The sequence below is a fragment of the Salmo trutta genome, chromosome 4 (assembly GCF_901001165.1).
Source record: "Salmo trutta chromosome 4, fSalTru1.1, whole genome shotgun sequence".
Taxonomy (NCBI): Eukaryota; Metazoa; Chordata; class Actinopteri; order Salmoniformes; family Salmonidae; genus Salmo; species Salmo trutta.
The window spans coordinates 11,657,019-11,729,107 of NC_042960.1; the positions used below are offsets into that span (position 1 = coordinate 11,657,019).

Sequence of the window (72,089 nt, forward strand, 5' to 3'; positions counted from 1 at the left end):
AGAGCAGTGTTCAATTGGGAGATCTGGTGACTGAGACACACACACTCTTTAATAAAACCCCCCTATGCTCCTTTAAGACCCATCTTTCTATTTTGGCCATGGTCGCCAAAATAATGGCCAACTAGGAATTTTTATACATGACCCTAAGCATGATGGAATATTAATTGTTCAATTAACTCAGGAACCACACCTGTGTTTAGCACCTGTTTCAATATACTTTGTATCCCTCATTTACTCAAGTGTTTACTTGATTTACTTGTAGGGCATTGCTATTCCACCCAAAACTAAGATGGCAGCCAGTCACCATTCCCAAAATATCCATCAGTGGAGGGTGGCGAGGGGAGGACAGCTCATAATAATGGCTGGAATGAGCCATCCTTCTCTCAGCAGCATCCACTGGTATCCATTTATCAAACGTGACAGAAGATATGGAAGGAAAGTAGAAGCTTCTGGTTTTCCACTAATTTGATTCCTGCACGTTCAGCAAATCAGATCAAAAGGTCGGAAATGTCCCAGATCTACCAAATCGAGTTTGGAGATAGTCGGAAAAAAAACAAAAGACAAAGATGTTTACCAGCAGCGATGTGAGAATGATTTATTTCATCATATTGCGTAGTCAGCAGCACTGCAGAAATGGCAGTCCTGAGCTATTCTCTCCTCTCCTCCCCCCTCGCTCTCTCTCTCTTCCTCCCTCTTTCTTCTCCAACTCTTCTTGATCTATTTCTTGCTTTCATCATCTATCAAACTTCCTGTCTTATTTACCACCCCACTGGGCTCACCACGTCATTTTAACGTGGACATTTTTGGTTGAGACGTTGATCAATGGGCCTTTATTCATCCCCTCGAAAAGACTGTCATAAGTTTGTTGAATTCCCAATGTGTTATCACTACGCTTTCAACTATCTGAAAGCACAACCAAATTCCAATAGAAAAACAATGTCAGATTTTTTGCTTAGTTGTCATCTAAATGTGTTATCACCGCACTCTCAACCATTTAAAAGCACAGCAATGTTCAAATGGGACGACAATGTCAGATATTTTGTATTTATACAACAACCAAATGACCTGGATTGTAGTTGAGAATACATTGAAAGTACATTTGCAAGTGATCAATGCTGTTCGAGATTCTGCGACAGATATTTATATTGTGAAGATCTCCACAGATCTGCGACTTACGCGTGCTATCTTGAACATGCATACTTTCATAGTTACAGTAACCTCAAAATGTGGCCATGGTTTAGTTACTCATTTTAAGGTTTAATAAAAACTGTTACATTAGTTTGTAAGATAGCCTTAACTTTACAAGTCATATCGAATTGTGTTTGGTTGACAACACAACCAAATATCAACATTAAAGGAGATTTCATCTGAGCCACTGGATTAATCCTATTCTTAAACTTTTTGATTTTTGATTTAGTCGGAGACGTGAATCCAACATAAAATTTGTTAACTTGTCGACAAGTTAATAGGCAAGTTAAGATTACATTTGACATCAACCAAAGCTTGAAGCCCTAGGCCTATCTATATGTATTGTCTATTTTTAGTTTAACACTGGGTTGAATTGAAACAATAGCTGTTGATGACTGCAAATGTTACATAGGCCTAAATGACTTAGAGAGTATGGTTAGATTTCATTTTCTTTATTAAGCCTACCCTTTGGAATGACTTCGATAGCAACAGTGATTCTATTTAGTTATGAAGAGATCTCTCAATAATAATTCTCATGATTGCACATTGGTTGTAGTCAGTGACAAATATCAAAGCTAAGCAGGACTGGTTAAAACTCTGGATGGGAGACAAAATGGATAGCTGTAGATAGATTAACTCTCCTGTAGGAGGTGCGGCCTAGACTATTGTTTTTTTCTGATAGTGTTAAATCTTCAACGTTATATCCACTATTTCAAAGGTACAAATTCAACATATTATATAAGGGTTTGTCTAGAATTTAGGTTACCATGATGACGTAATTCTGTGTTAGAAATTGCACCCTCAAAACAACAAATGACTTTTTGCAAATCCAATATATTATCCACATAGATTCCAAGTCACAATATGTTGACAAATTACATTGAAACAACATTGATTCAAACAGTTCGTGCCCACTGGGACCTCTCATCCATCTCCTCTCCTCCCTCTCTGTCTCTCAACTTCCCTATTGTTCATGTCCTCTCTTGAATGTCATATCAACAATAACTCCGGCCCTGCCCTACACTGACCCGTCTTCCATCTATTCTCCTCCCCTCTGTCTGTCTCGCTATCTACCTCTCTGTATTACTTCATTGCTCTCTTGAATTTCAAACAATATTTCCAGCTCTGCCCTTCTGACCTGACTGCCCTCTCCATCTCCTCCCTGGTCTGAATGAGCATCCTACGAGGCTGATGAGATGAGGAGAGGAAAGAGAAAGGTGCTGTGTACCTCACATCCGAAAACTACATCGCACAGACTCTGAGATAAAGACATAGCCCAGCTTTGTTCAGAGAAGGAACTTTTATCACAAATCTGTTTCTGAAAAGGCCCACCTACAGGGGGTCAAAGGTTCTCTCATAAAGTAAAATGGATTCATATTGCCATGGACAGAAGTTAACAAAAAGGCGACAATTGGTTGAGAATGGTTGGGAAAAGTTTGAAAAAGAAAAGAACATCCACAGTCTGTGTATTCCTAGAAATAGATTGTCTCACTATAGTTGCTTTTGAAGGGGAGATAAACGTTTTCCGATTATTTGTACAGAAAATGTGTCAAATTGCATCCTTGCCCAAAGAGAACAGACAAGCGATTGAAATTGCATGAATAAAACTGGTGTTTTTCCCCCTGGCCCAGAGTTCACTCAAGGCAATGTCTTGTAGCCTACGTACCCTGTAGTGTGACTCCATAATGCCTTGCAGGATTACAGCTGATGTTTAACCGCAGGAGTGAAGAGCAATGTGATTATTTCACTAGCCACAAAAACAATGCTGTTAGTCTATTACTTTTATTATTGATATATGCGTGAGAATCAGCAGGTCTCTAGATAATCACGTGTTGCCTATCCGTCAGGCCTATTTACAAAGCTGAAATATGAACTGATTCACCCATAACAGTCAGAAATAGAAAATATAATTATATAACATATGCTATAACACTGATACACTGAGTGTACAAAACATTAAGAACACCTTCCTAATATTGACCTGGTCAGTCTATGTCATTGAAAGAGCAGGTGTTCATAATGTTTTGTACACCCAGTGTATAGGCCAATAGGCTTATAGGATGCCCTTTACAAAAAGTTGAGGCACCACACCCTAATGGAGTAATTTCTCCCCCTTATTCGTATCACAATTACCTTTTACCAGTTCAGTACAGACACTAATAAAATACTTTTTTGTATTACAGCAATCACAGATTTTTCCTATTAAAGTTATGCAGTGTTATTAAACTTTCTCTATTATTATGTTCAATAATGATTTTCCCTAAGTTTATGTAGATATTTAATTATCTGGGGACATATCATATTTTATCCCTGTCACTGTCCCATCATCCTATCTGCCTATATTTTGCAACTGTGCATATTTCACCATTCCAAAACTTTTTCTCCCAGTTCTTGCATAAAGCGACAGCGTCCGATAACAAAACTATTTAACGCGGCGGCGGTGTAATGTGTCCCGCTCGTCTGGAATGGGACCGTGGGTATGGGACCAAATACTTCGATTGAACCAGTGTAACAAGTTGACAACACACATATTCCACTGGTGATGTCTTGGAAAGGGTTAAGCCGCAGGAATGCAACACTCAGGAATGTGCATGCAAATAGATTTATGCTAATGATATGCTAATGTTCCGTTGGCTGGGAACGGAGTCAAGTCTGTCTGTCCGGGCCTATGTGTTCAGCTAGGAACCCAAGATGGAGGACAGGGGAAGGCAAAACATGGATCTTTACTGAGTTTTTCGTCGCTTTTTAGTATTCCACTGGAGTTTTTACCGTACTTATGGCGGAACATTTAGAAGATGAACATGCCTAGAAAGGGGAATGGCCAGCTGCCGTTACCCGACGGCTGGGAAGAAGCAAGGGACTTTGACGGCAAAGTGTTTTATATCGACCACAACACTAAACAAACAAGTTGGATAGACCCGAGGGACAGGTAACGAGCAAGAGAGTGGCTGTTTGCGAAATGTTGCGAAGTTGACAGGGGCAGCGTTTGTAAACAGTTCATAAACAGTTTATAAACAGTTTATACACACTTTTACGTATCGAAACAAAAGGGGTTCGAACAAGTGAATGCCTTGAACAGTAACGTTAACTGTTAACTATTACAGTACGTTAGCTAGATGTATTCTTATAGTGTGAAACTATCAACACGCCTTTGCTAAGTTAGCTAGCATAGCTAATGGTATTGCAAGGACGTGCAGAACGTGTCATTTGAACATATCTAACGTTAGCTATTGCAAAAACTGTGATAACTGATAGCTAGTTGCATAGTTTAGAGAAATAGAATTTCAGCTGGCTATGCCGGATGTAGCTAGCAGCTAGCTATAGTTTGCTAACTGGATAGCTAACTTTCTCATGCCATGGCTTGGAATAAATTCCTTACGATGCTAACTTTAGCTAGCTAACTGTTTCACAATTTCAATGAGGATTCAACAAGTCAAAGCTAGCTAACGTAGCTAGCACCCTTATTCTTATGAGCTAGCAAGCTATCAAACCAACGTGCTCATTTTATGCAACTACAGCAAACTCGTGAGCTCTGTTGTTGCTGAGATTCTAGAACTTCTACTGCGTATGATTCCAATATAGAAGCAAATAGGTACAAAATAAAAGCAATACTAAAGGTATTACAGTAAAATAAGCTATAACTTTACACCCATTCTCCCAGAGAAGCAAATATGTACAAAATAAAAGCAATACTAAAGTTATTACAGTAAAATAAGCTATTTCATTACAGATGGCTATACTTACTATCTAGTTGTCTATGAAAAGGCAATTAAAATGCTAAGCAGAAACGCTAGTGAAGAAAGTGGAGCCTCCTGCACTCCCTGAAAGGACCCTGATAATCCATCACTCACATCCGAAATGGTAAAATCTATGCCACTTTTTTTTAAAGCTCCAGTTTCCCTAAATTACCGTTTTGGCTTCTGTAAATGTTTGATTAAATTGTCATGAAAAATATGGGAATCTGAGATCCCCCAAATTTAGGGGCTCCCGAGTGGCGCAGCATCCTAAGGCACTGCATCTCAGTGCTAGAGGTGTCACTACAGACCCTGGTTCGATTCCAGGCTGTATCACAACCAGCTGTGATTGGGAGTCCCATAGTGCGGCGCGAGATTGACCCAGCGTCATCAGGGTTAGGGTTTGGCCGAGGTAGGCCGTCATCGTAAATAAGAATTTGTTCTTAAGTGACTTGCCAAGTTAAATAAAATAAAATGTTTCCTCTGGTGCAGATGTATGTGGCCTCCTATGATCAAGTCTGCTCTAGCTCACTAATCAATATTTGATTGGCATATTATTAAGGGCTAATTTCATGGGGAGGAAGAAACCTAACAGCCCATTGCTTTCAATAATAGGCTAATTCTGTACATTAGCTGGTATTGACACGCACACTTAATTCAATTGAGGTCTTTCTTACCAGGGTTTTATTACATAGGGTTCACCACACGACACAAGCCACTTATGACAAACCATTAAGCTCTAATTATGAGGATAATTGGTCAGAAAGTCCAGCCCTAATGGAAGGATAATGCCTAGCTGCCCTATGGAAATGTGAGATTCGTTAATGCTAATTTGGTTGTACGTTACAGTGTCGAGTCATGCATAGATAGAACATGGGTCGCTTGATTAAAGTGCTCAATGACTGAACAATTCTAGTCATTAGCCTAAGTTATATTATTTAAATCAACTTGCTTCATATCAATGGCAACAGTAGTCCTATATTGTTGTCATATTGACGCCTCATCATATCTATGTCAGATGTGTGTTGCTGATTGAAACCTAAAGAGTCGAAAGAGAAGGCCTTGTGACACTGTGCTGAAAACAGATGTTCCAGTCTGCGCTCACTCAGACCCTAAGCTAAACGAGCAAGGGTATAATTGAAGCCAAATGCTTCTATAGTGTGTCTTAATGCCTTATAATGTTAGAAAACTGCTAGCCTATAATAGGTGGCACGCCAGCCACTCCTATGAGACTACCACCAACACCACCAGGTGAATGATATTCATCAAGTTGCTCCCACTTAGAAACAAGCCAAATCATCATTATCCACGGTTCCCTCCCTCCACCTGAACTGCGTCTAGATTCTACACATTCTAGAATGATATGAACCTCCTAGAATGATAGGCTAATACCTCTCATTCTAGAACGGTGTTAATCGGCAAGCATGCTAGGATGCCGTGTCAGGGTGGAAGGGAATCATACTCAGCCCCTTTTCACAATCTCAATCTTGGCCCAGGTTCAGAAAGGACCTTACCGTGATATGTTCGGAGGGGAAGAAATCATATATTGTAAAAACATATTTGACCCAAGGGGATATGGAGAACTACTGTTAGGCTACTATTGGTACTGGCCCTGTATCGTCTGTCGATACATTGTTGTGAAGAACATAACCGTTATAAAGATTGTGTGTACTGAGATAAGAGGGTTTGCTTGACTAATTACCGGCGGCCGTAGCTTTGGCGGCATGCCCTGCTCTTTCCACCTCTGATACACCTCCCAGTCATGTTCAGGAGAGAAGTTGCAGGTAGGCACAGATCTAGGATCAACTTACTCATCCGACCTACTATGCACTTTGAGATAGTGATGCACCAATATGACATTTTTGGCATATACCGGTATCCAATATTTTCCTTGCCCCCAAATAATGATAACCGATATTTAAAATTTAAGTGGCCTTTTAAGCATTCTAGTACAGTCAAATAGTTAACACACCCATGGAGGCAGCGGTCTAAGGCACTGCATCTCAGTGCAAGAAGCGTCACTATAGTCTCTGTTTTGACTCCAGGCTGTATCACATCCGGCCGTGATTGGGAGTCCCATAGGGCGGCGCACAATTGTCCCAGCATCGTCTGGGTTTAGCCGGGGTAGGCCGTCGTTGTAAATAAGAATTTGTTCTTAACTGACTTGCCTAGTTAAATAAGTACTTTAGAATTGCATCGGGGGCATACTAATGTCACTCTACAGCCTTACCTATGGATTGTGGATCAATGACATGGTGTATCAGTCTACTCAGTGACACCCAGAAACGTTAGCATCGAATTTCTTATTGCGGGACTCTGAAACAACTGTGAATTGAGCCACATTTATTGTCAACATATGTGTATTGAACACTATTCCAGAGGAAAAACAATACTGCGTGGATGTTTTGGAGTCTGATAACTCTGAGGAGGACGTTGGGAAAAAATATATTGGGTATTGAGTAGACTGTTACCCCATTTCATGGATCCCCAATCCTTAGGTAAAGCTGTACAGTGCAATATGAATGTCAATACACACAATAGGCTGACCGGGGAGGTGTTTTCACACAGTCACAGTCCCACGATAAGAGCTACAGCGCTTATATTTGTGTAAACTCTTCACAGTTGTGTTCTGTGGGTGTCACCGAGTAGACTGATACCCCGTTTCATTGCTTCACATTCCAACCTTGTTTAACATGATCTAGTCTAAATATGGCATGATTCCACCAATTGTAACCTTCTGCGTCACTTTCAAAGTGGTACTATTATTTTGAAGGCAAACCGCAAATTCCACTATTGTGCCTAATCCTTATTGTGGCTAGCTTCACAACACATAACCCGGGCAGGTCGAGCCTCACTAGCCAGATGAAGCTAGCTGGCTGCTTATGACGTTAGCTTTGGGCAACAGGTTTAAGTAGCTGGCTACATTTACATTTAACATTTAAGTCATTTAGCAGACGCTCTTATCCAGAGCGACTTACAAATTGGTGCATTCACCTTATGATATCCAGTGGAACAACCACTTTACAATAGTACATCTAAATATTTTAGGGGGGGGGTTAGAAGGATTACTTTGTCCTATCCCAGGTATTCCTTAAAGAGGTGGGGTTTCAGGTGTCTCCGGAAGGTGGTGATTGACTCCGCTGTCCTGGCGTCGTGAGGGAGCTTGTTCCACCATAGGGGTGCCAGAGCAGCGAACAGTTTTGACTGGGCTGAGCGGGAACTGTGCTTCCTCAGAGGTAGGGGGGCCAGCAGGCCAGCGGTGGATGAGCGCAGTGCCCTCGTTTGGGTGTAGGGACTGATCAGAGCCTGAAGGTACGGAGGTGCCGTTCCCCTCACGGCTCCGTAGGCAAGCACCATGGTCTTGTAGCGGATGCGAGCTTCAACTGGAAGCCAGTGGAGAGAGCGGAGGAGCAGGGTGACGTGAGAGAACTTGGGAAGGTTGAACACCAGACGGGCTGCGGCGTTCTGGATGAGTTGTAGGGGTTTAATGGCACAGGCAGGGAGCCCAGCCAACAGCGAGTTGCAGTAATCCAGACGGGAGATGACAAGTGCCTGGATTAGGACCTGCGCCGCTTCCTGTGTGAGGCAGGGTCGTACTCTGCGAATGTTGTAGAGCATGAACCTACAGGATCGGGTCACCGCCTTGATGTTAGTGGAGAACGACAGGGTGTTGTCCAGGGTCACGCTAGCTATTTATTTTCATGAACTGAAGTTCAATTTCAGTAGGCGAACAACAAGTGGCTATCTAGCTAATACTTACTCACAAGGATTCCTAAATCATTGCTAAGAATAATGAAAATGACTGCAGTTTCTACTGGTCATTGTTTTCAGGCTGGTTGTATTGGTGTTAGCTATGTACCAAGCTAAAGCTAGCTAGCTACCCCAGAAGTTGCAGATTTGACAGTGCTACTTATAGTAGTGGTGGCACTTGGATTGCACATGCAAATTCTGAACACACAACATTCTATAATAGAACTGTGTTATATGACGCGCCAAATAAAACCTTATTTAACGTGTCAAATAGTGTTATTTGACGTGTATCTTTTTTGACACGCAAAGACTCAAATGGCGTTCCATAGTATGTTGTGAAGCTAATAGCAGTGACGCAATTACTGTGTAACTCCGGTAGGGCAACATCTGAACAATAGCGCACTTGGTAACGTTAGTGTGTACCGGTGCTCGACCGGTCGCAAAAGCCAACATCACCCACGACAGAGGGTTGATTGTCAAGGGCAATGAATTCCATTATCTTGGCGTTAATGGATTTCGCCTTTGAGTTGTCTTTTATCAGTAGTCCTACTCTGAGACTCTTTATGAATATGGGCCCAGGAGAGCTGGTGCTGTCTGGCTTGTAGGGCTGGGAATTGCCAGGGACCTCAAGATACGAAATTATCAGGATAGTTAGACGTCAATAAGATATGTATTGTGATTCTATATGTACTACGATTCGATTCTGTGATTTAATTTTGATTTGATGTTCCGAACATATTGCTCACTATATGTCTGCGGCAGAGAGACAAGAGAGACCATAAGAAAACGATTTTTCATCGGTCAGGGAAATAAAAGTGCTGAAAACATGTTGGCTCTCTATTTAAAAAGAAGATGGAGAACAAGATACAGTGAGGGAAAAAAGTATTTGATCCCTTGCTGATTTTGTACATTTGCCCACTGACAAAGAAATGATCAGTCTATAATTTTAATGGTAGGTTTATTTGAACAGTGAGAGACAGAATAACAACAACAAAAAAACAAAAAAACGCATGTCAAAAATGTTATAAATTGATTTGCATTTTAATGAGGGAAATAAGTATTTAACCCCCTCTCAATCAGAAAGATTTCTGAATCCCAGGTGTCTTTTATACAGGTAACGAGCTGAGATTAGGAGCATACTCTTAAAGGGAGTGCTCCTAATCTCAGTTTGTTGCCTGTATAAAAGACACCTGTCCACAGAAGCAATCAATCAATCAGATTCCAAACTCTCCACCATGGCCAAGACCAAAGAGCTCTCCAAGGATGTCAGGGACAAGATTGTAAACCTACACAAGGCTGGAATGGGCTACAAGACCATTGCCAAGCAGCTTGGTGAGAAGGTGACAACAGTTGGTGCGATTATTCGCAAATGGAAGAAACACAAAATAACTGTCAATCTCCCTCGGCCTGGGGCTCCATGCAAGATCTCACCTCGTGGAGTTGCAATGATCATGAGAACGGTGAGGAATCAGCCCAGAACTACACGGGAGGATCTTGTCAATGATCTCAAGGCAGCTGGGACCATAGTCACCAAGAAAACAATTGGTAACACACTGCCGTGAAGGACTGAAATCCTGCAGCGCCCGCAAGGTCCCCCTGCTCAAGAAAGCACATATACATGCGCATCTGACGTTTGCCAATGAACATCTGAATGACTTAGAGGACAACTGGGTGAAAGTGTTGTGGTCAGATGAGACCAAAATTGAGCTCTTTGGCATCAACTGAACTCGCCGTGTTTGGAGGAGGAGGAATGCTACCTATGACCCCAAGAACACCATCCCCACCGTCAAACATGGAGGTGGAAACATTATGCTTTGGGGGTGTTTTTCTGCTAAGGGGACAGGACAACTTCACCGCATCAAAGGGACAATGAACGGGGCCATGTACCGTCAAATCTTGGGTGAGAACCTCCTTCCCTCAGCCAGGGCATTGAAAATGGGTTGTGGATGGGTATTCCATCATGATAATGACCCAAAAGGACTGGCTCAAGAAGAAGCACATTAAGGTCCTGGAGTGGCCTAGCCAGTCTCCAGACCTTAATCCAATAGAAAATCTGTGGAGGGAGCTGAAGGTTCGAGTTGCCAAACGTCAGCCTCGAAACCTTAATGACTTGGAGAAGATCTGCAAAGAGGAGTGGGACAAAATCCCTCCTGAGATGTGTGCAAACCTGGTGGCCAACTACAAGAAACGTCTGAACTCTGTGATTTCCAATAAGGGTTTTGCCACCAAGTACTAAGTCATGTTTTGCAGAGGGGTCAAATACTTATTTCCCTCATTAAAATGCAAATCAATTTATAACATTTTTGTCATGCGTTTTTCTGGATTTTTTTGTTGTTATTCTGTCTCTCACTGTTCAAATAAACCTACCATTAAAATTATAGACTGATCATTTCTTTGTCAGTGGGCAAATGTACAAAATCAGCAAGGGATCAAATACTTTTTTCCCTCACTGTATAGGATGAAAAATACTGGAATTCTGGCGCAGGTACAGATGACTTGGAGTCAAATATCAATATAATATCATCCAAAAATAATATTGTGATGTGAAACTGTATCGATCCCTCCCTCACCACTACTCGCTGGTAGTAATCTAATGCCACTGTAGGCCTATGCACTTAATGGTGTTAATTGTGGCCGCTTGTTGACAGCTTGGAAACGGCTTGGAAACATTAGAGCGTTTACCATTTGACTGCACAACGCAAGGACGGTGACTTGATGCATTTTGCTGACATGACACCAGCATCCTGTCTGGTGCAGAGATCAACAAGGCCTATGGTGTCATCACTACCGTGTCTCGCCACCTTGGCCTGGATGAGGGCAAGGTTCTTGGCAGTCTGGTGAAGTACACTTCCAAGCAAGAGCTTTGGGATGGAAATTCAATATGGCTGTCGTGCCAACACATCAGCCACCTGGGGGAAGAGACTTTGTGGATCTGAGGCTCTTTCCCCTGTTGCCTCCATCATCCTCCAAATCCCACCAGCATCAGCTGCCTCAGAGCGCAACTGGTCCTTGTTTGGGAACATACACACCAAAGCACGCAACCGGCTGACCAATACAAGGGTTGAAAAATTGGTGGCCATCCAGGCAAATGTGAGGCTTTTTGAGCCTGACAACGAGCCATCCTCAACAAGGTTGGAAAGTGACAGTGAAGATGAGGCCCCAGAGTCTGATGTTCAAGAGATGGACATTGAGGAGGTCCAGGGAGAAGACATGGAAGCTTGAGAGGAAGACAACCAAAGCTGAAAACGTTTTTCGGAGATGCGATGGATCATTGGGGATCATTCAATATTACCTTTATTTTGTTGTTCAGTGAAATCATCCCATGTGAAGAGTCAACTCATTTAATTAAAGTACAATTCGTAACTAAATTGTTTAAAAAAAAATTATATCGGAAGGATTTAATCATTTGCAATTATGTCTACTTATGAAACGGTAAAAGGTTTATGTTTCTGTCTCCATATGATATGGTAAATATATCCAATGCAAAAAAATCTAAATTTAAATGGTAATAATATTAATTTGCATATATTTCCATGAATTCCCATATATTCCCGTTAATTCCCACGGAAAGTTTCCACCTCTGAATATTCCCCAAAATGTGCAACCCTAGTTGCGAGGTACAGGTTCAGTGCATCATAATAACCATGACGTGATGGATAGATGGAACAGAGACATGCATAGTGTGCCACAAAGAATAACTCACTTCATCCGTATAATTTGTCCATAAATTATTCTCCATTGACATAGGATGGAACTTTTTGTGTATGAGAATTGGGAAAACTCCTATTGCCAGATAGCAACAGGTGTTTCATATTTACAAATGATCCACCCCTGTACTCTGGTATTATGAAGTAAAGTTGGAAAGCACAAACCCTGTCAACGCAATATCCCCCAATTCATCCCAAAAGGATGCGTTTTGAAAAGATTTTGATGTGTGCGTGGTATACTTGGAATCCAAGTGGACCCTCCCACCTTTAGCATAGCACCCCGCCAAGACTGTCTCATGCTTCACCTGCACGTCATCCCCTCTCATCCCCATGGTTACAGTCAGGACTGGGACTAGACCTGTTCTGTTCAGTGAAGCAGAGGGGACCCTTGCTGTCCAGTGGAGGAATACACATTTTTGGCAGAAAAAAGGAATCCCTCTCTTTTTTTCCACCTTTCTCCCTTGCTTTCCCTCGCCTCTCAAATTCACATTTAAATGAGCTTCATTGGCCAAGGCCTAACTGACAGGAGTGATTTAACGTTGTGAAAACAATGTAGGTTCTACAATATGGTTGACAAATTATTTCAATCTCTCTCGCTCTCCATCCTTCTCTCTTCTTTCTCACTCCCCCTCTCACTCTTCCCCCTCTGCCTCCCCCTTTCTATTTCCCTCCTTCTTTTGCTCTCCTCCCCCTGACGTCTGACAGGCTCAGCCATCCAGATCTCGGATTTATGAGAGGGGCTGAGAAAAAGAGGCAGTGTCAGAGTGCTGCACCACATTCCTGAGCCCTCCCTCCCTCCCTCCCTCCCTCCCTGTCTAAATCCCCCAGAAAAGAGAGAAACGTAAATGCCTCCCTCCTCACTGCTCCAGACCCAAAAATGTTTATTTCCAGAAGAGGAGGCATAGATAAGACTCCAGCCCAGGTTTCTCCCCTCCCATACACACACAGGCGCACGTTCACATGCAGACACACACGCACAAATTATCTTGGCCCTCTCGGTTTGGAGCTTGACCCCTTTAATTGGGGCGAATTTGTAAAAGCACGCCTCTGCCACAAAAGTCTTCCCTCTCGCTCTTTTTTCTTCTTTACTTTTTTGGCGCTTTGTATGACGTGGTTGGCACGGTAGGGGGGGAAAGAGACAGAAGAAGAACGATAATAAAAGAAGTGATGTAAATCGTGGCTTTTCACAGCTGCTGGCGTCTGTGCTTGAGTCTGAACGAGAGGGAGAAGAGAGAGGAAGGGGAGAATAGAGGGAAGACAAAAACAAGAGTGTGTGGTAGCCTTGGAGACCAGAAAACATGGCCGCGTCCTGTAATGTGCGCCACACATGGCCGTCCACAGGCCACGGTTTCCTGCTCCTCCACTGGCCGGCCAACATATTCCTAGGGGCTAGGCTGAAGGCTTTCAATGTGTCTCTTTCAAAGGGGAATCTATCTAGTAGCCTGCCGCTGTATGTTTGCATTTGTATTCAGCTAACCAAGGATGTAGCGTTCAGTTGAATTAGATGTCAGTGCTGGGCTGGAACAAAAGCCTGCACGCCTGTCATGCCTCTTCCGTAGAGCATTTCTTGACACAGGGGCCCTGTGTCAAGGGGACACAGGGGCCCGTCTCCCCAGACGTAGCAGATAGTTTGTTTTGTTGTGGTCTGATAGGCTAATTGCTTAGGTGCAAAATTAGCTTTGGCCAGAAACGAAGCGCTAACTCACATTGTTTACATTGTTAGGATGGTTACAGGTTGTTTCTCACATCCATTCAACAATCAGCCTGTTCTGTTCTGGAGATGCTGTCAGAGACAGTGACTAATGGGATTCTCTTTTAGTCTCTTTATGTCCCCTCAGCCGACCATTGTGGTGAGAAATAGTCCTAGGCCTAGAGACATTGGGTCATTGTTACCATGACGACAGTGGACAGTGTACCGTCCAATCATCCCATCCCACCTCCCCTGTTGTCTTCCTCTTATCTCTCCCTCACGTATCTCCTCTTCACACACACGCACACCCACTCCTCTCTGTAGTGGTGATGTTTGGCTCCTCTTCTGTTGGTCGGGACGCATCAAAAGGTGCTAGTCAGTCAGATATCTTATCTCAGCAACAGCAACAAGCTCCAGTCCAGGTCTTGGTGTCCCACTGCTGACTGTGTGGCTGGGAACCTTAATGATTTGTCCTCAGATGTGTGCAGGGCCAGATTAACACTTTTCTCTCTTTTGGACATTTGTAGCAGTCTTGGTTATTGTGCAGGGGAAGGAGGTGCCCTGAGGTGATGTATGGGGCTGATGAAGGTGTTGGGCTGGCCATTGTGTGTGTGTGTGTGTGTGTGTGTGTGTGTGTGAGAGAGAGAGAGTGTTCAGAGCACAATGATGTGTGTATGGTGATACAGAATGTGTGACATGGCAGTTGGGTGAGGTGAGGACATGTCATTGCGGGGTGGGTAGCCAAGGTGTGGGTGAGTTATCAATTTCTGGAATGTGGTACACACACACACACACACACACACACACACACACACACACACACACACACACACACACACACACACACACACACACACACACTGAGGGGCAGACTACTAGTCAGAAGATTTCTCAATAGTCACGCCATAGTGGAGAGGGAGGAGGGCGGTCCCTATCCTGTCACTTCAGTACGGCCTCTATTTTGACATTGCTTAGTGTTGCTGCTGACCTGACTGAGTGTTGTATGAGGACATTTTTCGGTGATGGGCCTGTGTCCAAACAGTAAAGTGTTGGTTTGATCAGTGTGATGTTAGTGATTGGTCTACTGATAATGTGGTTTTTAGCCTTTCAAACGCATGGTTCATGCATTCGTTCTTCAGTTGAACAGCCACTCTGATGATAAACTAGTAGCATAGTATTAACTGTAGATAATAGTCATTGTAGGCCAATACCTGTAGTAGGACAGTGCGAGGACAGCAGACCAGTCCAGAGACTGGCTTCTGAGTTCAAAGGTCGTCGGTGGTGTACGGAGTGCGATAGTCGGCCGGCCCAGCCGAGGGGGCATACCAGGAATACCGCCTGTCTAATTTTTAACGTTTACAGCCAAGAGGGAGCGTGCATACCAGACTGACAGCCGCCCAGGCCAGGAGAGTTGGCCTGTGTGTGTGTGTGCACCTGTTTGTTAGCATTAGCGTTTGTGTGTCTTAGAGTGAGAGTGCACTGAATAAACACAGTGAAGTACGCCGGGCGGCATGCTGGCTTGGCTTAAACTGCTAAGTTAATACCCATTGCCCACATTCTTAGACTTATTCAATATAGATTCTGTCCCAGTTTCTCAAAAAAAATTTGGAGTTTCAAAGATAGAACACATTCTTCCAAAACCGCTCTCTCCCTCTCACTCCTACACCCGTTCTCCAACCCCATCTTGTCATGACCCCGCCGGTGAACTTGGCTGTCTCTCGTCTACTGTCTACATGGGCCAAGTCATCCAAACTACCAGTAGAAAGGAGAGCGGGAACAATGTTCAGGCAACCACCCAGCCAGTCCTTGGGCAACGCATCTCAAATAGATGGCACAGTGGTTTAGTGTCCCTTCTCTCTCCCTGTCTAGCCAGACTTCCCCCAGCCCACAACCAGCCACACTGAGCTGAGTGAGTGGTACCACCATGCCAGCTTTAGACTTTGGTCCGTCAGGAATGTGTCACTGTTACTGCTGGATGCTCCGGTGGTGTTGTTGTTGTTTAGTGGCTTGTCTTTCTGAACTCTAGTTTCTAAGGTCACTAGGTCTTTCACATGGAACGTTCTAGACAGTCTATGGCCTCTGATGGAGGTCACTATAAACCAGTGTTGTAGTAATGGATGATTCCTTTATGGCTTTTCTTTTTACTCGTCTTTTTATATGAATGAACCACCTTATGTAGTTTATATATTGGTTACGATATGCACTAGCTTTACGTTTCATGTGTTTCTGTGTACAGATACTGTATGTTTCTGTGTACAGTACAGATACTGTATGTTTCTCTCTCTCTTTCTCTCTCTCTCTCTCTCTCTCTCAGGTTGACGAAGCCCCTGTCGTTTGCGGACTGTGTGGGAGACGAGTTACCGTGGGGATGGGAGGCCTCATACGACCCTCAGATTGGCATCTACTACATCGACCACATCAACAGTAAGTTGACAGGTTTACCTCAGTGTTACCCCAGTAACATTATGTCTATGCCAAAACCATCTGGGCCTTCCACCCGGGCAATCACTGATCTGTCCATCCTAAACAAAGGACCCCAGGCTGTTTCATCCAAGATTCCATCTCAGATGTTTTGGCAGGGGTATTTCCCGACACTGGATTTGAATTTCTCAAACACAACACGGCAGACATGTTGATTTTTTGGGGTTTTCTTTCTCTCAATTACCTATTGGTATTTAGGAACTGAAAACCACTGGAACTTATTTGATTATTTATAGTCAGAGCGCCATGTTGTTTGATATTGATGAGATATTGATGAGATGATCATTCGCCAAGTGTCTCCCATCGAATGATGAATGTATTATTTGTATTGACTGAACTTTGAGAAATGATCGAGTTAAAGTCGAGTCAAAATCCTTACTGTGGCCAAAATCTTTACTCGGCCCTTTCTTTGCTCGCTAGTCTTTAGCTGAGTTTTATGTTTTTCATTTGTCAAGAGTTTTCAGTTGTGAAAACCTGTTTTCTAACTGATATGGGCTACATAACGCTAATCTGATGATATTCAGAGATATTATGAGTGTGGTGTCAAGGATGTTGACTGCCAGCAGTCTTATCAGTGACATTAAGTAAGCATGCAAAAGCTAAACATGTTGCAAACTCACAGATGTCATTCTTGGACAAGTGTCAGGCCAGGACGATAAGCTATGTTGAATTTATCAATATTGTCAGCGGATTGATCTTGATGTTAATATTGTCAAGGAATTTTTCATATGAATTTTACATATTGATATGGTATTCCCTCACCTTTGCAAGTTATTATGCCACATCATTTCCAGGAATCGGAATAGGCAAATAGAAGAAAAACTGAATACGTAGAGGGAGAGAGAGAGAAAAGTTTCCAAACTCATCTCCACTAAATGAAATAATTTTATGATTCAATTAATCACATTAATTTCTAAATGAGCAGATAAAATTCCACACGGACCGTCTGTCTTCTGCTTATCCCTTAGGTAAACACTCACATTAAAAATACTTATATTAACTCCATTCAATTAAATCAGATGTTTGTTTTCTCCCAATGCAGATTAAATCCATTTCCCAAATGTTTTTCATTGTGCTGCCTGGCTGTAGCCGCAGGGTTGAGATGTGAGCTAGCTGCTGCTGCTGCTGCTGCTGTTGTTGTTGTGTGGGCTAGAGATTCTATTTATCTGTTGCACTCACACACATTTCTACTGCGATTTAGCTTTGTTTGTTTGTTTGTCTAACACCGGTGGGTAAACAAACGCAGTCAGCTGTCAATCAGGAGTGGATGATTGTGTGGAGACTCAAGGCTTAGCTTCGGCGTGTTAAGGCTGGCCCTCCTGTGGGTGGTTGGATACGGTGTATTTCTGCACTTCTGAGCTATATTTCGAATCAGAGTTTGGCTTGTTGCATTGTATTTTTTTTCATTTGGTCTGGTTGGTTTCACATTGGCGAATGTCAAACAAACTAAAATGCCTAAACAAAACCATAGATAATTTGTTTATTGGAGATTCATGCTTATGTTAAATCCATCTATGATTAGGTTTAAACTTCATATTACTTTCGCTTTGGTCTTCCAACAACATGCAGGAGGAAACAGCTCAGTATCCCTTCTAACCGCGAGGTGAATAGGCTATATTCAGTAGCCTATTAGTGTTGTCACCATACCAGAATTTGGACTTCGATACCAGGTTAAGTATCACGATTCTCGATACCATCACAATACCCAATACCAAAACGATAACACTGCAAAAAAAGAAGACATATTAACCTGAGTCACGGAATGGCGCTTGATCCAGACAGATAAACACAGCTACTGCTCTGTTCAATCGTTGGGCATCTTTTGAGTTCAATATCATTCCATTTGACATTTTTTGCGTCAACATTTTTCAGAGACAGCCATGCATGCATTAATGAATCAATTATACAATCAATTTGACTATGTTTTTACAGTCTAACTACATAACAACCTAATGGTAATCATTTATTTGAATGGTAAATCTCTATTGATAAACTGGGTAAATCAAGATGTAGCCTAGGCCTATTCACACGAATGCAAATAATTAATAGGAGTGTGTGCGTGCATTGACTTATTGAGCTTGTTTTGGCTGATTTCATGGGGATACAGATGAACAGAACAAGTTTCCTTTCCATTTTTATTTTATTGTACTGATAAACAACATTCGCATAGGAGTTGCTCATTTTATAAAAGTGTGCCTGTCTCTTTAACCAGTAATGACCTCATTCACGAGGCAAGAAGGGGGCGGCCTAGGGTCAGTTCACTGAGGCAATAGATCATCTTTGGGAGAGACGTGAGAGAGAGACCGATTAAGTGAATGAATAAAGTTTTGGTGGCAATCAGTGTTAAAAATCTGCATATTTTGCATTATGGTTTGCATATTAAAACAAACAAAGCTGTGAGCTAGCAAGGAAAGTTAGCCTACGACGCTGGAAGCTACCGGTATCGGCATGAATTGTAAAGTGTTCTATCCTTTATGGACATTGTTTTGCGAACAGTAACGACATTGACAGTAACTACACGGCATGTAGTTTCAACATTTCTACATGCCGTGTCACATTATTCAAGTGTGTTAACCTCTGTGCAGCATGAGTGGGGAGCTAACATGATGCAGCCCAGACGCTTAGAGCAGGCTAAGTGGAGCACACACAGTACTTTTGCGCTATAAGGGGGACGTTGGCTGCGCTGACAGAGTTGATCTGTGAGGCAAATTTGACAGAAGTGCCGAAAGGAGAAAAAAAATCTGGTACTGAAGCGTTTTTAATGTTCTAGTATAGAAAAAGTTCCGAACTAAGGAGGAAAATGCACCAGAGCTGGAAAAACCTCTCCAAACCAATTTGGTGTGAAAGCCTCCTTATAGAATTGATACACTTTCCTTTCTCAGCAAACACCCCAATGACCATTTGTAAATGTACACTACCGTTCAAAAGTTTGGGCTCACTTAGAAATGTCCTTGTTTTTGAAAGAAAAGCAAAAAAAATGTATCCATTAAAATAACATCAAATTGATCAGAAATACAGTGTAGACAATGTTAATGTTGTAAATTACTATTGTAACTGGAAACGGCTGATTTTTAATGGAATATCTACATAGGCGTACAGAGGCCCATTATCAGCAGGCCAGCATCCCGGAGTCGCCTCTTCACTGTTGACGTTGAGACTGGTGTTTTGCTGGTAATATTTAATGAAGCTGCCAGTTGAGGACTTGTGAGACGTCTGTTTCTCAAACTAGACACTCTAATATACTTGTCCTCTTGCGCAGTTGTGCACCGGGGCCTCTCACTCCTCTTTCTATTCTGGTTAGAGCCAATTTGTGCTGTTCTGGAAAGGAAGTAGTACACAGCATTGTACGAGATCTTCAGTTTCTTGGCAATTTCTCGCATGGATTAGCCTTCATTTCTCAGAACAAGTATAGACTGACGAGTTTCAGAAGAAAGTTATTAGTTTCTGGCCATTTTGAGCCTGTAATCGAACCCACAAATGCTGATGCTCCAGATGTATTTATTTTTATTTTTATTTCACCTTTATTTAACCAGGTAGGCAAGTTGAGAACACGTTCTCATTTACAATTGCGACCTGGCCAAGATAAAGCAAAGCAGTTCGACACATACAACAACACATGGAGTAAAACAAATATACAGTCAATAATACAGTAGAAAAATAAGTCTATATACAATGTGAGCAAATGAGGTGAGATAAGGGAGGTAAAGGCAAAAAAGGCCATGGTGGCGAAGTAAATACAATATAGCAAGTAAAACACTGGAATTGTAGATTTACAGTGGAAGAAAGTGCAAAGTAGAAATAGAAATAATGGGGTGCAAAAAAGCAAAATAAATAAATACAGTAGGGGAAGAGGTAGTTGTTTGGGCTAAATTATAGATGGGCTATGTACAGGTGCATTAATCTGTGAGCTGCTCTGACAGCTGGTGCTTAAAGCTAGTGAGGGAGATAAGTGTTTCCAGTTTCAGAGATTTTTGTAGTTCGTTCCAGACATTGGCAGCAGAGAACTGGAAGGAGAGGCGGCCGAAGGAGGAATTGGCTTTGGGGGTAACCAGAGAGATATACAAACTGGAGCGCGTGCTACAGGTGGGTGCTGCTATGGTGACCAGCGAGCTGAGATAAGGGGGGACCTTACCTAGCAGGGTCTTGTAGATGACCTGGAGCCAGTGGGTTTGGCGACGAGTATGAAGCGAGGGCCAGCCAACGAGAGCGTACAGGTCGCAGTGGTGGGTAGTATATGGGGCTTTGGTGACAAAACGGATGGCATTGTGATAGACTGCATCCAATTTATTGAGTAGGGTATTGGAGGCTATTTTGTAAATTACATCGCCGAAGTCGAGGATCGGTAGGATAGTCAGTTTTACAAGGGTATGTTTGGCAGCATGAGTGAAGGATGCTTTGTTGCGAAATAGGAAGCCAATTCTAGATTTAACTTTGGATTGGAGATGTTTGATGTGAGTCTGGAAGGAGAGTTTACAGTCTAACCAGACACCAAGGTATTTGTAGTTGTCCACATATTCTAAGTCAGAACCGTCCAGAGTAAGGTCGACCGATTATGATTTTTCACCGCCGATACCGATTATTGGAGGACCCAAAAAGCCGCTACCGATTAATCGGCCGATTTTTATTTTTATTTATTTGTAATAATGACAATTACAACAATACTGAATGAACACTTATTTTAACTTAATATAATACATCAGTAAAATCAATTTAGCCTCAAATAAATAATGAAACATGTTCAATTTGGTTTAAATAATGCAAAAACAAAGTGTTGGAGAAGAAAGTAAAAGTGCAATATGTGCCATGTAAGAAAGCTAACGTTTAAGTTCCTTGCTCAGAACATGAGAACATATGAAAGCTGGTGGTTCCTTTTAACATGAGTCTTCAATATTTCCAAGTAAGAAGTTTTAGGTTGTAGTTATTATAGGAATTATAGGACTATTTCTCTCTATACGATTTGTATTTCATATACTTTTGACTATTGGATGTTCTTATAGGCTTATAGGCACTTTAGTATTGCCAGTGTAACAGTATAGCTTCCGTCCCTCTCCTTGCCCTGGGCTCGAACACATCGACAACAGCCACCCTTGAAGCAGCGTTACCCATGCAGAGCAAGGGGAACAGCTACTCCAAGTCTCAGAGCGAGTGACGTTTGAAACGCTATTACCGCGCACCCCGCTAACTAGCTAGCCATTTCACATCGGTTACACCAGCCTAATCTTGGGAGTTGATAGGCTTGAAGTCATAAACAGCGCAATGCTTGAAGCATTGCGAAGAGCTGCTGGCAACACGCACGAAAGTGCTGTTTGAATGAATGCTTACGAGCCTGCTGGTGCCTACCACCACTCAGTCAGACTGCTCTATCAAATCATAGACTTAATTATAATATAATAAACACACAGAAATACGAGCCTTAGGTCATTAATATGGTCGAATCCGGAAAATATCATCTCGAAAACAAAACGTTTTTTTCTTTCAGGGAAATACGGAACCGTTCCGTATTTTATCTAACAGGTGGCATCCCGAAGTCTAAATATTCCTGTTACATTGAACCATCAATGTTATGTCATAATTACGTAAAATTCTGGCAAATTAGTTCGCAACGAGCCAGGCGGCCCAAACTGTTGCATATACCCTGACTCTGCGTGCAATGAACGCAAGAGAAGTGACACAATTTCACCTGGTTAATATTACCTGCTAACCTGGATTTCTTAAAAATATGTACTTCTGTGTATTGATTTTAAGAAAGGCATTAGTGTTTATGGTTAGGTACAGTTGTGCAACAATTGTGCTTTTTTCGCAAATGCGCTTTTGTTAAATCATCCCCTGTTTGGTGAAGTTGGCTGTCTTTGTTAGGAAGAAATAGTCTAAACACAGTTCGCAATGAGCTAGGCGGTCCAAACTGCTGCATATACCCTGACTCTGTTGCAAGAAGTGACACATTTTCCCTAGTTAAAATAAATTTATGTTAACAGGCAATATTAACTAAATATGCAGGTTTTAAAATATATACTTGTGTATTGATTTTAAGAAAGACATTGATGTTTATGGTTAGGTACATGTTGGAGCAATGACAGTCCTTTTTCGCGAATGTGCACCGCATCGATTATACGCAACGCAGGACAGGCTAGATAAACTAGTAATATCATCAACCATGTGTAGTTAACTAGTGATTATGATTGATTGATTGATTGTTTTTTTATAAGATAAGTTTAATGCTAGCTAGCAACTTACCTTGGCTTCTTACTGCATTCGCGTAACAGGCAGGCTCCTCGTGGAGTGCAATGTAAAACAGGTGGTTAGAGCGTTGGACTAGTTAACCGTAAGGTTGCAAGATTAAATCCCCGAGCTGACAAGGTAAAAATCTGTCGTTCTGCCCCTGAACAAGGCAGTTAACCCACCATTCCTAGGCCGTCATTGAAAATAATAATGTGTTCTTAACTGACTTGCCTAGTTAAATAAAGGTGTAAACATTTTTTTTTGAAATCGGCCCTAATTAATCGGCCATTCCGATTAATCGGTCGACCTCTAGTCCAGAGTAGTGATGCTGGACGGGCGGGCAGGTGCAGGCAGCGATCGGTTGAAGGGCATGCATTTAGTTTTACTTGTATTTAAGAGCAGTTGGAGGCCACGGAAGGAGAGTTGTATGGCATTGAAGCTCGTCTGGAGGGTTGTTAACACAGTGTCCAAAGAAGGGCCAGAAGTATACAGAATGGTGTCGTCTGCGTAGAGGTGGATCAGAGACTCACCAGCAGCAAGAGCGACATCATTGATGTATACAGAGAAGAGAGTCGGCCCAAGAATTGAACCCTGTGGCACCCCCATAGAGACTGCCAGAGGTCCGGACAACAGGCCCTCCAATTTGACACACTGAACTCTATCAGAGAAGTAGTTGGTGAACCAGGCGAGGCAATCATTTGAGAAACCAAGGATATTGAGTCTGCCGATGAGGATGTGGTGATTGACAGAGTCGAAAGCCTTGGCCAGGTCAATGAATACGGCTGCACAGTATTGTTTCTTATCGATGGCAGTTAAGATATCGTTTAGGACCTTGAGCGTGGCTGAGGTGCACCCATGACCAGCTCTGAAACCAGATTGCATAGCGGAGAAGGTGCGGTGGGATTCGAAATGGTCGGTAATCTGTTTGTTGACTTGGCTTTCGAAGACCTTAGAAAGGCAGGGTAGGATAGATATAGGTCTGTAGCAGTTTGGGTCAAGAGTGTAGATACTCAACTAGATACTCAACTAGTCTAAAGAAGGCCAGTTTTATTGCTTCTTTAATGAGAACAACAGTTTTCAGTTGTGCTAACATAATTGCAAAAGGGTTTTCTAATGATCAATTAGCTTTTTAAAATGATAAACATGGATTAGCTAACACAACGTGCCATTGGAACACAGGAGTGATGGTTGCTGATAATGGGCCTATGTAGATATTCCATTAAAAATCAGCCGTTTCCAGCTACAATAGTCATTTACAACATTAACAATGTCCACACTGTATTTCTGATCAATCTGATGTTATTTTAATGGACAAAAAATAGCTTTTCTATCAAAAACAAGGACATTTCTAAGTGACCCCGAACTTTTGAACAGTAGTGTATATTTCATGTCTAGCTCAAGGCCATCATATTCTCTTCAGACTAAACCTCCTTCATCTGTCTAGGCTGTATCCCAGATACCTGTGAGGTGAGTGGAGAATGTGGATTGATTGATAAGGGCCCAGAGTCTATCCTCTGCAGGTCAGGTGGTCTGGGGGGAAAAAAAAATCCTGGCCCTAGTTATAGCAAGACAGGGCGGGGGCGGCTGGGGGGGTTAGTCTGGGTGGGTACCTACTTCTCCCTGTCTGTCCTGTCCTAGCTTCTCCCTCCCTGCCCAGACTGTCCCCCGCCCGGCAGGCCTCACTTCCTTATTATGTAAACCCTGCTGCTGCCCTGTGACCTAACTGCATTGTTGGAGTGGAGGGAGGGACGGGACGGGACGGGGGTTGATAAGGGTCTGTTATGTGTGGTGATTTGCCTTCTCTTATGTGGCGTAGACGGGCCCAGAGAAGCATGGTTGCCTAACCTAGTGGGAACTTCCCCTGACTTCACATAACCACTCAGGGAGTTGCTTTGGGTTCCCCTGTCTTAGTGGAGGTCCTGTTGAAGTACTGGGTTTATTATGCATAAAGGTAGATAGACACATGCTCTCCCTCACACTCTTATAATCTCTCATAAAATGACATTGTAGGCTATAGGTGGACACACGCGTGTGTGTCCTGTATATCAGGCGTGTGTGTGCCAGTCAGGCATTCATTCGGTCAGATATTCAGTCACATCCTGAGAGTTGAGGTGGGTGTGTTCTGCCCATGCAGGCAGGAGTGTGCTGTCAGATACCAATGACAAAACAATAGACTGACTGTGTCAACACTGTCTATTGTGCTCTAGCCACTACTTCATACCTTTTAGGGTTGCTCATCAGCATGTGGCTTTGTGTTCCCAAGTGTGTGTATATGTGTGTGTGTGTGAGGCTCAAATCATTTATTGTATCATACAACCACTACTGTAGGACATCGATACAGTGTCTAGCCAACATGATTCACAAGCTAATCATTCGATTTACAACCTCAGAGCGCAAGAGCAACTCCCAACATTGACCACAAGTTACATAGCAGATCAGAAACAAAACATTACTTAGGGCCTAACCGAGGATTATCCTACCCAGCAAACTGGAAACGTTCCCAGAACATTAGCTAAGATTCTCAGTTCTAGTTAAGGTTTTCTATAACATTAGGATGATAAAAAAAATATTACAATAATTTGCTATGGTTTAAATTAAATATATTTGGAATGTTCTCCTAACATTTACTAAAATGTTGTGCACAACATCTGTAACAACCACATTCCCCAAACTTTCTCATTAGGTTTCCAGGCAATGTAATAACACAATGTACCAGTAATGTTTTTCCAGCAAACCAAAATTGGTTCTGTGGAAGTTCCCAGAACATTCGTTAGGTTGCGCCAAACATTCTCATAACACAGATACTGCCCAGTCGTGCTGATGATTATACAATGTTTGTATCAAATATTTTGTTTTTGTGTTATTAGAATATATGCCGCGAGCTAACAAATGTTCTGGGAAATTTCACATAACCAATTTTGGTTTGCTGGGTAGCCTACACCCTCAGCAGAAGAATACACAGGGCTGAGAGTTCCATAGAGAGAGAGAGAGAGAGAGAGAGAGACAGAGAGCGGGAGAGTGGAGACACAGGCACAGACACAGTCACAAGCACGTACACACACACACACACACACACACACACACACACACACACACACACACACACACACACACACACACACACACACACACACAAATCCTGCTGGAGTGAAATCCGGTTATTCCTCATAGCAGCCAGTCTCTGCATTGCTGACATACTTAGTGTGGCACGGAGGGGGCCGTGCTCTTAGAGTAGAGACTTGTTGTTTTCCACACAAAGGCTGTGTGTCTCCCAAATGGCACGCTATTCCCTATATAGTGCACTACTTTTGACCAAAGCCCTATGGGCCCTACTCTACATAGGGAATTGGGTGGCATTTGGGACACAGCCAAAGTACAGTAAGGAATGAAGGATTAACCCTTTCCTTCCCTGCCACCGGACAGAGTTCTGGGCTAACCCAGAAGAGAGGGTGAGGGACAAACAAAAGAGGGCAGAGACAGAGAAAGAGAGCGAAAAAAGGAGTGGGATCAAGAGTGAGAGAGGAAGAGAGAGAGTAGTGTTGTGATTGATTCAGATGGATTGCTTCCTCTGCTCTCCCACTGTGCCTTTCTCTTTCCTCAAAACAACCCACTGTTAGATGTGGGTGTAGGCCTGCTTCGTTTGTAGTATACAGTTCCTTCAGAAAGTATTCACACCCCTTGACTTTTCCCAAATTTTGTTGCGTTAACAGCTTGAATTTAAAATTGATTAAATTGAAATGTTGTGTCACTGGCCGACACACAATACCCCATAATGTCAAAGTGGAATTATTATAATAATTTTTTTTACAAATTAATGAAGAATGAAAAGCTGAAATGACTTGAGTCAATAAGTGTTCAACCCCTTTGTTATGGCAAGAATAAATAAGTTCAGGAGTAAAAATTTGCTTAACAAGTCACATAATAACATGGACTCTGTGTGCAATAATAGTGATTAATGTGATTTTTAACGACTACCCCATCTCCAATTATATGTAAGGTCCCTCAGTCGAGCAGTGCATTTCAAAGAGAAGGAGAAGAAAACTGAGGATGGATCAAGAACATTTTAGTTACTCCACAATTCTAACCTAAATGACAGAGTGAAAAGAAAGAAGCCTGTACAGAATAAAAAAGATTCCAAAACATTGATCACAAGGCACTAAAGTAAAACTGCAAATAATTTGCCAGAGAAATTAACCTTAGGTCCCGAATACAAAGCGCTATTTTTCGGACAACTCCAACACATCACTGAGTACCAGTCTTCATAATTTCAAGCATGGCGGGGGCTGCATCATGTATTGCCATCGGCAAGGATTAGGGAGCTTTTTAGGATAAAAAGAAACGGAATAGAGCTAAGCACAGGCAAAATCCTAGAGGAAAACCTGATTCAGTCTGCTTTCCAGCAGACACTGGGACACAATTTCACCTTTCAGCAATAACCTAAAACACAAGGTTGCTTACCAAGATGACATTGAATGTTCCTGAGTGGCCTAGTTACAGTTTTGACAAATCGGCTTGAGAATCTATGTCAAGACTTGAAATGGCTGTCTAGCAATGATCAACAACCAACTTGACAGAGCTTGAAGAATTTTTCAAATAATAATATTGTACAATCCAGGTGTGCAAAGCTCATAGATACTTACTCAGAAAGACTCACAGCTGGAATCGCTGCCAAAGGTGATTCTAACGTATTGACTCAGTGGTGTAAATACTTATGTAAATTAGATATTTCTGTGTGGATTTTTAATCAAAATGTAGACAAATTGAGTGTGTTGTATTTTAGAGAGTCTGACTGGTGTCTGATGTGCTTAGAAGAAGTTTAAAGGAATAGGAACATTGTGTAAAACACACAGTAAAATGCCATTGTTGTTAGTGTCGATTTTCTTTGGATAGGATTGACCTGATGAAAACGTCAACCATGAAAAAAATGAACACGTAACTGCCAAAATAAAGGAACACAACATGAAGTGTCTTAATAGGACGTTTTGCCACCACAAGCCACCAGAACAGCTTCAATACACCGTGGCATGGATTCTACAAGTGTCTGGAACTCTATTAGAGGGATGTGACACCATTTTTCACACAAGAAATTCCATCATTGGTGTTTTGTTGATGGTGGTGGAAAACGCTGTCTCAGGTGCCGTTCCAGAATCTACCATAAGTGTTCAATTGTGTTGAGATCTGGTGACTGAGACGGCCATGGCATAGGGTTTATATTTTTTTTTATGTTCATCAAACTATTCAATGACCACTCGTGCCCTGTGGATGGGGGAATATTTCATTTTATGGGGGCATAGCCATGATGGCCAAAGTAATGGCCAAAATAATAGCCTACACAGCATTTTTATACATGACCCTAAGCATGATGGGATATTCATTGCTTAATTAACTCAGAAACCACACCTGTGTGAAACTACGTGCTTTCAATATACTTTGTATCCCTCATTTACTCAAGTGTTCCCATTACTTTGGCAGTTACCTGTATATCTGAATCAGTGTCCTGGCATGCTGTAGCTGTATGACACAAAAAGAGGCTACAAATAAAGTATTATCATCATCATTTGTTTATGGGAGTAGATCTCATTAATGTCATTCTCCCCTCTCTAGAGAGTACCCAGCTAGAGGACCCCCGGGCGGAGTGGAGGAAGGAGCAGGAGAGGATGTTGAAGGAGTACCTGACAGTCGCCCAGGATGCCCTGGTCACCCAGAAAGAGCTGTACCAGGTGAAATGGATGGATGAGTGAATGCATGGATGGATTGATGGGTAAATAAAATAATGACTGAATGGGTGGAAGGATGGATGAATTAACAAATAGGATGAGTGAATGGATGAACAAAGGACCTCATGAATGAATGAACGAACAAGACTTATTTCCGTTGTGATCTTCGATGCCAGGTCAAAGAGCAGCGGCTGGCCTTGGCCCTGGATCAGTACACACGCCTCAACGACGCATACAAGGACAAGTCTAGCTCACGCACCAGCCGTGAGTAGTGAACCTAACCCGAACCTAGTTCTAAACCAATTGTCACACACAAGCGCGTTCTGTCCTTCACACACTAACGGTCCAGACGGCTCTCTCTCCTCCAGTGTTCTCGGGGTCTTCGTCCAGCACTAAGTATGACCCTGACATCCTCAAGGCTGAGATCTCCACCACCAAAGTCAGGGTAAGATGCCTGTCTCTCTCTCTCTCTCTCTCTCTCTCTCTCCCCCTCTGTCTCTCGCTCGCACTCACACCTCTTCCTAACTAGTGTCTTCTAATTTATTTTTGGTTTTGTTGTATTTTACCCCCCTTTTTCTCCACAATTTTGATCTTGTCTCATCGCTGCAACTCCCCAACGGGCTCAGGAGGCGAAGGTTGAGTCATGCGTCTCCCGAAACATGACCCGACAAACCCTGCTTCTTAACACCTGCCCGCTTAACCGGGAAGCCAGCTGCACCAATGTGTCGGAGGAAACACCGTTCAACTGACAACCGAAGTCAGCCTGCAGGCGCCTGGCCCGCCACAAGGAGTCGCTAGAGCGCAATGAGCCAAGTAAAGCCTCCCCAGCCAAACCCTCCTCTAACCCGGACAATGCTGGGCCAATTGTGCGCTGCCCTATTGGACTCCCGATCATGTGACACAGCCTGGGATTGAACTGTAGTGATGCCTTAGACCGCTGCGCCACTCGGGAGGGCAACTAGTGTCTTCTTGACTGTCTGTGTTTATGTCGTTCTCAATCTTCGTTCTTTTTCTCCCTCTACCTCTTTCTCGTACTCTCTTTTTCTCTCTCGCTCTCTTTCTCTCTCAATTCAAAGGGGCTTTATTGGCATGGGAAACATATGTTTACATTGCCAAAGCAAGTGAAATAAACAAGAATAAACAAGAACAAAACACACCTCTCTTCTCAATGAAAGTGCATTAACAGTGTCTCTGTTAATGTGTATCTGTACTCTGGTTTTAACGTTTGTCTCTGTCCGCTACTTTAGGTGAATAAGCTGAAGAGAGAGCTCTCCCAGATGAAACAGGAGCTCATCTACAAAGAACAAGGCTTTGAAACCTTGCAGCAGTAAGTCCCCTTTTCACATTGATCACACCTGTCTGTCACACTTCTGCCTATTAAACACACGCACACACACCTGTGTATTGTATGTTGCTCTGTGAATGTTGTGATTTTACAGCTTTAGTGTTATGTGTCTGTTGGACTTGATAGTGCCTGGGGGCGGTCGTAGAACAGGTTGATTACATTACTTCGGTGCAGGAGCACTTTCCTGCAATGCAGGACATTTAAAACTACAAGAATTGCCATGAATCCTCTTCCACATAATAATTCACCATTCCTGTTGCTACAGGATTATTTTCCTGCTGTAGCAAACTGGCTCAAATTAAGATCCGACATCTGTAGGAACCGCTGTATAGGATTATTCGAGAGAGCCTCTACAGTCTACTAATGGGAGTTCACGTTCGTAGAGCGAGAGAGAATGACCATGAGATAGGAGGTAAAGAGAGAGGGGGGAGAGAGAGAAGGAGAGAATGAAGGGGGGAAGAGGGGTTGATAAAAGGAGAGACAGAATGTAAGAGGGAGAACGAGAATGGGGGATTGGGAGTAGACAGAGATGTAGGGAGGGAGAGAAAGAGAGAGAGGGGTTATGTTGCTCACATGGCACGCTCTGGATTAAGCCCTGTCCAAAGCAGCCACTTTTTATTACAATAATTGAAACAATGAAACATTGTCGTTTACCCTCCACACACACTCCATCCGCTCAGGAGGCACACACAATAAAGGAAAAGAGTGAAAAGGGGGCAGGAACACACACACAAACTGCACGTTAGGAAGGTCAGAAATCACGCATGGCTGCTTAACAAAGGCTGCTTGTTATGTCATTTTGTCATACTCTGCTATTAGACAAACGCTCACACACATCGCTCAACAAAGAGCTAGCTCGTGTGTAAGTGAAAATGCTTGTAGACATACGTATATCTGGACTTTCACACCCATATAGATATCGATGTGTTCACATTCAAATTGATCTATCCAGAATCCAGATCATTGGAGATTCTGATATTTGTGAACAAAACTTGTCTTTCTTTGGACTCAGTGTGCTCTTCTCTCTTTGGTGTTTTGTTAAAAGTCAAAATAACTGTGTGTGTGCGCTCCCTTCTGCAGGATCGACCAAAAACTATGTGGCGAGCAGAGTGGATACCGTCTGAAGGAGGCCAAGGCCATCGTGACGGAGCTCAAGTCTCTCCGCAGGGCCATCAGCTCTGGAGAGAAGGAGAAACAGGACCTCATGCAGGTAAGTGTGTGTGAAATATTTTGGTCTGTGTGTGGGTTCCTATATCTGCTTTTTGAGAGCTCCTGGCAAGGTCATGTTCATTAGGAACCCAACAGAAGGAAACGGACTGAAACAGGAAGGGACTGGCTGAACTTATCCGATTTAGAAATGCTCATTTTCGTTTTTCCGTTTTGGTACGGTGTGCCTTTCAACCCTGAACTTCCCTCTTGAGTCTAGACCCACCCCATGTTCTCCTCTCTCCCATAGTCTCTGGCTAAGCTAAAGGAGAGGTTCCACACGGAACACAACATGGGCCGTTCGGAACCAGACCTCCGGAACCCAGTGGGCTCCAGACAGACGCTAGAAGCCGGCTCCCAGACAGACGTCTCTGGAGAGGTGAGCACCACCTCTCATTCTCTCCTCTCTTTCACTCTCTCTCACTTTCTCTCCCCTTATTCTCTCCAACTCTCTATCTTGCTCCCACTCTCACTCAACAATTTGTGCCCTCCCTCCCCCCCTCTCTTTCTCTTGCTTTCTCTCCTCTCTCTCGCTTTCTCTCCTCTCTCTCTCTTGCTTTCTCTCCTCTCTCTCTTGCTTTCTCTCCTCTCTCTCTCACTTTCTCTCCTCTCTCTCGCTTTCTCTCCTCTCTCTCACTTTCTCTCCTCTCTCTTGCTTGCTCTCCTCTCTCTCTCACTTTCTCTTCTCTCTCTCTCTTGCTTTCTCTCCTCTCTCTCTCTCTCTCTCTCTCTCTCTCTCTCTCTCTCCCCCCTTCTCTCCAATGTCCCTCCTTTGTCTTAATAAAATGCCTGTGTGTTTCTGAGAGGAATGTCCCCGCCCCCCTTCTGTGGGCCTTCCCTAGTGGGACTGGATTCCTCTATACAAACACGCACACGCACGCACACACACACACACCACACACACACACTGGATTCCTCTGGTTCCTCGGAGCAGATGATAGCTGCTAGGGGCCCAGCCGGGCAGACTGGGCTCAGGGTTAGAGGTAGAGAGGCAAAGCTGCTTACTACACTGGGGCTTTTCTCCCTCCCTACACACACACACAGAGCGAGACATTCACCGATGGAATGCTAAATGGGGGGAGGGCAGGACGAGGGATGGAGAGGTGGAGGTCTCTCTAATGATATTAAACCCAGTCACTTGAACTTGAAGCAGGTACATGTGATGTTTTTTGTTTCTCTCTCTCTCTCTCTCTCTCTCTCTCTCTCTCTCTCTCTCTCTCTCTCTCTCTCTCTCTCTGTGTGTGTTTCTCAGGCTGGTTTGAGGAGCAGGTCATCCTTGGCTGAGAAGGTTAGACTTAGTCTCCAATATGAAGAGGCCAAAAGAAGGTAATCTCTCTCTCTCTGTGTTTTTTTTTTACTGCAGACATTCCTTATGTTAATATGCATATCACCTGACCACAGAACTGCAACAGTAAACTCAACTCAATAGAGATGGATAGAGGGTGCACTTGACCGAAAGCCTGAAAGCACTTTAACATGGGCCTTAGATCACGCTAATATGGGCCTTAGATCACTTTAACATGGGCCTTAGATCACGCTAATATGGGCCTTAGATCACTTTAACATGGGCCTTAGATCACGCTCACATGGGCCTTAGATCACGCTAACATGGGCCTTAGATAACGTTAGCATGGGCCTTAGATCACGTTAGCATGGGCCTTAGATCACTTTAGCATGGGCCTTAGATCACTTTAGCATGGGCCTTAGATCACTTTAGCATGGGCCTTAGATCACTTTAGCATGGGCCTTAGATCACTTTAGCATGGGCCTTAGATCACTTTAGCATGGGCCTTAGATCACTTTAACATTGGCCTTAGATCACGTTAACATGGGCCTTAGATCACGTTAACATGGGCCTTAGATCACGTTAACATGTGCCTTAGATCACGTTAACATGTGCCTTAGATCACGTTAACATGGGCCTTAGATCACGTTAACATGGGCCTTAGGTCACTTTAGCATGGGCCTTAGGTCACTTTAGCATGGGCCTTAGATCACTTTAGCATGGGCCTTAGATCACTTTAGCATGGGCCTTAGATCACTTTAGCATGGGCCTTAGATCACTTTAGCATGGGCCTTAGATCACGCAAACATGGGCCTTAGATCACGTTAACATGGGCCTTAGATCACTTTAGCATGGGCCTTAGATCACTTTAGCATGGGCCTTAAGTCCCATCCGATCTGACTTCAGATCAGAGCAATTAAGGGTCCATGTCCAGCCATTAAATGCTTATGCATTATCAGTCACAGGCTGCAACTTGGACGGCTGTCAGTTTCACACATTAGCGATGTGATCTGTGACCACCGTGGGCAGTTTTAGGCTCAGTGAATAAAACGCAGGTAAACCCCTCCCCTTATGGACGGTAATCCCTGACATTTGGGCTTTGAAACGTTTTCTAATCCGCCGGTATAGAACAGGTGTTTCTACAGAGAGGAAGCGGTGGAGTGTGTTAGCATGACAAATCCCTTGTTACCCCTCCTCCTTTCGGAGAGGCTTGCTGCTGGCTTTGACCCCTGGGAGTGTGTGTGCCAGGAGAAAGGAGTCCAAGACAACATTTTCACTGTATTCCCTTATGAGCGCATGTGTGTTTATATAGGGGTTAAAATAGACTACATGGCCAAAATTATGTGGACACATGCTCGTCGAAAAATCATGGGCATTAATATGGAGTTGGTCCCCCCTTTTGCTGCTATAACAGCCTCCACTCTTCTGGGAAGGCTTTCCACTAGATGCTGGAACATTGCTGCGGGGACTTGATTCCATTCAGCCACAAAAGCATTAGTGAGGTCGGGCACTGATGTTGGGCGATTAGGCCTGGCTCTCAGTCGGCGTTCCAATTCATCCTAAAGGTGTTCGATGGGTTTAAGGTCAGGGCTCTGTGCAGGCCAGTCAAGTTGTCTATGGAGATTGCATGGCTGTGTGCTCGATTTTATACACCTGTCAGCAACGGTGTGGCTGAAATAACCAAATCCACTCATTTGAAGGGGTGTCCACGTACTTTTGGTGTATATAGCATCCCTACCCTCTGTTTCTGTTTCTCTCCTTCCTCCCCCCAGTATGGCCAACGTGCAGGTGGAGCTGGCCAAGCTGGAGAGCGAGGCGTGGCCGGGGGCGGTGGACGTGGAGCGGGAACGTCTCCTCCTCGTCTCGGAGAAGGAGGAGCTCCTCAAGGAGCTGCAGTTCGTATCACCACGGCGACGCACCCCGCAGGACCTCCAACGTCTGGAGGCCCAGAGGCTGCAGCTGGAGCAGGACCTGCAGGCCGTCAGGAACACCCCCAGCCACGCCCTGGCCCAGAGGTGAGACACACAATCCCAGGCACCTTCCCTTTAAAAACCCGGCGGTTGCCTCGCAGCTAGTCGTAGCCGTGCTGTTCCAGAAGTTTAGACAGAGGGAAGTCTAAAAAGTCCCCTGGACGTAGGCGATACATGAGGCTGTGTGTATGTAGTGTTTGTGTGTGAGTTCCCCATGTGTTCCTCATTGACGTCCATCAGATAACAAACAAATTGATTTGCCCGCCCACGCGGTTACGGCCTTTTTGTTTTCCTAATGAACGACGCAAATGTTCCAAAGAGTAAACATTGTGGGTAAACATTGAAAGGTGCCTTTAATTACCGTTCATTAGCATACCAATTGTTACTCACCCACACTCTGAACACACACACACTGTGTGGTAATTGTCTTGTTTTGGAAGCAGGCTGTGCCGCTGCAACATCGCGTCACATTAGAAGGCAGAGCGACTGCCGTAATTGGAAACATGGCGCTTGTATGGGTTGTAATTGTAATTACATATTGTCACACACACACACACACACACACACACACACACACACACTGACTACATTTGAAGAAGCCCTATAATTGTGTCTTGTGCTAATTAGGCTCTGTGTAATTGCTCGATAAATGAAGACAGTAATTAAGGTTAGTGTTTTTGAAGCTTAGTTAGCAGAACAGAACCGAGGGGATACCTACCAGAGGGAAGGGGGCATGTTGTCTATTTAGTATTTATTAGACCAAGAAGTCTCATTGAGGTCAGAAGACCACTTTCCCAAAGGAGACCGAGATATGTGTTCTGTCCCAGACATGGATATGTGTTCTGTCCCAGACATGGATATGTGTTCTGTCCCAGACATGGATATGTGTTCTGTCCCAGACATGGATATGTGTTCTGTCCCAGACATGGATGTGTGTTCTGTCCCAGACATGGATATGTGTTCTGTCCCAGACATGGATGTGTGTTCTGTCCCAGACATGGATATGTGTTCTGTCCCAGTCATGGATATGTGTTCTGTCCCAGACATGGATATGTGTTCTGTCCCAGACATGGATGTGTGTTCTGTCCCAGACATGGATATGTGTTCTGTCCCAGTCATGGATATGTGTTCTGTCCCAGACATTAATATGTGTTCTGTCCCAGACATGGATATGTGTTCTGTCCCAGACATGCTGTACCAGTAATGATTTGTCTCTCTAGGTTGAAGGTGCAGGAGAGGAGACGAGTTCTGGTGCAGCGACTGGAGGAATCAACCAGACTGACCACACTGCTCCACTCTCAGCTCAAGAGGTGTGTGTGTGTGTGTGTGTGTGTGTGTGTGTGTGTGTGTGTGTGTGTGTGTGTGTGTGTGTGTGTGTGTGTGTGTGTGCACTTCACGCTTGTATACCTATACGCAAATACACTCTTGCTCTAAAGCTGCAGTTACAAAGGCAGCCATATTCTGAACTTTTTTCCACTAATTGGGTTTTGACAAATTATATCAGTTCTGAAAAAGATCTGATTTCAAAAGATCTGATGTGATTGGTCCAAAGACCATTTAGTGGGGGAAAAAGATCAGATTTGGGCTGCCTGTGTAAACTCAGCCAAAGTGTTCCTCCAATACACATACATACAGCTCCAGTAAATAAAACGTTGCTTTTTGAGGTTCTTGTTCATCGTGCGTGTGGCTGTGTGTTTAATGTGTGTTCTCTCTCTCCCTTACAGTTTGTCAGCCAGTACCCTGTCCGTCTCATCAGGCAGCAGCCTGGGTTCTCTGGCCTCCAGCCGTGGCTCCCTCAACACATCCTCCTCCCGCGGCTCCCTCAACTCCCTCTCCTCCGGAGACCTCTACTACACCCCTGCAGAACCCCCCTCTCCCCTAGACCTGGACTACCAGTGCAAACTGGACCTGCTCCTCCAGGAGCCCCTGACCCCCTCTGGGATAACCTACAGGCGGGGAGACCCCCCAGGAACCATCACCACCATCCACGAACACGAGGTGGAAAACACACACCCACACAACACGTCGCTTCACACACACACCGTCGGAACCGGTACCACCGACCTGGTCCCATTAGCGCCGCTGGTTGCGGTGTCCTCGAAGCCGGCCGAGCCGTCCAAGTCGGTGACGTCGCTTTCCTCGAGGTCGTCGTTGTCTTCTCTCTCGCCGCCGGGCTCGCCGCTGGTGCTGGAGGGGGTCGGTGCGTTCCCGTCGGCGGGCCCACAGGACTTTGGGGACGGGGACATCGGGCTGGTGGTGTCGGACTTTGGCGGTCTCAGCCTGGGATTCTACGACGGCCAGGGGATGGGGATGTTTGAGCCGGAGACGGGGGAGAGGGACAGAGGGGAGGCGGGGAGGGAAGGGAGAGGGGCGCTGGCTACCCTCAGAGAGAGTATTACAGGTGAGACGTTTGCTATGTTCAAATTCTTCCTTTCTTTCTTTTTTGTGAACAATGTTTTTTTATTGGGTCACAAGGGCAATACAATCATACAAATAAAGTATTACACTTTCCCCACCCTTTTTACAATTCCAAACATACCTCTGGCGGACCCAACCAATCCCCAACCTTGGACAACCCATAATATATATATATATATATATATAGAAAAACAAGTTATGAAATTAAAATAAACAACCTGTACTACACTAGAATTTTCTAGAGTCATTTGAGTCATTTGCTAATACAACACCGTCAAGTAAACATTTGACATCACACACCTACATCATATCCAACAGTTTAGAGATTTCTGAGGCTCTACGTTCCGTGTTTCCAGAGAGCTAGGACTGGCTTTATTCATCCGGGAAATTCTTCCTTTCTTCCTTCCTCCCTTCATTGGAATTTACCACTGATTAGAAATGCCTTGCGCTGCATGGCGCAACGCTGCCACCTAGCAGCTCAAAATGGAGCTGCACTGAAACAGCACACATTCCTATCTCCGGTCCTCCAGTTCCCCGAACAGCACACATTTGTATTGTATCCCTGAACGAATACTCTGCATTCAACTCAACTGGCTTGATGATTAGTTGACAAGTTCAATCAGGCGTGCTTGTCCAGGGTTACAGCTAAAATGTGTACTGGTGGACGGGCCTGGAGGAGTGGAGTTAGGAAACGCTGAATCACTCATGCTGAGTTTATAGGCTCCCATCACAACGCCTTGTATGTGTCTCGTATATATAGGAAAACACAATTCATTGACAATGTTTTTCTCGAGGACTTTTCAAGCAGAGCAGCAGCCCCCCCCCGCGCATATCAACTCTGGTGTCTTACTTCATGTCTTCGTCTGTGTTGTTGTCAGACGTGGACCTCCAGAGGCCGGGGGAGGACAGGCCCGCCTGTGTGTCAGCAGCCGTGTCAGACGAGTCCGTGGCCGGGGACAGTGGGGTGTACGAGGCTTCTAATGTCAAACGGTGGGTCACACTCACTTCCAGCTCTTTTCATTATTTCGTTCGATCGCACACGCTCTCTCTCTTCAGCACTCTCCATCTCTCCTTTCGCCTGCCTTTCATTTTCAACCTCTGCGCCCCTCATCTTCAACCTCTTCCCCACCTCTCCTTCCCTCTCTCCATCCCTCTCTCCTTTATCTTGAGGTGCTGCTGTTCCCAATAGTGTTGGTCCACTCTAAGGGTCATGATGGGTCTTTTAACCTCCTCTTCCTCTCCTATTCTTCCATTTAACTGAACGCCTGCGATGTTTGGTGCAAGATGTGATGAGAAAACCACAAGACCTCGATTAAAACACCAAACTGAAGGCTCCTCAACTCACCAGACACACACACACACACACACACACACACACACACACACACACACACACACAATTGGCTTCGTCTCATGTGTATCACACAGTTGGAGACAAAGCTAAATCTGATCTTTAATGACTGAATGTAAGGAACCCTGTCTGTTTGTGAAACGAGAGAGATTGAGATGCAGTCACGCAGAGGTCTGTTGCCCAGTTGTGTCTTCCTAATTAGAGTGCATGGGCTCTGTTGCCCAGTTTGGCTGTTCGTGATTAGCATGGCCTCACTGATGTCTGTTTTTCCCACTAAAACTGCTCCTATGGTCAAACTCTTTCATCATCTCTTGCCCCCTAAAGGGGTGCTTTGATGCTGATCCCATCAACCAGTGTGGTGTGGACTCTGTCTCTCTCAGCTAGCTTTCTCCCTCCTTCCCTCGCTCCCTTTTTCTCACTTTCTTTCTTTCTTTCTTTAATACCATCTTCTCCTCCTGTCCTCCCTTGCTCTCCCCTTGATTTAATTTAATTAGACGATGAGCCAAGGACACCCTTTCCACTCTCTCTCGCTCTGTCTCTGCTCCCTCCTGTCTCTCTCCTGTCTCTCTCCTGTCTCCCTCCTGTCTCTCTCCTCTGCTCCCTCCTGTCTCTCTCCTCTGCTCCCTCCTGTCTCTCTCCTCTGCTCCACCCTGTCCCTCTCTCCTGTCTCCCTACTGTCTCTCTCCTCTGCTCCCTCCTGTCTCTCTCCTGTGTCTCTCCTCTGCTCCCTCCTGTCTCTCTCCTCTGCTCCACCCTGTCCCTCTCTCCTGTCTCCCTACTGTCTCTCTCCTCTGCTCCCTCCTGCCTCTCTCCTCTGCTCCCTCCTGCCTCTCTCCTCTGCTCCCTCCTGTCTCTCTCCTCTGCTCCCTCCTGTGTCTCTCCTCTGCTCCCTCCTGTCTCTCTCCTCTGCTCCCTCCTGTCTCTCTCCTCTGCTCCCTCCTGTCTCCCTCCTGTCTCTCTCCTCTGCTCCCTCCTGTCTCCCTCCTGTCTCTCTCCTGTCTCTCTCCTCTGCTCCCTCCTGTCTCTCTCCTGTCTCCCTCCTCTCTCTTTCCTGTCTCTCTCCTCTGCTCCCTCCTGTCTCTCTCCCGTCTCTCTCCTCTGCTCCCTCCTGTCTCTCTCCTGTCTCCCTCCTCTCCTCCCTCCTGTCTCCCTCCTGTCTCTCTCCTGTCTCTCTCCTCTGCTCCCTCCTGTCTCTCTCCTGTCTCCCCTCCTGTCTCTCTCCTCTGCTCCCTCCTGTCTCTCTCCTGTCTCCCTCCTCTCTCTTTCCTGTCTCTCTCCTCTGCTCCCTCCTGTCTCTTTCCTCTGCTCCCTCCTGTCTCTCTCCTCTGCTCCCTCCTGTCTCCCTCCTCTCCTTTGCTCCCTCCTGTCTCTCTCCTCTGCTCCCTCCTGTCTCTCTCCTCTGCTCCCTCCTGTCTCCCTCCTGTCTCCCTCCTCTCCTCTGCTCCCTCCTGTCTCCCTCCTCTCCTCTGCTCCCTCCTGTGTCTCTCCTCTCCTCTGCTCCCTCCTGTCTCCTCCTCTCCTCTGCTCCCTCCTGTCTCCCTCCTCTCCTCTGCTCCCTCCTGTCTCCCTCCTCTCCTCTGCTCTGCTCCCTCCTGTCTCCCTCCTCTCCTCTGCTCCCTCCTGTGTCTCTCCTCTCCTCTGCTCCCTCCTGTCTCCCTCCTCTCCTCTGCTCCCTCCTGTCTCCCTCCTCTCCTCTGCTCCCTCCTGTCTCCCTCCTCTCCTCTGCTCTGCTCCCTCCTGTCTCCCTCCTCTCCTCTGCTCCCTCCTGTGTCTCCTCCTCTCCTCTGCTCCCTCCTGTCTCCCTCCTCTCCTCTGCTCCCTCCTGTCTCCCTCCTCTCCTCTGCTCCCTCCTGTCTCCCTCCTCTCCTCTCCTCTGCTCCCTCCTGTCTCCCTCCTCTCCTCTGCTCCCTCCTGTCTCCCTCCTCTCCTCTGCTCCCTCCTGTCTCCCTCCTCTCCTCTGCTCCCTCCTGTCTCCCTCCTCTCCTCTGCTCCCTCCTGTGTCTCTCCTCTGCTCCCTCCTGTCTCCCTCCTCTCCTCTGCACCCTCCTGTGTCTCTCCTCTCCTCTGCTCCCTCCTGTCTCCCTCCTCTCCTCTGCTCCCTCCTGTGTCTCTCCTCTCCTCTGCTCCCTCCTGTCTCCCTCCTCTCCTCTGCTCCCTCCTGTGTCTCTCCTCTCCTCTGCTCCCTCCTGTCTCCCTCCTCTCCTCTGCTCCCTCCTGTCTCCCTCCTCTCCTCTGCTCCCTCCTGTCTCCCTCCTCTCCTCTGCTCTGCTCCCTCCTGTCTCCCTCCTCTCCTCTGCTCCCTCCTGTGTCTCTCCTCTCCTCTGCTCCCTCCTGTCTCCCTCCTCTCCTCTGCTCCCTCCTGTCTCCCTCCTCTCCTCTGCTCCCTCCTGTCTCCCTCCTCTCCTCTGCTCCCTCCTGTCTCCCTCCTCTCCTCTGCTCCCTCCTGTCTTCCTCCTCTCCTCTGCTCCCTCCTGTGTCTCTCCTCTGCTCCCTCCTGTCCTCCTCTCCTCTGCTCCCTCCTGTCTCCCTCCTCTCCTCTGCTCCCTCCTGTCTCCCTCCTCCTCCTCTGCTCCCTCCTGTCCTCCCTCCTCTCCTCTGCTCCCTCCTGTCTCCCCCTCTCCTCTGCTCCCTCCTGTCTCCCTCCTCTCCTCTGCTCCCTCCTGTCTCCCTCCTCTCCTCTGCTCCCTCCTGTCTCCCTCCTCTCCTCTGCTCCCTCCTGTCTCCCTCCTCTCCTCTGCTCCCTCCTGTCTCCTCCTCTCCTCTGCTCCCTCCTGTCTCCCTCCTCTCCTCTGCTCCCTCCTGTCTCCCTCCTCTCCTCTGCTCCCTCCTGTCTCCCTCTCTCCTCCTCTGCTCCTCCTGTCTCCCTCCTCTGCTCCCTCCTGTCTCCCTCCTCTCCTCTGCTCCCTCCTGTCTCCTTTCCTCTCCTCTGCTCCCTCCTGTCTCCCTCCTCTCCTCTGCTCCCTCCTGTCTCCCTCCTCTCCTCTGCACCCTCCTGTCTCCCTCCTCTCCTCTGCTCCCTCCTGTCTCCCTCCTCTCCTCTGCACCCTCCTGTCTCCCCTCCTCTCCCTCTGCTCCCTCCTGTCTCCCTCCTCTCCTCTGCACCCTCCTGTCTCCCTCCTCTCCTCTGCTCCCTCCTGTCTCCCTCCTCTCCTCTGCTCCCTCCTGTGTCTCTCCTCTGCTCCCTCCTGTCTCCCTCCTCTCCTCTGCTCCCTCCTGTCTCCCTCCTCTCCTCTGCACCCTCCTGTCTCCCTCCTCTCCTCTGCTCCCTCCTGTCTCCCTCCTCTCCTCTGCTCCCCTCCTGTCTCCCTCCTCTCCTCTGCTCCCTCCTGTGTCTCTCCTCTCCTCTGCTCCCTCCTGTCTCCCTCCTCTCCTCTGCTCCCTCCTGTGTCTCTCCTCTACTTTATATTCCAGACTTTCTTTTTGATTGGTAATAATGAAAAACCTGCTGTGTGTTAGTAGGTCAATGGAGTCTGATGAACCGGCGGTGTACCTGGAGGATGAGCCTGTCCTTCCTGAGTCTGCCCAGGTCCAGATAGGCCTGAAGTAAGAGCACACACACACACACACATTAAGCTACGCAATGTCTATTACTCCATCCTACCCTGTTGTTGGACAAATGAAAGATAGTGTTGTTGTTTACAGATATGATGCTGCCAACTCCAGTTTTGTCATGGTGATCATGCAGCTGCAAAACCCTGCTGCCCTGTCAGTCCCCTCCACTACCAGAGTGTGAGTATTCACCCATTCATACATTCATCCATTCATTCATCCATCCATTCACTCATTCATTCATTCATTCCATCTTTCCTTTCATTCATTCGTATATCTGTGTGTACTAACTAGACTAACTGTCAGTGTTGCGTTTACACAGACAGCATCGCAGCGTGTTACAGACCATGTTGACTTTGAGAGTGCCGCTGTGCTCAGCCTGTCAGTGTTGAGTTGACTTGGCACCTGGAGGTGTTAGGGCTGCTCTGGGGACGTGTGTCAATGTTGAATCTAGACGGCTCAATACTGAGCTGGCTTTAATTATTTATTTTATTTAAACTTTATTTAACTAGGCAAGTCAGTTAAGAACAAATTCTTATTTACAATGATGGCCTACCAAAAGGCAAAAGGCCTCCTGCGGGGACGGGGGCCTGAGATAAAAAATAAATCAAATAAAAATATAGGACAAAACACACATCACGACGAGAGACAACACAGCACTACATAACTGGTGTGATGTCCTCTCTCTCTCACACACACACACACACACACACACACACACACACACACACACACACACACACACACACACACACACACTCTGTCTCTCTCGCTCTCAGAGAAGTATGAGACTGACTGAGAGGAGGATAGGAGGGACAGCCTCACACACACACCTCTCTGTGAAACACAAACTCTTTCACACACACACCTCTCTGTGAAACACAAACTCTTTCACACACACACCTCTCTGTGAAACACAAACTCTTTCACACACACACCTCTGTGAAACACAAACTCTTTCACACACACACCTCTCTGTGAAACACAAACTCTTTCACACACACACCTCTCTGTGAAACACAAACTCTTTCACACACACACCTCTCTGTGAAACACAAACTCTTTCACACACACACCTCTCTGTGAAACACAAACTCTTTCACACACACACCTCTCTGTGAAACACAAACTCTTTCACACACACACCTCTGTGAAACACAAACTCTTTCACACACACCTCTCTGTGAAACACAAACTCTTTCACACACACACCTCTCTGTGAAACACAAACTCTTTCACACACACACCTCTCTGTGAAACACAAACTCTTTCACACACACACCTCTCTGTGAAACACAAACTCTTTCACACACACACACCTCTCTGTGAAACACAAACTCTTTCACACACACACACCTCTCTGTGAAACACAAACTCTTTCACACACACACCTCTCTGTGAAACACAAACTCTTTCACACACACACCTCTCTGTGAAACACAAACTCTTTCACACACACACCTCTCTGTGAAACACAAACTCTTTCACGCACACACCTCTCTGTGAAACACAAACTCTTTCACGCACACACCTCTCTGTGAAACACAAACTCTTTCACGCACACACCTCTCTGTGAAACACAAACTCTTTCACGCACACACCTCTCTGTGAAACACAAACTCTTTCACGCACACACCTCTCTGTGAAACACAAACTCTTTCACACACACACCTCTCTGTGAAACACAAACTCTTTCACACACACACCTCTCTGTGAAACACAAACTCTTTCACACACACACCTCTCTGTGAAACAAACTCTTTCACACAGACACCTCTCTGTGAAACACAAACTCTTTCACACACACACCTCTCTGTGAAACACAAACTCTTTCACACACACACCTCTCTGTGAAACACAAACTCTTTCACACACACACCTCTCTGTGAAACACAAACTCTTTCACACACACACCTCTCTGTGAAACACAAACTCTTTCACACACACACCTCTCTGTGAAACACAAACTCTTTCACACACACACCTCTCTGTGAAACACAAACTCTTTCACACACACACACCTCTCTGTGAAACACAAACTCTTTCACACACACACCTCTCTGTGAAACACAAACTCTTTCACACACACACCTCTCTGTGAAACACAAACTCTTTCACACACACACCTCTCTGTGAAACACAAACTCTTTCACACACACACCTCTCTGTGAAACACAAACTCTTTCACACACACACCTCTCTGTGAAACAAACTCTTTCACACAGACACCTCTCTGTGAAACACAAACTCTTTCACACACACACCTCTCTGTGAAACACAAACTCTTTCACACACACACCTCTCTGTGAAACACAAACTCTTTCACACACACACCTCTCTGTGAAACACAAACTCTTTCACACACACACCTCTCTGTGAAACACAAACTCTTTCACACACACACCTCTCTGTGAAACACAAACTCTTTCACACACACACCTCTCTGTGAAACACAAACTCTTTCACACACACACACCTCTCTGTGAAACACAAACTCTTTCACACACACACCTCTCTGTGAAACACAAACTCTTTCACACACACACCTCTCTGTGAAACACAAACTCTTTCACACACACACACACACACCTCTCTGTGAAACACAAACTCTTTCACACACACACCTCTCTGTGAAACACAAACTCTTTCACACACACACCTCTCTGTGAAACACAAACTCTTTCACACACACACCTCTCTGTGAAACACAAACTCTTTCACACACACACCTCTGTGAAACACAAACTCTCTCTGTGAAACACAAACTCTCTCTCACACACACCTCTGTGAAACACAAACTCTCTCTCTCTCTCTCACACACACACACACACACACACACACACACACACACACACACACACACACACACACACACACACACACACCTCTGTGAAACACAAACTCTCTCTCACACACCTCTCTGTGAAACACAAACTCTCTCTCTCACACACACACACACCTCTGTGAAACACAAACTCTCTCTCACACACACCTCTCTGTGAAACACAAACTCTCTCTCACACACACCTCTGTAAAACACAAATTCTCTCTCACACATACCTCTCTGTGAAACACAAACTCTCTCTCACACACACCTCTCTGTGAAACACAAACTCTCTCTCTCTCACACACACACACCTCTGTGAAACACAAACTCTCTCTCACACACCTCTCTGTGAAACACAAACTCTCTCTCTCACACACACACACACCTCTGTGAAACACAAACTCTCTCTCACACACACCTCTCTGTGAAACACAAACTCTCTCTCACACACACCTCTGTAAAACACAAACTCTCTCTCACACACTCCTCTCTGTGAAACACAAACTCTCTCTCTCACACACACACACTGCACCCAAATACTACCACTGTCGAGAGCGTCCTAACAAGTTGCATCACGGCCTGGTACGGGAATTGCTCCGTCCACGACCGCAAGGCCCTTCAGTGGGTGGTGCAGATGACCCGGTACACTGGGACCGTGCTCTCACCCATCTAGGACATCACCTGGAAATGGTGCCTGAGGAAGGCCCGCAGCATCATCAAGGACCCACACCCCGGCCACGAGCTGTTCACTCACCGTCGGGGAAGACGGTATCGGAGCACGAGGTCTGATACCAACTGGCTCAGAGACAGTTTCTATCTACAAGCCGTCAGACTGCTGAACACTTGAACTGGACTGACCACCTGCTCTGATTCTTCGTACCTTAACACACATCCACACTCATACAGACATACACACATCTACACACACACACATTCACACACACATCACAACTGCTGCTACCAGACTCCTATTATGATTGCTAAATACCGCATAATTTAAACACTTGCCCTCCCCCCTTCCCCAAAACACGTGTAAATATCGGACAATAAATGGTGCCCTCCCGTATTATACTGTTGCTAAAATGTTTATTATATTCTATTGAGATTTTGACTTTATGTTCCTATTCTTATCTTGTATTATTTCTTATTGTTGTTGCATTGTCCAGAAGGAACCTGCAAGTAAGCATTTCATTGGACCTCGAAGCCAGTTCCACTGCATTTTTCATTGTTCCCCTCTAATCAGGGACTGATTTAGACCTGGGACACCAGGTGGATGCAATTCATTATCAGGTAGAACAGAAAACCAGCAGGTTTCAGACCTAGTAGGGTAAGAGTTGAATATCGCTGGTGTATACCATGTGTATTTCATACACACGACTAATAAAGCTTGAAACACACACACACACACACACACACTTGCCCTTACATCACACAGGTGTGTCTTGTCTACTCTCTGCAGGGGTGGGTGGGCTCTGTCATGTTATTATTTATCGAGACCCCTCGCGGCTTTCTCTCCCGCCAGCAGCCCCTTTTCCTGTTTCTTTTATGGCCGACAAAAATGAAAAATGAAGTTAATCCACCCTCTCATGTTCCCAGGCTTGAAAAGGCATTTGTGTCCAATCGAAACAGCGGGGAAACGCCTTTGAATCCCTCGCACAACATTCAGCTGAAATATCTCCCCCAAAAATATGATACAACTTAGCAGGTGGCAGCAAGGCGTTTTAACTCTGTTTTTTTACTTCTTCTTTTCTTTCCTTTCTTTCTTCAACCAAACTTCCTTCATCTTATTCTCATTCAACTCATTTGAGTGAAAATTTGGGCTCCTTTGTAGTTTGTGAAATATGCATATGCAGATGAGTGTGCTGCGTGGGGGTTCGTTTGCGGGTGAGAGGAGAGGAGTCTTGCAGAGAGCAGAGAGGGGTTTCTTTCCGGGAAGTGTTTGAGTCAATGTTAACTGGAGCAGAGAGAGAAATCCTCAAAGATGCTCGAGGCGCTCTGGCCGGAAGCTACAGAACAGCAGGCAGAAAGAGAAGAGCACACATCTCAATAACACAACACACCAGAGGTAACCAGCCTTTATCCCAACACTCCCCAGGCCACGTTCACTTTTCCAACCTACTGCCTCGGTCTCCACATTAACTCTCTGAGTTTAGGAATATTATGTTGTTATTGGACGACATGACCTCAACAACATTGAATTGTCTTCTTCTGGAACTCGAAGTTGTTTGTGAAAATGTCTCGTTTTCTGCTGAAAGTTTTTTGTATAACTCTTTTCTCTCCCTCCCGCTCTTCCCCCCCCCCAATAGATACATCCGGGTGGCGCTCCTCCCGTCTTCCAGTGACATCAGCAGTCTGTTCAGGACCCGCGTGGTGCCCGTGGCGCTGCCTGACAGCGTGACGTTCAACGAGGTGTTCAGGGCGGCCGCGCCGCACGGCGTCCTCCGGCACAAGACGCTCCGCATCGACGCCTGCACCGTGGGTCCCGGACGCACCGAGGACTGCCTGGTACATACACAATGCACAGCACAAACACACTTACCAACAGGCCTGCACCGTGGGTCCCGGACGCACCGAGGACTGCCTGGTACATACACAATGCACAGCACAAACACACTTACCAACAGGCCTGCACCGTGGGTCCCGGACGCACCGAGGACTGCCTGGTACATACACAATGCACAGCACAAACACACTTACCAACAGGCCTGCACCGTGGGTCCCGGACGCACCGAGGACTGCCTGGTACATACACAATGCACAGCACAAACACACTTACCAACAGGCCTGCACCGTGGGTCCCGGACCCACCGAGGACTGCCTGGTACATACACAATGCACAGCACAAACACACTTACCAACAGGCCTGCACCGTGGGTCCCGGACGCACCGAGGACTGCCTGGTACATACACAATGCACAGCACAAACACACTTACCAACAGGCCTGCACCGTGGGTCCCGGACGCACCGAGGACTGCCTGGTACATACACAATGCGCAGCACAAACACACTTACCAACAGGCCTGCACCGTGGGTCCCGGACGCACCGAGGACTGCCTGGTACATACACAATGCACAGCACAAACACACTTACCAACAGGCCTGCACCGTGGGTCCCGGACGCACCGAGGACTGCCTGGTACATACACAATGCACAGCACAAACACACTTACCAACAGGCCTGCACCGTGGGTCCCGGACCCACCGAGGACTGCCTGGTACATACACAATGCACAGCACAAACACACTTACCAACAGGCCTGCACCGTGGGTCCCGGACGCACCGAGGACTGCCTGGTACATACACAATGCACAGCACAAACACACTTACCAACAGGCCTGCACCGTGGGTCCCGGACGCACCGAGGACTGCCTGGTACATACACAATGCACAGCACAAACACACTTACCAACAGGCTTTGAGCACCTACCAACACTCAGTTAACTAAATACAGAGCTGATACTACACCTCCACTGTAGAATTACCACACAGCAACATATTGCTTGCTTATAACAACGTCAACCATTACGACTGGGACAGGGTCAAGAATGTGACCAAAGATGGGCAGACGAACTGACAGACACTTTCTCGCACACACTGTGTCACTTTTTGTCATTATCTTTCTCCTGTCACCCTCTCGCTCTCTCTCTCTTCCGCTCTCTCTCGCTAGGCTGGAGCCCATGTGAGTCTGGGAGAGCTTCCAGTGAGTGGGGATATGACCAGTGTGTGGTACAACCTGTTGACCAGTGAGAGGACCAGAGAGACAGGGGAGGCCAGCCAGGAGAGACCAGGCCCTGGGCCAGAGAAGCACCCTGCGGGGCCCGTGGACATGGTGAGTCCTCCTCCACCACTTCAGACCACTTGACTGTGCCTGCCTCAGTCTACATGTTTCTGGATATGCCCACTTCACTTTGATTGGAGATCAGTTCAAATTCACTGCTGCATGCAGGTTATATTATACAGAATATGTCTTCTATTCTACTGAAGGGGAAATGACTAGTGGAGGCCTCAATCGCCAAGCTGTATCGACCGCAGATGGCAGCACACGAAAGTCAAATGGAAAGTTGTTGTTGTAATTTGACCCCCCTTTTTCTCCCTAATTTCGTGATATCCAATTGGTAGTTACGATCTGGTCTCATCGCTGCTACTCCCCAAACGGCTCGGGAGAGGCGAAGGTCGAGTCAGGCCGCGCTGCTTCTCAACACACTGTTCGCTTAACCCGGAAGCGACCCGCACCAGTGTGTTGGAGGAAACACCGTTCAACTGACGACTGAAGTCAGCTTGCAGGCGCCCAGCACGCTACAAGGAGTCGCTAGAGGCAAGGAAAGCGATGAGGCAAGGAAAGCCCCCCCGGGCCAAACCCTGCCCGGCCGCTGGGCAAATTGTGCGCCGCCCTATGGGGCTCCTGGTCACGGCTGGCTGTGACACAGCCTGGGATCGAACCCCCGGCTGTAGTGGCGCCTCGTTCCAATATTGTGTTGTGTGTGTGTGTTGTCAGGATGCAGTGTCGGCCCTGCTGCAGAGGACCTCCAGCGAGTTGGAGGCTGTGGAACAGGAGCTGGCCTTGGAGGAGAAGGAGAGAGCGAGCCAGCTGGACATGGACGGACACCAATGGTACTGACCCACTGTCCCTCACACACTACTCTTTACTACCATTACAAAAACCATTACTTTCAGTACACACATATCACAGTTGGAGAGGCAGAGCCACCTGCGGATAGACAGAGACCAATGGTACTGACACCTCCCTCACAGATGACACTTTATAACCATTACAAACACCTTTTGACTTGGTGGGAGGTCTGTCGACGTGACCTTGGGCAGGGCGCTTGGTCCTGGTTGATCCTGTGGGTCACACTGGATGGGAGACCGTTAGATGACTGAATGGAATGTAAATGTTGAGTGGCTTCACTGCAGGTAGATTGTATGTTTTAATATTCAATTAAACATTTAAAATATATATTTATTTTTAACACCTTAGGGGGACATTTTCCTCTCACAAAAACACGTGTCCGTCTTACTTTAAAGACGTACAACATGGCTACATCAACATTTGACTCAAATATACCAGCCAGGCAGGTTGTATTGCATGTAACAATATGGATGACCCCTGACCTCTCATGACAGGCTGAGCATGCTGGGAGAGGACAGCCCTCAACTGGTCCTCGGACTGGAGGAGGAAGAAGAGGGGGAGGAGGAGAGGAAGGATTCTGTCAAGGCAGAGAAGAAGTTTGCTGGCTCTGGGCAGGCGTACGGAGGGAAGGAGAGGGAGGAGAAGTGTCGAGAAGAGCCAGCCAGAGAGGAAGAGGAGGAGAAAGAAGAGGAGGAGAGGAGATGTAAAGAGAGACGCCCTCAGGCAAATGAAGGACCAACGCTGGTAAGCCACGTGTGCTCTGACACACACACACACATCCGGCTGAATGAAGAAATCTGGCCTCGAGAGGTGTGTTTAATGTGGAACCCAGAGCCGTTAGATCTACACACACACACACACACACACTTCAAAAAGTTTATTTGGTGAACCCACATCTGTGTAGCTGTAATATACTCTAACCTTCTCCAGGTGGATGCGGAGACGAACACAGAGATGAGTGGTGTGGCGGTGAGGCCTAAAGACAGACCCAGCCTGGGACCAGGACCACGCAGCGCTCAGAGAGGCTTCGTACGGAACAGTATGATCATGAGGTCTCAAACCTTCTCCCCTGGGGAGCGCAACCAGTACATCTGCAGGGTGAGTGGGTTGTATACATACACACACACACACACACACACACACACACACACACACACACACACACACACACACACACATACACTGAAATGTGTAAGTACTGCATGAATTTTGCTCTGACAGGATTCACATCTACAGCACACAGAGAGTTAAACAGTTCTTAGAACCCCAGTTGGAACCCCAGTTGGAACCCCAGTTGGAACCCCAGTTGGAACCCCAGTTGGAATCCCAGTTGAAATCCCAGTTAAAACCACAGTTGAAATCCCAGTTAAAACCACAGTTGAAATCCCAGTTAAAACCACAGTTGAAATCCCAGTTGTAATCCCAGTTGAAACCCAAGTTGTAATCCCAGTTGAAACCCCAGTTGAAACCCCAGTTGGAAACCAGTTGTGCATTTGTCTGTAAAGTCATGGATATAGAGGCAGCAGTGCCACAGGTTGAGACATGAGGTGTCTGCTGGAACATGCCCAGGGGGTTGACTGCTCAAATCAGACTCTCTGACACTAACTACAGCATCCTTCCTCTGTTGTAGAATAAAAATCTATTTCCTGGACGTTAAAATGGCAACCGGGCCAAATCCGGGGTCGGGTCGCACCTCGAATAGAGGTGTCATTTTTTAGTTACACGCTCACACGCTCACACACAGAAACACACACACCCTCAAACACCCCAATACCAGACCAAAGACCAAATAACCACAGAGCTTTCCCAGACTAACAACAGTGGATCTTCCTGTTCTCTACTCTTTCCTCTCTTCCCACTCTCTTCCCACTCTCTTCCCACTCTCTTCCCACTCTCTTCCCACTCTCTTCCCACTCTCTTCCCACTCTCTTCCCTCTCTCTTCATCTCTCCTTCTTCTTACAGTTGAACCGGAGCGATAGCGACAGCTCCACATTATCCAAAAAGTGCCCGTTTGTCCGGAACACCTCGGAGAGACGCAGCCTAAGGGTCAAGAGGGTGAGTGTAACATTTGTTCTCTCTTTATCTTGCATTCGGTTTCAGTTAACTTCATGGGAGTGATTTGGTAAATAAAGGGGGACATTTTCATCAGGCAAAAGAGCACAGATCTTTGCAATAAATACCATGAAACTCATAATCTGAAGAGCAATGTTGAGAATGTTCTTCAACAATGTGCAATATATTCGATACAATACCTCCAATAGAAGTCCAATGTTTTACAAAATATGGCAGCCGATACTGGATAAATGGTCTTGTCCCCCTTCATAACTGGTTCATGATCTGCTGCTACTCTGTGCTGTACTCCACTCCATATTTACTTTGGGTTTAACTACACTGATTGTAATTTCTATATGCTGTCTTCTTCTAATATGTACCACATAATAGCATTTAAAAGAAATTGTATATACGAGTTAAGTTTTGTTATGACCTCTAAATATGCCATTCCATTCAACACTACACTGAATGTCAATGTATCTTTGTCTTCTTTTTTTATTAGAAAATAATAAACATATTATAAAAAACAAAAAACTATGTGCCGTATAAGGAACCAACTATTTAGGCATTGCTCTTTCATTCTCCCTCCCTCCCTCCATCAGACCCTGTGCCAGCCGGTGGTGGTGCGGAGGCGTGGCGGAGCCGGGGAGACAAACACCCGGACCTCCCTGGACTTGGAGCTGGCCCTCCAGGCTTCGCGAACGCGTCAGAGCCGTCTGAACGACGAGCTCCAGGCCCTGAGGGACCTGAGGGCCCACCTGGAGGCCCTGAAGGCCCGGGGAGAGACGGAGCTGCCTGGGTCCGTGCTGCACGACCACAGGTTTCACAGGCTGCTGGAGCAGGCCGAGAGACAGGCAAGTGGCTGGATAGACATATGATAGATACAGTATGCAGATGCATACACACTGCTAATGTCCAGCTGTGATAGAAGGACTAGGCCAAGGCCACTCGACATCACAGTGTTTTGGAATGGTTTGAATGGCACTCAGGATCTGATGGCTTGTGTAAGGATACCTTGTACCCTCTTATGCCCCTCCAAGCACTCTACCATGCCATGATGCCATCAGCCACTCTCACTAATAGCAGCTAACGGCAGTTAATGCCAGGTCTCTGACCCCAGGTTTTCTCTCAAGCTTGATTAGGCACTGAAGAGACTAAATGGCTGTATAATCTTGTGCCGTTCGCTTTCACCTGAAGTGACCCTTTTAAAATAAATAAAACGTTGCCCAGGTCGCAACTTGAATAGTACGATTTGGCGTAAAGAATGAAACCATTAGTTTGCAGAGTACACAGTCAGAAGACACTGTATCCGGCATTTCAGAGCAACTGAAGTAAAATACTTTCTTGCTCTCACTTTTATGGAATTCTCTCTCGAATCTATCAGTCTCTCTCATTCAATGAACACTTTCTCTGTCTCCCTCCCTCCCTTCGTCCCAGGCGGAGCAGTCTAAGGAGCAGCAGCGTCAGGAGCAGCAGGCTGAGAAGCTGATGAGGAGGGCCTCCAAAGACGTGTGTCGGCTAAGAGAGCAGAGCCAGAAGGTCTCCCTGCAGGTCCAGTCTTTCAGGTGAGACAGACATCCCTCCGTCCAGCCCCTATTCCTTAATGGACAACTACCGTAAATTCCGGACTATAAGCCGCAACTTTTTTCCCACGCTTTGAACCTCGCGGCTTAAACAATGACGCGGCTAATATATGGATTTTTTTTTTTTTAAACACATTCTGTGACGTGCTGAGTTTTTTGGCGGCATGAAGCTTTCATTAGACCAATGAAATTGCCGAACGGGTTAAGGTCAAACAACTTTTTTGTTTACTGTTTAGATTAAATTGAGCGCTCTCAAACTTCCAATCATTCTGATTACGGTAGTCATTTTGTCACCCTCATCATGGCAAAGACACGGAGAAATGCATATGATGCAGCTTTCAAGTTGAAGGCGATTGATCTGGCTGTTGGAAAAGGAAATAGAGCTGCTGCACGGGAGCTTGGTCTTAATGAGTCGATGATAAGACGTTGGAAACAGCAGCGTGAGGAATTGACTCAGTGCAAAAAGATAACTAAAGCTTACTGCAAATTTTTTTTTTTTTGTTACAAGCCGTGTTTCGTTAAAGCCTATTTATTTTTGTTTACAAGCCGTGTTTCGTTAAAGCCTGTGTAAAGTTAATTTGCTTCAATGTACCGGTAGGCACCTGCGGCTTATAGACATGTGCAGCTTATTTATGTTCAAAATAATAATTTTTTTTAAATTCAGTGGGTGCGGCTTATATTCAGGTGCGTTTAATAGTCCGGAAATTACGGTATTTGACCATAGGGTTTGAACTGTTTGTATCTTGTCTTGCCATCTTGGATAACTGACCCTACTGGTCATATAAGCCCTGTTTATACCTGCCGCTAACATGCGTCCTTCGTCCTGTTCTTGTCCTGATCGTGACCTGATCTTGTCTGTTTACACTTAGAAGATCTGATCACAATCAGATCACAATACGTATTTTAATAGTTTACACCTGTCAAAAAATGTGGGCACAATCAGAATGTGAACAAGATAACGTTAGAACCAGGTATAAACAGGCTATAGTCTCTGAACTTGTTATGCTCCATCCTGATAGGCCTTGATAGGCCTTGATGGTCAGGTTACTGTAAAAGCACTTTGTGAACAACTGCTGGTGTAAGAAGGGTTTTACAAATACATTTGCTTGATTGATAGCCATTTCTTCTCTCTTTGCAGGGAGAAGATGGCCTACTTCACACGAGCTAAGATCAATATACCATCCCTACCGGCTGATGATGTATGATTACATAGTGAAACAATGAAGTATTTTTCCAACTTTTTATAGCAGAGTATTTTAATAGTGTAGTTACTTTGAATGAAAACAATCGAATAGTTTGTACACTATAGTTTATGCATTTGTATAATAAGTTGTAATTGAATACTATCTTGTAAAAAAAAAAAAAAAAGGAACTAAATAATGGCTTTCTTATATCAGGAGAAAACCCAAAATAGAGGTGTTTTGGTACTTGTATTCTGCTCGTGATTTTTCTGTACAGTTTTATAAGGTGTGTTGGAGAGTGGTGTGTGTGTGGGGTGGAGGAGAGAGTGTGTGTGTGTTTGTCGCCCTCTGTTGTCCTGTGGTGGAACTGCACCACAGGGCAGGGTGCGGGGTAGATTGAGTGAGTCTCACTCCCAGTCCCAAATCAACCCCGATCCCCTACCCCCTATGCACTTATGGAGATCTAACAGGATTGGATAGGTGTAAGTTATATGGTAATAACAACACTTTGCCTTCTGCTAGTCTAGATGGAATGTTCACTGTGTTTCTTCCATGTATCCAATCCTCTGATCTCCAGAGGTGTATAGTGGGTAGGGGCTAGGGGTTGATTTGGTATTGGGCATCAGTGTTAGCTAAGTGTGCGTATGTGAGAGAGAGAAGGCGACCTACTACAGTATATCATATATAATGTCTTCTGTCCAAAGCTGGTGCTCTGCTATTTTCTCTCTCTCATTCAGAACAAAACAAGCATAAACCTTGTGAATGTAATGTAACTGCTTTTCCACTTCTGTCTATCTCTGAGATACTGCACTGATACTGTTCTGTGGCTTTATGCTTTTTCACACCGACCCGCCACAACGCTAATTATTACTGTGTTCACTGGGCTCTAGTCTCAATTTTATAGTTAAATGTTTTGTCAGTTACTAGCCTGGTCCAGGATATGTTTTTGCACAAACTGATCTGGGACCAGGCTATTTTGTAATTCACTCTGCAACTTCATTTGTAAGATTGGTTTTCCTTTCCAACCTGTTTCCCAACTGTTGAAGTATTTATTCAAAGGATGAACATAAAACCTCTGTGTTAATGCCTTTTGTTACGAGACAATGCAGGAAACATACTGGACCCAAATCATGTAATTTCCAGCCTTCCAGTGTTTTTAAGGGGTCCGAAATAGCACCCTATTCTCTATGTAGTCCACTACTTTTGACCAGAGCCCTATAGCCTTGGTCAAAAGCACAGAGCCCTATGGCCTTGGTCAAAAGCGCAGAGCCCTATGGGCCCTGGTCAAAAGCACAGAGCCCTATGGGCCCTGGTCAAAGCACAGAGCCTTATGGGCCCTATGGGCCCTGGTCAAAAGCACAGAGCCCTATGGGCCCTGGTCAAAAGCACAGAGCCCCATGGGCCCTGGTCAAAAGCACAGAGCCCTATGGGCCCTGGTCAAAGCACAGAGCCTTATGGGCCCTATGAGCCCTGGTCAAAAGTACAGGGGTCAAAAGCACAGAGCCCTATGGGCCCTATGGACCCTGGTCAAAAGCAGTGGGCTATATAGAAAAAGTCAAATCAATACTTTTTTGGTTTTATCATAGACATGAAAGCTATAATATTCAGTATACATCAGTTTCTTTGTATAATAATGGGTTGTTATACTCCAGTAATTCATTATATTTATTATTTCTCCAAGGAGTCTCCTGCTCTATTTTTCTGAATAATAGGACAACGATTGACCTTTGTGATTTCTTCTCTTTATTTTGTATCTAATGTTTTGTTTGTGTGTCTGTAAACCAGAGAACAAACAGTATTGTTTTTACTTTGCCTTTTTAACAGCTAATAGCTAAGGAACAACAAGGCTTGTATTCAAAACGCTTCTCAGAGTAGGAGTGGTGATCTAGGATCAGTTTTGACATTTAATTCATAATGAATAAGAAGGGGGACCTGATTCTAGATCAGCACTCTTACTCTGAAACGCTTGAATAGGAGCTAACATCTGATTGAACTGTGAGTATAAACAGTATCTGTGGTATCGTACTTAGTTTGCATAGCTACCCCTGGACTCAAGATATATATGGCACTTCCAATCAAATTTGTTCACATCCGTTTAGTTTACCAATACAATGTTGCCTCACAATATCGACCAGGAAGATGAAAACATGGATTTGAATTGTGGGTAGGCGGAAACTTTATTTTCCCTGTGTATTTATTTTTTGTGTTTGTATTATTTATGTTTTGGTTCTGTACAGACATACCCCCCTCCGGACCTTTTTAATTAGCAACTTATGGATGGTTCAAATGTTAACTCACTGTTTCCCCGCTGATAATCAACTAGTTTAGAGACACACACTGATATCAAATATGTTTTACCTACAGTGCCTTCAGAAAGTATTGACACCCCTTGACTTTTTCCACATTTTGTTGTGTTACAGCCTGAATTTAAAATGGATTCAATTGAAATGTTGTGTCACTGGCCTACACACAATACCCCGTAATATCAAAGTGGAATTATGTTTTTCGATTTATTTTTTACAAATTAATTAAAAATGAAAAGCTGAAATGTCAGTAAGTATTCAACCCCTTTGTTATGGCAAGTCTAAATAAGTTCAGGAGTAAAAATGTGCTTAACAAGTCACATAATAAGTTGCATGGACTCACTCTGTGTGCAATAATAGTGTTTAACATGATTTCTGAATGACTACCTAATCTCTGTACCCCTAACATACAATTATCTGTAAGGTCCCTCAGTCGAGATGTGAAATTCAAACACAGATTCAACCAAAGACCTGGGAGGTTTTCCAATGCCTCGCAAAGAAGGACACCTATTGGTAGATGGTTACCAAAAAAAAGCAGACATTGAATATGCCTTTGAGCTTGGTGAAGTTATTAATTACACTTTGTATTGTGTATCAATACACCCAGTCACTACAAAGATACAGGCGTCTTTCCTAACTCAGTTGCCAGATAGGAAGGAAACCGCTCAGGGGTGAATTTAAAACAGTTACAAAGTTTAATGGCTGTGATAGGAGAAAACTGAGGATGTATCAACAACGTTATAGTTATTCCACAATACTAACCTAAATGACAGAGTGAAAAGAAGGAAGCCTGTACAGCAGTGGAGGCTGCTGAGGGGAGGATGGCTCATAATAATGGCTGGAATGGAGTGGTATCAACCACATGGAAACCAAATATCTGATGTGTTTGATGCCATTCCAGCCATTATTATGACCCATCCTCCCCTCAGCAGCCTCCACTGCTGTACAGAATAAATATATTCCAAAACATGCAGCCTGTTTGCAACAAGGCACTAAAGTAATACTGCAACAAAAAAATCTACATATTTTACTTTTGCCTGTATGTATGTACCGTATGTAGTGCCTTCAGAAAGTGTTCATACCCTTTGACTTATTACACATTTTGTGTTACAGCCTGAATTCAAAATATAAACAAATTCTCACCCATCTACACACAATACCCCATAATGACCAAAGTGAAAACATGTTTAGACATTTTTGCTAATTTAGTAAATGAAATATAGAAATATCAAATTGATGTACGTATTCAACCCTCTGAGTCAATACATGGTAAAATCACCTTTAGCAGCGATTACAGCTGTGAGTCTTTCTGGCAAAAGTCTCTAAGAGCTTTGATTGTGCACCATTTGCCTATTATTCTTTAAAAATTCTTCAACCTCTGTCAAATGTGTTGTTGATTATTGCTAGACAACCATTTTCAGGTTTTGTCTTAGATTTTCAAGAAGATTTAAGTCAAATCTAACTCGGCCACTCAGGAACATTCATTGTCTTCTTGGTAAGCAACTCCGGTGTTGATTTAGCCTTGAATTAACCTTTCAGCAGGGCAATAACCTAAAACACATCTCCCAGTGTCTGGTGGAAAGCAGACTGAACCAGATTTTCCTCTATTTTACCTGTGCTTAGCTCCATTATGTAAAAAAAAAATGTATCCTGAAAAACTCCCCAGTTCTTAACGATTACAAGCATACCCATAACATGATGCAGCCAACACTAGGCTCGAAAATATGGAGAGTGATACTCAGTAATGTGTTAATTGGATTTGCCCCAAACATAACACTTTGTATTCATGACAAAATTTATAATATATATAAATAAAATATTGATAACTGAAACAAACAACCTTGTCAGAGTATTTTTGATTTCACATTTATCAAATACAGTATTGGTATTAATTCAAATCATAGAAACATTGGGCTTATATCACATCCAGCTTTGAAGAGCCCATAGAGCAAGACTATATGGACAAAAAAGGTAATCTGGATAAACACCATCTCCATTAGCCTGGCCTAAAAGTACATCACATGACTATAATCCTCTCTTCTATCATTAGCCACCTAGATATGTACGCTAGAGGGCACCACTGAGGAATGAACATAACAGCACTGTCGTGCTTGCTCATGATTGGCTCATTCCTGCTCAAAACAGATGATGTTACGCCCGGAAGTTGTGGTTTCATCAGTCAAGTAAACTTATCTATTTTTCTTCCCCAGCATATGATTGAAATGAGAATTTATAACTGACTACACACCACAGCGTCTGAAGGATTTGGTGGATGAATACCATCGATGAAGGGATTGCTTAATCGTTTTGCTTTTCCTCTTTGTAGCTCACATCAGAAGTTGGAATGAAGGCCAGTGTTTATTTCCGCATAATAGCTATTCACTTTCTAGAATCTAGTTCTCTTTCTTGCAAAAACGTTTAGGCTACACAATTGTAGCTAAAATATCTCTGGTTCTTGCTCATTGAACCAATTTCAGAAATGGCTAGCTAGGCAGGTGGATATTAGTGTTCCTGATCAAGAATAGCTGCGGGCCTTTTGCTTTTGTGCCGTAAAGATCAAAGATCCATAATGCATACAAGTGTATGCCCCTAGCACCAGAACACCACCGACCCCAGCCCCTAGCACCAGAAAACCACCGACCCCAGCCCCTAGCACCAGAACACCACCGACCCCAGCCCCTAGCACCAAAACACCACCGACCCCAGCCCCTAGCACCAGAACACCACCGACCCCAGCCCCTAGCACCAGAACACCACCGACCCCAGCCCCTAGCACCAGAACACCACCGACCCCAGCTCCTAGCACCAGAACACCACCGACCCCAGCCCCTAGCACCAGAACACCACCGACCCCAGCTCCTAGCACCAGAACACCACCGACCCCAGCCCCTAGCACCAGAACACCACCGACCCCAGCCCCTAGCACCTGAACACCACCGACCCCAGCCCCTAGCACCAGAACACCACCGACCCCAGCCCCTAGCACCTGAACACCACCGACTCCAGCCCCTAGCACCAGAACACCACCGACCCCAGCCCCTAGCACCAGAACACCACCGATTCCAGCCCCTAGCACCAGAACACCACCGACTCCAGCCCCTAGCACCAGAACACCACCGACTCCAGCCCCTAGCACCAGAACACCACCGACCCCAGCCCCTAGCACCAGAACACCACCGACCCCAGCCCCCAGCCCCTAGCACCAGAACACCACCGACTCCAGCCCCTAGCACCAGAACACCACCGACCCCAGCCCCTAGCACCAGAACACCACCGACCCCAGACCCCAGCACCAGAACACCACCGACCCCAGCCCCTAGCACCAGAACACCACCGACCCCAGCCCCTAGCACCAGAACACCACCGACCCCAGCCCCTAGCACCAGAACACCACCGACCCCAGCCCCTAGCACCAGAACACCACCGACTCCAGCCCCTAGCACCAGAACACCACCGACCCCAGCCCCTAGCACCAGAACACCACCGACCCCAGCCCCTAGCACCAGAACACCACCGACCCCAGCCCCTAGCACCAGAACACCACCGACCCCAGCCCCTAGCACCAGAACACCACCGATTCCAGCCCCTAGCACCAGAACACCACCGACTCCAGCCCCTAGCACCAGAACACCACCGACTCCAGCCCCTAGCACCAGAACACCACCGACTCCAGCCCCTAGCACCAGAACACCACCGACCCCAGCCCCTAGCACCAGAACACCACCGACCCCAGCCCCCAGCCCCTAGCACCAGAACACCACCGACTCCAGCCCCTAGCACCAGAACACCACCGACCCCAGCTCCTAGCACCAGAACACCACCGACCCCTGCCCCTAGCACCAGAACAACACCGACCCCAGACCCTAGCACCAGAACACCACCGACCCCAGCCCCTAGCACCAGAACACCACCGACCCCAGCCCCTAGCACCAGAACACGCGCGGCTTCAGGTACTGCTGCCCAACTACTATAACTAATGTAGCCAGAGCATCTGTATGTACTTACTAGTGTGTGTTTTTATAAACTGTACAATTGAGTCAAATCAGTCAAGTCATCTTGCTAAATTATCATCTAAAATATAAATGTTTATGTGTGAATACAGTATAACATATGTTTGTATAACTCATTCATTAAGTTATTCTCAGTTCCACACAGAGTTACTCTGTCCCAAATCCTGCCGCTACGTGAGTTTTTCTAAGGGTGGCTTTTTGATTCCTTTTTGTCAGGCTTTGGAGGGACCAAAAGAAGATAGATGTTGAAGATGGCCAGGAAGCCATTGGCAACTTTCCATGATGCCAGAAGAACACCAAGTGATGTCATCAGGGATCTGGGACAAGCATAGGTGGAGGTCTGTACTAAATTTGGTAGGGTTGGTGTGGAATTTGGTAGGGTTGGTGTGGAATTTGGTAGGGTTGGTGTGGAATTGTCAGTATTGCAAGATTTGAATGACTCAAGAACTCAGAAATGTTACGTGTCTGCGAGATAGGAATGTATCATTGTTTTTAAAAAATGTAATTACCACTAACAGTTGCTTCTTACCTGTATGGTCACCTGTGTCCTAAAAACCACTGGAACATTAGCAGTTTAACTTGTTTTAATATGCGTTTTGAATTTAACACATTTCCTTGATGCTTTTTTGATAAGGCAATTTCTAAAATTCCTTCAGAAGGAATGATGTATATCCATGTATTTCTGGTTTGTTTATCAGATTGCTGTGAAGGTCTTCTTCAACGGCAGTGTGATGTTGTTACTGTTTAAATCGTAGGACAACCTCACGGTGCTGAATTTCTCAGCTGGTCGTATGTATCAGGTTTTTCTTTCTCGTATAAAAACAAACAAAACAAAAACGTTTACTGTATGTTGATTAAATGTATTGATATTTTGAGGATTGTGTTTGATCACGTTGTGTTGTCTGTTGTTCATGACGATTTTAGAAGATTAGGACATAAATATCCCTCTGCACAATTTAGATGAAAGCTAAAGGTGTGGTAAGGTAAGTTCAGAAGTGTGGCCTTATTGTCTAGTTTGACTGTTTGCATTGAGATTTGATTCTGCCCAGTGTCTGTGGGAGAGCAGTCTGGCCCATACGAATGGGCTCGAGAGACCATGTATCCAACCTCGAACTGAAGCTGGAGGACAACTATGGGCTCAGTCCATCAATTCAGCGTTAACCAGAGATAGCCGACACCTGCATAGCAGATTGGATGACTTATTTTACGCGATATGTCGGAGGTGTAACTGCGTTGGCGCTGTCAAATGGGTGAGCCGCTGCTCGTGTAGTCATTGTCACAAAGCCACACCCGTCCCACTCGCTTTAAAAGTTCAAAACGAGAAATAAAGTGTAGACTATATGGAAATGACACTTAAATTGAACAAAATAATGCAGATTTCTATCAGCTTAATTGAGGTGTAGATGACATCACACATTCCAGTGTTCACCCCCCCCCCCCCCCCCCCCCCCAACACACACACAAGGTGGGAAATTAGCTGTATAAATAGGGGAAAGGAGCCCTGCGAAACTGCCATGCAGCCAATAGCAATGTCCGTGATATGTATAATGCCGTGAGCCGCTTGTGGATTTGACGTCTAACACAGTTCCGACACCGCCAAAACAACCACTATGCGGGTGTCTGGTAGAATCTAGTTCTGGGATAGGCTAGCGACGACGCCTCTCCCACAGAGCCCTCTGTTCTGGGTAGTCTTCTCCAGCTAGTTCCACCCCTTGCCGGTTGTTTTAGGGACAGTTGTCTGTTCAAGCTCCCGCACCTGGGTTCTATTCAAGTCTTGCGAAACCATTTGAGAACCAAACGTAACAAAAACAGAAAGGGAACTAACTGAATTTGCTAAACGCTTTTGAGTAAATGGTTTCTGTTGCAAAAAAACCCGTTTTGCAACAGAATCGGTGTAATTTGTATTTCTTTTTTTATTTTACCGTTATTTAACCAGGTGAGTTGACTGAACACATTCTCATTTACAGCAACGACCTGAGGAATAGTTACAGGGGAGAGGAGGGGGATGAATGAGTCAATTGTAAGCTGGGGATGATTAGGTGACCATGATGGTATGCTGGACTGCTTGGGAATTTAGCCAGGACACCGGAGTTAACACCCGTACTCTTACATGAAGCTGGTTGAGAGAATGCCAAGAGTGTGCAAAGCTGTCATCAAGGCAAAGGGTAGCTACTTTAAAGAATCTAAAATATAGAATATATTTTCATTTGTTTAACACTTTTTTTGGTTACTACATGATTCCATATGTGTTATTTCATAGTGTTGATGTCTTCACTATTATTCTACAATGTAGAAAATAGTCAAAATAAAGAACAACCCTGGAATGAGTAGGTGTGTCCAAACTTTTGACTGGTACTAATATATATATATACATTAACTACCTACTACTGTAAATAATGGCCATAATAAATTATTTACGGCACACATGACAACCAACCACTATCAGCCAAGGTGCTTTAGTCGTCAAACACTGAGTTACTAGTCATTCAGATAGTGGTTGGTTGTCACGTGTGCCGTAAATAATTTATTATGGCCATTATTTACAGTAGTAGGTAGTTAGAAATTATTTAAAGAAACTGACTGGCATGTGGTATGACATGAATCCACAAGAGGGCGCACATGAACCACCAATGCATCTTTCTCTGTTACACATCTTGACAGATGAGAGATTACATTGTGCAACAGATATGAATACCTTGAAGCCCCCAGCCATGTTTAATTGATTATTAATCCACATACCTGGTTGATGCACCACTGTCTTGGTCCTTTGCCTCTCCTCTTCTTCATCAATGAAGAACCCTCCCCCAGAGTCGACTGTCTTGGCGACTTTAGCCGAAGTTCCACCCCCCCTCTCCAGCCGATGGTCTGTTGGCCAGGCGGGCTTGCCTCAGCATCACAGCCCGCTGTCTATTCCGTTCGAACTTGGCTCTCATAGTGGGGGACAGATCGCAGTTCTTGGCTTTGGATTCCGAAGGAAGAGAAGCAGCATGATCATTCATCGGCGTGGGGGGCTCCAACAGATCCATCCCAAAACGCAGGACTAAAGCTAGCTAGCTGTTACACTAGATAGATAGATAGCTGTTGCACTAGATAGATAGCTAGCTGTTACACTAGATAGATAGCTAGCTGTTACACTAGATAGATAGCTGTTACACTAGATAGATAGCTAGCTGTTACACTAGATAGATAGCTAGCAGTTACACTAGATAGATAGCTAGCAGTTACACTAGATAGATAGCTAGCTGTTACACTAGATAGATAGATAGCTGTTACACTAGATAGATAGCTAGCTGTTACACTAGATAGATAGCTAGCTGTTACACTAGATAGATAGCTAGCTGTTACACTAGATAGATAGCTAGCTGTTACACTAGATAGCTAGCTGTTAGACTAGATAGATAGCTAGCTGTTACACTAGATAGATAGCTGTTACACTAGATAGATAGCTGTTACACTAGATAGATAGCTAGCTGTTACACTAGATAGATAGCTAGCTGTTACACTAGATAGATAGCTAGCAGTTACACTAGATAGATAGCTAGCTGTTACACTAGATAGATAGCTAGCTGTTACACTAGATAGATAGCTAGCTGTTACACTAGATAGATAGCTAGCTGTTACACTAGATAGATAGCTAGCAGTTACACTAGATAGATAGCTAGCTGTTACACTAGATAGATAGCTAGCAGTTACACTAGATAGATAGCTAGCTGTTACACTAGATAGATAGCTAGCTGTTACACTAGATAGATAGCTAGCTGTTACACTAGATAGATAGCTAGCTGTTACACTAGATAGATAGCTAGCTGTTACACTAGATAGCTGTAGGTTACACTCTCCAGTGTCTTGGAAATTGCAATAAATTGAAGATGTTTAGCAGAAAGAGAGCTGGCAGGGTTGAAAGAAGGGCAGAGATGTTTTGGTCTTGTTTTTTAGCCGGTGCACAGCTGTTAAGAGTGGCAATCCACCTGTGCATTTGTACAAAAACAAAACCACATCTTAACCGTTAACTGTCACTACGAGAAAAACATGTTGCTCAAATGATTTCACTGTCTATTACTAACAACTCTAATAAGAACTTCCAATATCATTTTTTGTTTCAACTTTATGTTTAATTAGGAAATTACAGAACTACCAGGCGGTTGAGAAGTCAAGAGGTTCATATTGGCAGTGCTATATTAGAATTGCAATTTGCATAAATTTTTGCTTGTAAAAAATATGTATTACATAAATTACATTAGGTCTGCTTCAGTGGCTTTCATAGCTAGGTAAGCATTGTTAAATGAGGACAGATGTTGAATTTGAGAAAACTATGGTAATTTTGTGTGTCCAAACATGAATATTAAATTACATTGAAGAATGCGTTTTCAGTTGGTGTAGTGTGCAATATCCCCCAAAATGTTTTTCTTGAACTTCAAATGATCTAGTTTTTTTCCATAATTTCCATCATGTTTCCATCATGTTTCTCATGTTCAGACTACATTTGGAGATAATAAATACGGTCACCACAACAAGCCCTACTAAAGACTCAATGTTATGTCCACACCCTCAGTGGGATCTCTGGTGTTGGACATGGCACGCTATCTCAACCCATATAAGTGAACCTATACTTATCAACCATCAGTGAGATGGATGTTCTATACAAAGGATGTTCAATTGAAGCCTCATCTGGACTAAGTTAAAATGTGAGTTATCCTACTCTGTTGTCTGAACGATCTCTTTGGTACAGCCTCTCCCATAGGTTGTCTGGCGACCGTTACGAAAATTGAAGAGAACGTTGGGTTACGGATGTAACCTTGGTTCTACTGAGTAGAGTAAAAGGGTCGCCAAGTTTTCATGGGGTTCAAGTGAAGTAATAAGACATTATTATGGAACGCCGTTTGGGTCTTAAAGCACGTGGTCAAAACGCAATATTTTTAATGCTAGTTCAAGTGAAGATACTTTTCACTGTGAAAACAACCCCAACCATCAGATAGTTGAAAAGAGAAGGTTCGGAGAGTAACCAGTTGAATAGTCTAACAGTCTTACAGTTCTTCACCTTCCCTGGTGGTCTAGTGGTTAGGATTCGGCGCTCTCACCGCCGCGGCCCGGGTTCGATTCCCGGTCAGGGAACTACTTATTTTCTTCATTCTCAGATTGTAACACAGCTAGAACAATGGGTTATAAAAATCGAAAAGGTAGCTAATCGTTTTTGAATGGGTGAAAGGGAAGCGTGAACAGTATTGAACTGTAATTATGACAAATTATGGGTACAAAAATAAATAAAAACAAATAATATTCAAAAAAGAAAAAAGTGGCAATGAAATACTACAATTAATATAAAAGTAAAGTGTGCGCCCCCTCAGGTTAAAGAACAGAATTATTTATATAGCAATATCAGAGCAGAGTGGCGCAGCGGAAGCGTGCTGGGCCCATAACCCAGAGGTCGATGGATCGAAACCATCCTCTGCTAGTTCTTTTTCACCATGTCCGCAACCAAAATGTACCAACACCTCGACAACCAACCAGAGACAGCACCACTACGAAGAATTTACCAAGAATTGGCCAAAACGAATAGAGCTACAGATGTGCACATAACCCAGAGTTTTTATTTTACACCTGCCACATTAGCACGGTTACCGCTGAATCGAAACCGTCCTCTGCTAATATTTTCCCCATCATGTATTGTGGTGTATTTATACATCGTATGTTATATTAATTATATTTTTAAGGGAATCGGTAGAAAAATGCCTGTATTGAGCCTCGCTACCTGACACGCTAGCTATCCACGTCACTCTGGCCAAACGCTACGCTCACTAGCCTTTATTTTCCACGGTGAATGTATAAAGCGATCGATATAGTAGCGGAATTACATACAAAATTAGTCGTTACGCAACACACTTCTACCCGTAATATAATGTTCGTTTCAAAGGATTAATGAAAAAATTAGCGCCCAACGTGGGGCTCGAACCCACGACCCTGAGATTAAGAGTCTCATGCTCTACCGACTGAGCTAGCCGGGCATATCAATGATTCGTATTTGCAGATGATTTTGAAAGGAGGGCGGGAAAGTCTGACAATAAAGTTAATTAGTTGTGGCGTGTTGCTACATTGTGGTAGCATTTAATATTACACAATGACTGTAGGCCCACTAACAAACACTGGTTTTCAAACCAACCTGCTGGTCTCACAAAATAACAGAATAGTTCATAATCGATGTGAATATTTGGTACCAAATACTACCTTATTGTGTTAAGAAAATATGTTTATTTTGATGTCACTGTCTATGGTCACATGACTTGCTATTGCATGACTGACACATATTGACAATTATTTAGTACATGTTAAATCTTGCAAATAAAAAAAGGTCTGGTAATAATATAAAAAAGACATGTCTTGGAACACATTTGTTCATATAATATGCAAATGATTTTCGATATTAATTCCACATTTCAGTTTCAAATAAAGATACGTTTATCTAATAATCGCCTAACATAGTGTGTCGGCCATAAAATTACAAGTCCCTTACTTTAACTACTGTAACAACGATCTGGAGTTGAACAAAGGAAAAAAGTGTCACCTGTAAAGACAACTTTCTGCTAATCCCTTTTACATTTCCTTTATATTGTAGTGTTTGTTTTGGAGGTTTGGGGGATTGTCGTTCTCACATTATTACAATTAGAATGAATTCCCATTGATGTCTGTGTCAGCAATATCTATTGTAGATTTTATAACCATGTGCATCCAGTCTACTGATTCTAATTCTATGCCTCACACCCCTCCTCCTCCATCTCCACAGACTGACTGCTGGTGCGTCTTGAGGTTGCATATCCAGGCGAAGCGCTTCCCACAGTGGCTACAGGCAAAGGGTTTCTCCCCCGTATGGACCCTCTGGTGCTTCTTCAGGTTGCCAGCCTCTGAGAACATCTTCCCACAGGTGGCACACCTGAACGGCTTCTCCCCTGTGTGTACCCTCTGGTGAGCCTCCAGGTTGGACTGACCGGTGAAGGCCTTACCGCAGGCTCGGCACACGTAGCTCTTTCTCCTCCCGGCCGCATCACAGTGCTGCTGGGCCAGCTGGGCTGCCTGCTGCCCAGCCAGGGTCACCTCGATGTGGGCAAAGCCTTTGGTCGTGGCCCCTCTCCCTGGCGGTAGACCTACCAGGGAGTGAAGGGATTGGGAAGACATACCGGTACTAGTAGTGTTGGTGGTGGAGGTAGTTGGGTTTTCTGGGTGAGTCTGTTGTAGCTGCTGTGCTCTGAGGCGTCGTTGAAGCTGCCGCTGATGTGCTTGTTGAGACGCTCTCAAAATGGCTGCCCTGCTCCATGTGGGATGCCCCTGGATGCCCCCACCCACACCCAGAGTGGCTGCTTGAACTCCCTGATGCCCAGAGAAAGGCACACCCTCCCGTGTGGGCCTGACAGTCGCTGAGGGGAGCTGGGGCTGAGGCTCTGGGTCGACTATGAGGCAGTCTGGGTCAGTGTCTGTAGTGTTGTCGGTGTAGGAGCACGAGGGACCACCGGAGGGCGATGTTGATGCCGATGTGTCTGGGGCCCAGCGCGTGAAGAAGGTCTCCAGCTCAAACAGTGAGTACTCAGAGCCTAGCGTGTTGGCTGCTCTCTGCTTGCTGAGCTGCTGTGTGGTCTGGGTTGGAGTTGTGTTGTCTGGCGCTCCCTTGGGCATATTGGCTTTATTACCTAGGCTCACTGCGGGACTGGTGGTTCCAATACATTTTTGTGAGGCAGGGGCGGGAAGTGTGGGTCTGGAGGACTCCCCAGTACCTGGATAAGGATCATAGAAAAGGTGCATGTTTATTTTAAATACTAGTTCAGACGCTCATTCTGAGTTTAAAGACATTGTAAAGGATGATAAGCTAGAGAGGCCTTTTACATGTACATTTGAGGAATGGTTTCCCAAACTCAGTCCTGCCCCCCGGATGCACGTTCTGGTTTTTGCCCTCGATTCAAATAACCAACTCATCATCAAGCTTTGACTATTTGAAGCAGCTGTGTAGTGCTAGGGCAAAAAACAAAACGTGCACCCAAGGGAGGACCCCAGGACCCTGATTTAGCAGACACTCTTATCCAAGGCGACTTACAGTTAGTGCATTCAACTTAACAGGGGTCTGAATTGGCCTCGTTTCCCTCATTAAGAAGGGAGTAGCTCAGTGACACTGTCTGGTGGGCGCTGACACGGTTGTCATGCATTCCTGGTTTATTTTCATTCTCCACTTACACTCTGCTGTCAGGTCAGGTCCTCCGGTTGCTGTGATACTTCCCAGGTTCTGTCCCAGTCTTAGTGTTGATGGAGTTGATTCAGGAGCTGCAGGCTAGGAAGAAGAGAGGAGAAAGAGCCTATGAGATTAACTAAACACTAGATAGATAGCGATCAGCCCAACGCATCACCGAGGGCACACTGCCCTCCAGGACATCTACAGCACACTGTGTCACAGGAAGGGCAAGAAGATCATCAAGGACCTCAGCCACCTGATCCATGGCCTGTTCACCCCACTACCATCTAGAAGGCGGAGACAGTACAGGTGCATCAAAGCTGGGACCGAGAGACTAAAAAACAGCTTCTACAGTGCCTTGCAAAAGTATTCCTCCCTCTTGACGTTTTTCCAATTTTTTTGCATTACAACCTGTAATTTGCATTACAACCTATAACCTTCAGAAGTCACATAATTAGTTAAAGAAAGTCTACCTGTGTGCAATCTAAGTGTCACATTATCTTTTACATGATCTCAGTATATATACACACCTGTTCTGAAAGGCCCCAGAGTTTGCAACACCACTAAGCAAGGGGCACCACCAAGCAAGTGGCACCATGAAGACCAAGGAGCTCTCCAAACAGGTCAGGGACAAAGTTGTGGAGAAGTACAGATCAGGGTTGGGTTATAAAAAAATATCCGAAACTTTGAACATCCCACGGAGCACCATTAAATCCATTTTTTAAATTTTATTTAAAGAATATGGCACCACAACAAACCTGCCAAGAGAGGGCCGCCCACAAAAACTCACAAACCAGGCAAGGAGGGTATTAATCAGAGAGGCAACAAAGAGACCAAAGATAACCCTGAAGGAGCTGCAAAGCACCACAGCGGAGATTGGAGTATCTGTCTTTAAGCCATACACTCCACAGAGTTGGGCTTTACGGAAGAGTGGCCAGAAAAAAAGCCATTGCTTAAAGAAAAATAAGCAAACCCGTTTGGTGTTTGCCAAAAGGCATGTGGGAGACTCCCCAAACATATGGAAGATGGTACTCTTGTCAGTTCAGACAAAAATTGAGTTTCTTGGCCAACAAGGAAAACACTATGTCTGGCGCAAACCCAACACCTCTCATCACACCGAGAACACCATCCCCACAGTGAAGCACGGTGGTGGCAGCATCATGCTGTGGGAATGTTTTTCATCGGCAGGGACTGGGAAAATGGTCAGAATTGAAGGAATGATGGATGGCATTAAATACAGGGAAATTCTTGAGGGAAACCTGTTTCAGTCTTCCAGAGATTTGAGACTGGGACGGAGGTTCACCTTCCAGCAGGACAATGACCCTAAGCATACTGCTAAAGCAACACTCAAGTGGTTTAAGGGGAAACATTTAAATGTCTTGGAATGGCCTAGTCAAAGCCCAGACCTCAATCCAATTGAGAATCTGTGGTATGACTTAAAGATTGCTGTACACCAGCAGAACCCATCCAACTTGAAGGAGCTGGAGAAGTTTTGCCTTGAAGAATGGGCTAAAATCCCAGTGGCTAGATGTGCCAAGCTTATAGAGACATACCCCAGGAGACTTGCAGCTGTAATTGCTGCAAAAGGTGGCTCTACAAAGTATTGACTTTGTGGGGGTGAATAGTTATGCACGCTCAAGTTTTCAGTTTTTTGGTCTTATTTCTTGTTTGTTTCACAATAAAAAATATTTAGCATCTTCAAAGTGGTAGGCATGTCGTGTAAATCAAATGATACAAACCCCCCCAAAATGTATTTTAATTCCAGGTTGTAAGGCAACAAAATAGGAAAAATGCCAAGGGGGGAATACTTTCGCAAGCCACTGTATCTCCAGGCCATCAGACTGTTAAATAGTCACCACTAACCGGCCTTTGCCCAGTACCCTGCCCTGAACCTTAGTCACTGTAACTAGCCGGCTACTACCCAGTACAATACCCTACACCTTAGAGACTGCTGCCCTATGTACATAGTCATTGAACACTGGTCACTTCAATAATGTTTACATACTGTTTTACCCACTTCATATGTATATACTGTATTCTAGTCAAGGCTCATCCTATATAACTACTGCTGTACAGACCTTTTCTATTAATATACTGTCCATAATGTCTATACACACTATCATATACATTTATATTCCGGACTGACATTGCTCATTCTAATATTTCTATATTCCTTAATCCCTTTCTTTTGAGAAATTTTACGCGATTTGTTTCGTATTGTTAGGTATTACTATACTGTTGGAGCTAGCAACATAAGCATTTCGCAAAACCCGCGATAACATCTGCTAAATATGTGTACGCGACCAATAAAATTGGATTTGATTTAGACGCGTTACTGTAATATTCTGTTGCACCCCCTTTTGCCTTACTCTACAAGGTGTTGAAAGCATTCCACAAGGATGCTGTCCCATGTTGACTCCAATGCTTCCCACAGTTGTGTCAAGTTGGCTGGTAGTGGATCTCTACTCTGAATAGCTCTTTCCATCTCATCCCACAGATGCTCAATTGGATTGAGATCTGGTGACTGGGCAGGCCACTGCAGTAAGCTGAATTCACTGTCATGTTCGTGGAACCATTCCTGGACAATCTTAGCCCTGTGGCAATTCGCAGATGGAGGAATTGCTGCCATGAACGGATGCGCCTGATTGGTAAAGATGTTCAGATTTCCATTCCTGTGGCATTCACCCTCTGAATTGCACACATACACAATCCATGTTTCAATTGTCTCAAGGCTTAAAAATAATTATTTAACCTGTCTCCTCCCCTTCAGCTACACTGATGGAAGTGGATTTGACAGGTGTCCACAATAAGAGATCATAGCCTTCACCTGGTCAGTCTGTCCTGGAAAGAGCAGGTGTTCCTAGTTTGTTGTATACTCAGTGTACTGTAAATCAAACATATATTTAGGAAAGTCTAATTCACCGTTTTGACTTCCGTGGCAATAAATAATAATTCATTAAAAGTAGTACATTTGTTAAAGACATGCTCCGGTACTGGTGAGTATATAGTAAGTATTTTTTTAAACCTTCCGCTTTGGGCTGGATGTGTCAATGTGTAGTCCATATATGCATAATCTATGAGCAGAATTACTGTTTTAACTCAATTATCCACAAAATCCCTAGTTTGAAAGCGGCTGTTTTCTGGAAGCTGTGTGGTGCCATTTTTCCAACATTTACCCCCACGTGGGCCAGCCACCTAGAAATTCGAAATTCAACCAATAAGCTTCAGCCCCTCGCCATTTGAGTGACAGCTAGCGAGACGCACACAAAGTAAAGCGAGAGAGAGCAATGACGTGGTGCACACATCTGCACATTTGTGATGAAGAACGCAATTTTCCCGGGACCACTTTTGGCTCGTGGGTGCTACTTTCAGAACTACTGGCTAAAAAGTATTCAAAAGTACCGGAGAATGTCTTTAAGTGATAATTATTTGATTTCCATTTTAGGCATATATTGTGGATGTGATGAATGCTCTTTAAGATATTGATATTGTGTCACAGTTGAGGAAATTGAATGTCCTGTGATGGAGTAATGTAATGTTAATAACCACATTGATTCATTCATCGTTTTTGCAAAGAAACACTTTAATCTTCTTTTAACATTACAAGATAAGGACATCGATCAAAGTTTCACAGAATTGTGACACAATAGACTTATCCCTACAAGCGTAGAGCATTTTGGA

General features: G+C 45.0%; 2 protein-coding genes and 3 non-coding genes across 7 annotated transcripts in view; 3 read left to right on the top strand and 2 right to left on the bottom strand.

Annotated features, from left to right (window-relative positions):
- Positions 1 to 3,828: 3,828 nt before the first annotated feature.
- On the top strand, positions 3,829 to 54,953 carry LOC115191835 (protein WWC2). Of its 3 annotated transcripts, none has more exons than XM_029749787.1 (24): positions 3,829 to 4,117; positions 16,384 to 16,493; positions 28,374 to 28,489; positions 28,663 to 28,750; positions 28,855 to 28,931; positions 29,734 to 29,813; positions 30,912 to 31,041; positions 31,288 to 31,416; positions 32,290 to 32,363; positions 34,095 to 34,337; positions 35,513 to 35,602; positions 36,017 to 36,693; positions 37,589 to 37,700; positions 41,518 to 41,604; positions 41,704 to 41,790; positions 46,744 to 46,942; positions 48,107 to 48,268; positions 48,935 to 49,050; positions 49,564 to 49,813; positions 50,000 to 50,167; positions 51,033 to 51,125; positions 51,725 to 51,976; positions 52,560 to 52,687; positions 53,844 to 54,953. In XM_029749787.1, the coding sequence occupies exons 1-24, from the start codon at positions 3,984 to 3,986 to the stop codon at positions 53,908 to 53,910; spliced, it is 3,669 nt and encodes a 1,222-aa protein (XP_029605647.1). In that variant the 5' UTR covers positions 3,829 to 3,983; the 3' UTR covers positions 53,911 to 54,953. The 3 variants fall into 3 exon arrangements, with proteins under 3 accessions (XP_029605647.1, XP_029605648.1, XP_029605649.1); XM_029749788.1 differs by having other exon boundaries at positions 41,521 to 41,604; XM_029749789.1 differs by lacking the exons at positions 48,935 to 49,050; positions 49,564 to 49,813; positions 50,000 to 50,167; ... (2 more) ...; positions 52,560 to 52,687; positions 53,844 to 54,953 and having other exon boundaries at positions 46,744 to 47,811; positions 48,107 to 48,214.
- A 10,286-nt stretch (positions 54,954 to 65,239) lies between these two features.
- Positions 65,240 to 65,311, top strand: trnae-cuc (transfer RNA glutamic acid (anticodon CUC)). Its single transcript has one exon. It is a non-coding gene; the product is annotated as a tRNA-Glu (tRNA).
- A 268-nt stretch (positions 65,312 to 65,579) lies between these two features.
- On the top strand, positions 65,580 to 65,651 carry trnam-cau (transfer RNA methionine (anticodon CAU)). The gene has a single exon. It is a non-coding gene; the product is annotated as a tRNA-Met (tRNA).
- A 477-nt stretch (positions 65,652 to 66,128) lies between these two features.
- Positions 66,129 to 66,201, bottom strand: trnak-cuu (transfer RNA lysine (anticodon CUU)). Its single transcript has one exon. It is a non-coding gene; the product is annotated as a tRNA-Lys (tRNA).
- Positions 66,202 to 66,425: 224 nt separating this feature from the next.
- LOC115191836 (Krueppel-like factor luna) overlaps positions 66,426 to 72,089 on the bottom strand; it is a 15,736-nt gene continuing 10,072 nt past the window's right edge. The window contains exons 7-8 of the mRNA XM_029749791.1: positions 68,414 to 68,507; positions 66,426 to 67,959 (exon numbers count right to left, since the gene is read on the bottom strand). Coding sequence (XP_029605651.1) covers positions 66,950 to 67,959; positions 68,414 to 68,507 — 1,104 coding nt within the window. The 3' untranslated portion in view covers positions 66,426 to 66,949. The remainder of the gene's footprint in view (positions 67,960 to 68,413; positions 68,508 to 72,089) is intronic.

Bases quoted from the DNA above. Each gene is read 5' to 3' on its own strand.
- LOC115191835 (XM_029749787.1), top strand. From the start codon at position 3,984: ATGAACATGCCTAGAAAGGGGAATGGCCAGCTGCCGTTACCCGACGGC. The intron at 41,791-46,743 runs GTGAGTATTCAC...CCCCCCCAATAG, and splicing joins GTCCCCTCCACTACCAGAGT to ATACATCCGGGTGGCGCTCC. The intron at 51,977-52,559 runs GCAAGTGGCTGG...CCTTCGTCCCAG, and splicing joins TGGAGCAGGCCGAGAGACAG to GCGGAGCAGTCTAAGGAGCA.